The 55,256-nt window shown below is 38.1% G+C and overlaps 8 protein-coding genes and 1 pseudogene across 16 annotated transcripts; 3 read left to right on the forward strand and 6 right to left on the reverse strand.

Annotated features, from left to right (window-relative positions):
- The first annotated feature begins 13,453 nt into the window (after positions 1–13,453).
- LOC137738114 (alpha/beta-Hydrolases superfamily protein) lies at positions 13,454–17,145 on the forward strand. Of its 3 annotated transcripts, none has more exons than XM_088683276.1 (6): positions 13,454–13,698; positions 14,233–14,448; positions 14,709–15,587; positions 15,690–15,795; positions 16,209–16,417; positions 16,654–17,145. In XM_088683276.1, the coding sequence occupies exons 3-6, from the start codon at positions 14,812–14,814 to the stop codon at positions 16,922–16,924; spliced, it is 1,362 nt and encodes a 453-aa protein (XP_088539402.1). In that variant the 5' UTR covers positions 13,454–13,698; positions 14,233–14,448; positions 14,709–14,811; the 3' UTR covers positions 16,925–17,145. The 3 variants fall into 3 exon arrangements, with proteins under 3 accessions (XP_088539402.1, XP_088539404.1, XP_088539403.1); XM_088683277.1 differs by having other exon boundaries at positions 13,510–13,698; positions 14,249–14,448; XM_088683278.1 differs by lacking the exon at positions 14,233–14,448 and having other exon boundaries at positions 13,505–13,698.
- Positions 17,146–17,377: 232 nt separating this feature from the next.
- Positions 17,378–19,540, forward strand: LOC137738115 (RNI-like superfamily protein). Of its 2 annotated transcripts, none has more exons than XM_068477733.2 (2): positions 17,378–18,059; positions 18,380–19,540. In XM_068477733.2, exons 1-2 carry the CDS (start codon positions 17,696–17,698, stop codon positions 19,279–19,281), a joined length of 1,266 nt encoding a protein of 421 aa, XP_068333834.2. In that variant the 5' UTR covers positions 17,378–17,695; the 3' UTR covers positions 19,282–19,540. The 2 variants fall into 2 exon arrangements, with proteins under 2 accessions (XP_068333834.2, XP_088539405.1); XM_088683279.1 differs by having other exon boundaries at positions 17,497–18,059; positions 18,389–19,540.
- A 190-nt stretch (positions 19,541–19,730) lies between these two features.
- LOC137736412 (GEM-like protein 4) lies at positions 19,731–20,832 on the reverse strand. The gene is made up of 2 exons (XM_068475682.2): positions 20,447–20,832; positions 19,731–20,355 (listed from the first exon to the last, which is right to left on the reverse strand). The coding sequence occupies exons 1-2, from the start codon at positions 20,709–20,711 to the stop codon at positions 19,883–19,885; spliced, it is 738 nt and encodes a 245-aa protein (XP_068331783.2). The 5' UTR covers positions 20,712–20,832; the 3' UTR covers positions 19,731–19,882.
- A 2,364-nt stretch (positions 20,833–23,196) lies between these two features.
- Positions 23,197–25,382, reverse strand: LOC137738253 (uncharacterized). The gene is made up of 3 exons (XM_068477882.2): positions 24,351–25,382; positions 23,987–24,096; positions 23,197–23,842 (listed from the first exon to the last, which is right to left on the reverse strand). The coding sequence occupies exons 1-3, from the start codon at positions 25,194–25,196 to the stop codon at positions 23,269–23,271; spliced, it is 1,530 nt and encodes a 509-aa protein (XP_068333983.2). The 5' UTR covers positions 25,197–25,382; the 3' UTR covers positions 23,197–23,268.
- Positions 25,383–25,432: 50 nt separating this feature from the next.
- On the reverse strand, positions 25,433–30,858 carry LOC137738116 (transcription factor SRM1). 5 transcript variants are annotated; one of them, XM_088683280.1, is made up of 4 exons: positions 29,791–30,066; positions 29,617–29,681; positions 28,309–29,006; positions 25,433–26,428 (listed from the first exon to the last, which is right to left on the reverse strand). In XM_088683280.1, exons 3-4 carry the CDS (start codon positions 28,689–28,691, stop codon positions 25,939–25,941), a joined length of 873 nt encoding a protein of 290 aa, XP_088539406.1. In that variant the 5' UTR covers positions 28,692–29,006; positions 29,617–29,681; positions 29,791–30,066; the 3' UTR covers positions 25,433–25,938. The 5 variants fall into 5 exon arrangements, with proteins under 5 accessions (XP_088539406.1, XP_068333838.2, XP_068333841.2 ...); XM_068477737.2 differs by lacking the exon at positions 29,791–30,066 and adding an exon at positions 29,177–29,464 and having other exon boundaries at positions 29,617–29,733; XM_068477740.2 differs by lacking the exons at positions 29,617–29,681; positions 29,791–30,066 and adding an exon at positions 30,715–30,858.
- Positions 30,859–31,805: 947 nt separating this feature from the next.
- On the reverse strand, positions 31,806–40,689 carry LOC137737451 (uncharacterized). The gene is made up of 21 exons (XM_068476927.2): positions 40,355–40,689; positions 40,036–40,134; positions 39,781–39,935; positions 39,544–39,616; positions 39,303–39,425; positions 38,873–38,981; positions 38,229–38,308; positions 37,681–37,762; positions 37,206–37,345; positions 36,918–37,028; positions 36,654–36,770; positions 36,465–36,554; positions 36,093–36,146; positions 35,827–35,901; positions 35,591–35,666; positions 35,348–35,447; positions 34,214–34,283; positions 33,634–33,698; positions 33,391–33,500; positions 32,834–33,091; positions 31,806–32,463 (listed from the first exon to the last, which is right to left on the reverse strand). Exons 1-21 carry the CDS (start codon positions 40,478–40,480, stop codon positions 32,183–32,185), a joined length of 2,394 nt encoding a protein of 797 aa, XP_068333028.2. The 5' UTR covers positions 40,481–40,689; the 3' UTR covers positions 31,806–32,182.
- Positions 40,690–41,135: 446 nt separating this feature from the next.
- On the forward strand, positions 41,136–44,786 carry LOC137737739 (uncharacterized). The gene is made up of 6 exons (XM_068477290.2): positions 41,136–42,199; positions 42,584–42,686; positions 42,786–42,851; positions 43,224–43,397; positions 43,490–43,586; positions 44,319–44,786. Exons 1-6 carry the CDS (start codon positions 41,641–41,643, stop codon positions 44,442–44,444), a joined length of 1,125 nt encoding a protein of 374 aa, XP_068333391.2. The 5' UTR covers positions 41,136–41,640; the 3' UTR covers positions 44,445–44,786.
- Positions 44,787–44,838: 52 nt separating this feature from the next.
- On the reverse strand, positions 44,839–45,601 carry LOC137736413 (uncharacterized). The gene has a single exon (XM_068475683.2). It carries the CDS (start codon positions 45,503–45,505, stop codon positions 44,918–44,920), a length of 588 nt encoding a protein of 195 aa, XP_068331784.2. The 5' UTR covers positions 45,506–45,601; the 3' UTR covers positions 44,839–44,917.
- A 1,373-nt stretch (positions 45,602–46,974) lies between these two features.
- Positions 46,975–54,812, reverse strand: LOC137736414 (mitochondrial import receptor subunit TOM40-1-like; annotated as a pseudogene). Its single transcript, XR_015954662.1, has 8 exons — positions 54,693–54,812; positions 49,360–49,411; positions 49,048–49,109; positions 48,577–48,682; positions 48,081–48,149; positions 47,879–47,962; positions 47,385–47,479; positions 46,975–47,219 (listed from the first exon to the last, which is right to left on the reverse strand). The product of XR_015954662.1 is annotated as a mitochondrial import receptor subunit TOM40-1-like (transcript).
- Positions 54,813–55,256: the final 444 nt, after the last annotated feature.

Below are 55,256 nucleotides of genomic sequence, written 5' to 3' on the forward strand. Positions count from 1 at the left end.
GTCTTAAAACTAATTTTTCTTGATTTTTAAAGGTTAAAAATAGAAAAATTAATATAACCTAATGGTGGGCCCTCAAATATATTTTACGTGTTGAAAATATTAGGAATAGCTTAAATTATTCTTAGTAAAAAATGTTGTGCAACTAGAAAGACTCGTATTTTGGCTTATAACGAATCTTGTACAAGTTCACAAAATTGATTGGAAAACGTGAGTTATATAACTCACAGTTTTTGTCAAAAAGTTGAACTTTTTAGTCTTTGGAAATATTTTGCGTGGCAATTACGAAAAATGTTGCAAGACATTTGAATGTGATCCTACCAATTATTAGGTCCCAAAATTATTTTTTATTGATTTTTAAAGTTGTAAAATAGAAAAATAAAGATAAACTATTAAAGGGTCTCAAATATATTTTTTATGTGTCCAAAATATTTGGAATATCTTAAATCATTTTGGCTTAAAATGAATTTTGTAAAAATTCTTAAAATCAATTGGAAAATGTGGGTTATAACTCACAACTTTGGTCAAAATATTGAAATTTTTAGTTTTACGAAATATTTTGTGCGGGAGTTAAGAAAAATGTTACAAGACATTTGAATGTGATCTTACCATTTATTAGGTCCCGAAACTATTATTTTCTTGATTTTTAAAAGTTTAAAATAGAAAAATTAATATAAACTAATACAGGGCCCCAAAATATATTTTTACGTATTAAAAATATTTGGAATATTCTAAGTTATTTTTAGTAAACATGCGATGCAACTAGAATCACTCGAATTTTGGCTTGTAATGAATCTTGTATAAATTCTTAAAATTGATTGGAAAACGTGGGTTATAAGTCACCGTTTTTGTCAAAAAATTGAAATTTTTAGTTTTAGAGAATATTTTGCATGGGAGTTAAGAAAAATGTTGCAAGACATTTCAATGTGATTCTACCAATTATTAGGTCCCGAAAATATTTCTTGTTGATTTTTAAAGTTGAAAAAAAGAAAAATAAATATAAACTATTAAGGGGTCTCAAAATATATTTTTACATGTCAAAAATATTTGGAATGTCCTAAATTAATTTTAGTGAACATGCAGTGTGACTAGAATGACTCGCATTTGACTTAAAATGAATCTTGTAAAAAATCTCAAAACCAATTGGAAAACATGGGTTATAACTCACGATTTTGGTAAAAAAATTGAAATTTTTAGTTTTATGAAATATTTTGCATAGGAGTTAAGAAAAATGTTGCAAGACATTTGAATGTGATCCTACCATTTATTAGGTCCCGAAACTATTTTTTCTTGATTTTAAAGGGTTTAAAATAGAAAGATTAATATAAACCAATAAAGGACCCCAAAATATATTTTCACGTGTTGAAAATATTTGGAATATCATAAATTAATTTTAGTAAAAATTATGTGACGAGAATCACTCGAATTTTGGCTTATAATGAATCTTGTATATGACACATCCCGGCTCGGACCCCCACCACATCCCGAGCCTGACTCCACTGTAGCATGATATTGTCCGCTTTGGGCCCCTACCACACCCTCACGGTTTTGTTTCTGGGAACTCACACGAGAACTTCCCAATGGATCACCCATCCTGGGAATGTTCTCGTGCGAACTTGCTTAACTTCGGAGTTCCGATGGAACCCGAAGCCAGTGAGCTCCCAAAAGGCCTCGTGCTAGGTAGAGATGAGAATATACATACAAGGCATAGACGATACATTCTCCTGGACGGTGTATTTGGTATCAGAGTTGGGCAGCTAAAGTGTGGTGGGGCCCTGGGGCGAGATGTGACATATAACTTCTCAAAGTCGATTATAAAACATGGTTATATAAGTCACACTTTTTGTCAAAAATTGTAATTTTTAGTTTTAGGAAATATTTTGCGTGGGAATTAAGAAAAATGTTGCAAGACATTTGAATGTGATCCTACCAATTATTAGGTCCCGGAACTAATTTTTATTGATTTTTAAAGGTTAAAATAGAAAAATAAACATAAACTATTAGGGGTCTCAAAATATAACTTTATATGTCGAAAACATTTGGAATGTCCTAAATTAGTTTTAGTAAACATGAGATGCTACTAGAATGTCTCGCATTTTGGCTTAATATGGATTTTGTATGAATTCTCAAAATTAGTTGGAAAACATGGGTTCTAACTCACAGTTTTGGTCAAAAAATCGAAATTTTTAGCTTTAAGAAATATTTTGTGCGGGAGTTAAAAAAAAAGTTCCAAGATATTTGAATGTGATCCTACCATTTATTAGGTCCCAAAACTAATTTTTATTGATTTTTAAAGGTTAAAAATAGAAAGATTAATATAAACTAATGCTTCAAAATATATGTTTACGTGTTGAATATAATTAGAGTATCCTAAACTAATTTTAGTAAACACGCAGTGTGACTAAAATGACTCGAATTTGGGCTTATAATGAATCATGTATAAATTCTCAAAATTGATTGGAAAACGTGGATTACAACTCATAGTTTTTGTTAAAAACTGAAACTTTTAGTTTTAGAAAATATTTTGAGTAGGAGTTGAGAAAAATGTTGCAAAGCATTTGAAGTGATCCTAGCATTTATTATGTCCCAAAACAATTTTTTTTTTTTTTTGTGATTTTTAAAGTTTAAAAATAGAAAAATTAAAATAATTTAATGGAGGGCCCCAAAATATATGTTTACGTGTGGAAAGTATTTGGAATTTCCTAAATTAATTTTAGAAAACATGCGATGCGACTACAATGACTTGAATTTTGGCTTATAATGAGTATTGTATAAATTCTCAAAGTTGATTGGAAAACGTGGGTTATAAGTCACAATTTTTGTCAAAAAAATTCAAATTTTTAGTTTTAGGAAATATTTTGTGTGGGAGTTAAGAAAAATGTTGCAAGACATTTGAATGTAATCCAACCAATTATTAGGTCCCAATTTTTTTTATTTTTTTATTTTCTAAAGTTCAAAAATAGAAAGAAAAAAAATTTAAACTGTTAAAGGGTCTCAAAATATATTTTTATGTTTCGACAAAAAAAAAAACATATTATGCTTCGAAAATATTTGGAATGTCCTAAATTAATTTTAGTACACATGCAATGCTAATAGAATGGCTCGCATTTTGGCTTAAAATAGATCTTGTATAAATTCTCGAAATCAATTAGAAAACATGGGTTAATAACTCGATGTTTTGGTCAAAAATTTGAAATTTTTAGTTTTAAGAAATATTTTGTGCGGGAGTTAAGAAAAATGTTGCAATACATTTGAATGTGATCCTACCATTTATTGGGTCTCAAAACTATTTTTTCTTGATTTTTAAAGGTTAAAAATAGGAACATTAAAATAAACTAATAGAGGGCCCAAAAATATATTTTTACATGTTGAAAATATTTAGAATATCCTAAATTAATTTTAGTAAACTTGCAAGGCGACTATAATGACTCAAATTTTGGCTTATAATGAATCTTGTATAAATTCTCAAAATTGATTGGAAAACGTGGGTTATACCTCACGGTTTTGTAAAAAATTGAAATTTTTAGTTTTAGGAAATATTTTGCGTGCGAGTTAAGAAAAATGTTGCAAGACATTTGAATGTGATACTACCAATTATTAGGTCCCGAAACTATTTCTTATTGATTTTTAAAGTTGAAAAATAGAAAAAAGAAATATGAACTATTAGGGGGCTCAAAATATATTTTTATGTGTCGTACATATTAGGAATGCCCTAAATTAATTTTATGAAACATCCAGTGCGACTAGAATGACTCGCATTTTGGCTTAAAATGAATCTTGTAAAAATTCTCAAAATCAATTGGAAAACGTGGGTTATAACACACAGTTTTTGTAAAAAATTGAAATTTTAGTTTTATGAAATATTTTGCGTGGGAGTTAATAAAATGTTGCAAGACATTTGAATGAGATCCTACCAATTATTAGTCCCACAACTATTTCTTATTAATTTTTAAAGTTGAAAAATAGAAAAATAAATATAAACTATTAGGGGTTCTCAAAATATATTTTTGTGTGTCGAAAATATTTGGTATGTCCTAAATTAATTTTAGTAAACCTGCGGTGCTACTAGAATTGTGACATCCCACATCGCCCAGAGGAGTGATCCTTATATGTATATTCCCATCTCTACCTAGCACGAGGCATTTTGGGAGCTCACTGGCTTCGGGTTCCATCGGAACTCTGAAGTTAAGCGAGTAGCGCGCGAGAGCATTCCCAGGATGGGTGACCCATAGGGAAGTTCTCCTGTGAGTTCCCAGAAACAAAACCGTGAGGGCGTGGTCGGGGCCCAAAGCGGACAATATCGTGCTACGGTGGTGGAGCCAACCTGGGAAGTGGTCCACCCTGGGGCGGGGATGTGACAAGAATGATTTGCATTTTGGCTTAAAATAAATCATATAAAAATTCTCAAAATCAATTGGAAAATGTAGGTTATAACTCAAAATTTTGTCAAAATATTGAAATTTTTAGTTTTACAAAATATTTTGAGTGGGAGTTATGAAAAATGTTGCAAGACATTTGAATTTGATCCTACCATTTATTAGGTCCCAAAACTATTTTTTTCTTGATTTTTAAAAGTTAAAAATAGGGAAATTAAAATAAACTTATAGAGGGCCCCAAAAAATATTTTTCTAGGTTGAAAATATTTGGAACATCCTAAATTAATTTTAATAAACATGCGAAGTGACAAGAATGATTCGAATTTTGGCATATAATGAATCTTGTATAAATTAACAAAATTGATTGGAAAACGTGAGTTATATAACTCACAATTTAAAAAAAAAAATTAATTTTTTTTAGTTTTAGGAAATATTTTGCGAGTTAAGAAAAATGTTACCAATTATTAGGTCCCAAAACTATTTTTTATAAATTTTTAAAATAGAAAAATAGAAAAATAAATATACACTATTAAAGGGTCTAAAATATATTTTTATGTGTCAAAAATACTTGGAATGTCCTAAATAATTTTGGCTTAAAATGAATTTTGTGAAAATTCTCAAAATCAATTAAAAACCTTGGGTTATACCTCACAATTTTGGTCAAAAGTTTGAAATTTTTAGTTTTAGTTGCGCGGGTGCTAAGAAAAATGTTGCAAGACATTTAAATGTGTTCCCACCATTTGTTAGGTCTTGAAACTATTTTTTTTTACTAATTTTTAAAGGTTTAAGTAGAATAATTGATATAAACAAATAAAGGGCCTCAAAATATATTTTTACGTGTTGAAAGTATTTGAAATCCTAAATTAATCTTAGAACACATGTGGTGCGACTAGAATGACTTGAATTTTAGGTTATAATGAATTTCGTATAAATTCTCACAATCGATCGAAAAACGTGGGTTATAACTCATAGTCTTTGTCAGAAAATTGGAAATTTTAATTTGAGGAAATATTTTGCGTGGACATTTGATTGTGATCCTACCAATTATTAGGTCTCGGAACTATTTTTTATCGATTTTAATTGTTAAAAATAGAAAAATTAATATAAACTAATAGAGAGCACCAAAATATATTTTTATGTGTTGAAAATATTTGGAATATCCAAAATTAATTTTAGTAAACATGCAATGCGAATAGAATGACTAGAATTTTGGCTTATGATGAATCTTGTATAAATTCTCAAAATTGATTGAAAAACATGGGTTATAACTCACTATTTGTGTCAAAAAATTGAAATTTTTAGTATTAAGAAATATTTTGCACGAAGTTAAGAGAAATGTTGCAAGACATTTGAATGATCCAACGAATTATTAGGTTCCGAAACTATTCCTTATGATTTTTAAAGTTGAAAAATACAAAAATAAATATAAACTATTAGGGGATCTCAAAATATAATTTTATTTGTCAAAAATATTTGAAATGTCCTAAATTAATTTTAGTAAACATGCGGTGCAACTAGAGTGACTCGCATTTTGGCTTAAAATGAATCTTGTAAAAATTCTCAAACTCAATTGGAAAACGTGGGTTATATAGCTCACAATTTTGGTCAAAAAATTCAAATTTTTAGTCTTAAGAAATATTTTGCATGGGAGTTAAGGAAAATGTTGCAAGACATTTGAATGTGATCCTACCATTTATTAGGTCCCGAAACTATTTTTTCTTGATTTTTAAAGGTTTAAAATACAAAAATTAATATAAACTAATAGAGGGCCCCAAAATATATTTTTACGTGTTGATAATATTTGGAATATCCTAAATTATCTTTAGTAAACATTATGCGACTAGAATCACTCGAATTTTGACTTATAATGAATCTTGTATAAAGTCACAAAACAGTTTTTGTCAAAAAATTGAAATTTTTAGTCCTAAGAAATATTTTGCACGGGAGTTAAGGAAAATGTTGCAAGACATTTGAATGCGATCCTACCATTTATTAGGTCCTAGAACTTTTTTTTTTCTTGATTTTTAAAGGTTTAAAATGCAAAAATTAATATAAACTAATAGAGGGCGCCAAAGTATATTTTTACGTGTTGATAATATTTGGAATATCCTTAATTATCTTTAGGAAACATTATGCGACTAGAATCACTCGAATTTTGGCTTATAATGAATCTTGTATAAAGTCACAAAATCGAATCGAAAATTTTCATTTTAAGAAATATTTTGTGACTAGAAATATTTTTACGTGCTGAAAATATTTGGAATATCCTAAATTATCTTTAGTAAACATTTTGTGACTAGAATCGCTCGAACTTTGACTTATAATGAATCTTGTATAAAGTCAAAAAATCGATTGGAAAACGTGAGTTTATATAACTCACGGTTTTTGTCAAAAATTTGAAATTTTTAGTTTTTAGGAAATATTTTGTGTGGGAGTTAAGAAAAATGTTGCAAGACATCGCATTTTGGCTTAAAATGAATCTTGTAAAAATTCTCAAAATCAATTGGAAAGCATGGGTTATAACTCACAATTTTGGCAAAAAAATTGAAATTTTTAGTTTTACGAAATATTTTGCTAGGGAGTTAAGGAAAATGTTGCAAGACATTTGAATATGATCCTACCATTTATTAGGTCCTGAAACTATTTTTGTGACATCCCGTCCCGGGATTATTGGAACGCACGTGTGAAATTACAATTTTACCCCTAGTTTGTTTTCGTTATGTTTTTGGTTGTTTTGTGTGGTGTTGGCAAGCTTAGGGCCACAAACACACACACTGTCTCACTCTCACTGTCTCTCTCTGTCTATCTCTTTCTCTCTCTTTCTTTCCCCCGAGAACCCCATTCCTTCTTCTTCATTTTGAAAACGTACGGACACACACCAAACCCACCAAATCCTAGCAGATCGAGGAAACCAAGGGTACTGTAGTGATCGTGAGGTTGAGAGGAGTCCAGTGGTACCATTTTCAGGTAAGGTTGTAGCCGTTTTCACGTCGATTCGACGAGGTCCGTTTTAGTTACTATTCATGCAAACTTATTCTAGCGTGTTTTTGGACTTTTGAAGCTTGTAGTTGTGTTCGTGAGGTCCCAATGAGCCTCGGAGTGCTTTGTTGGACAAATTTGGACGTCGGGATCGTCCTGTTCTAAGTTGGCCGGTTTTGGAGAGTTTGCACAGGTATAATCTAGTGAGTTTTAGACCTTAAAACATGTATGGTTGTGTTCTACTAGTTTAGGGCTTTAATTTGGTGCAAGAAACGTGAAGAATGGTGGAAAAATGAGCGAGAAAACCCAAGTTGCAGGTTTTCCCAGTTTCCGGCGCCAGCGACGTCGCCGGAGATTGAACGAAGAAGGTGACGGAATATTCCGTCAATTCTGACGGAATATTCCTGACGCCGTTAACGGTATCCGGTTAATTCTAACGGAATATTCCAAATTTTAACGGAATATTCCTGACGGCGTCAATTGACGCCGTCAGTGTGCATGGCACGTGGCCGCGCGTGGGGGGCGCGTAGGTCCGTGCCTATTTCGGCGCGTGGGGGCGCGTGAGGGGTCCAAAAATTATTTTAAAAATATAGTTGTGATCCTGAGGTTGTGTAGAGTACGTTGGTATATTCATTTGTCCAATTTGAGCAATGTATGAAGAGTTATTACGAGGAGTTGGTTATGTGCTTTAAAGTTAACGTTTTTATAGCTTTTTCGCATATAGGTGACACGTACCCCGAGGACGAGCGTGCACACGCGAGGCAGGGGGGCTACGACCCTTCTACATACCAGTGAGTGGGCTTTTGGTTTTCTGTATATACCTATATACTATATTTTCCCAGAACTTGAATAAATGTTTATTCATTATGCCATGCATTACATTATCGTTTTTCGTGCATCGTTGGGTACGTTATTAGTTGCATATATTTATACATATGCATATTGGGTGCTGTGGACGCACAGGTAAGTGCCAGGTAAGCGTTGTGCATGTTTATGTTTCAGTAATGGTTTGAGATAGTTAGAGAGCTCATAACCTGCACCCCCGGTGTTAGTGCTCCCGCCCGTGGCCAGGGCACAGTCCTTCACGTGATGTTCACCTCCCGCACCTTATGCTTACCTTGGATTCAAGGTAGGTGCACAATCCTGTCGTACAAACCACTTTAGGTGGTTCCGACTCGTAGGTGACCCGCGATTATTCGCCCAGTCTTCACGTGATCGTAGCACTTGTTTACACTCAGGCCTGTCGTACAGACCACTTTAGGTGGTTCCGACTCGTGGGCAGGTTTAGATATTGAGATTGAGATTTGAGCTCTAAATGCAGCCGTACAGGTCACGTTAGGTGACTCCGGCTGCCAGATTACATGATATTGATATGTTTATACCTGGGCACTTGCATATCGTTATGAGATTTTGGCATGGCATATTCTTGAGCATGATTGGCATATCTACACTTACGTACATATGTTTATTTTCTGGGATGTATACAGGTTTTACGGCGAGGGGTTAGAAAGTATTTTATAAATGGTTTTCGAAAGCTTTGTTTTTGCCCACTCACACTTTTGTTTTGCGCCCCTCCAGGTTCTAGTTGAGTAGCAGTTCCGGTGGTTTCCCAGAGGGCTTGTTCGACACTTCTGACAGACACCTATCATTGTAGGGTCACCTTCGGGTGAACTATTGTCGCTAACTTTTCTTTTGGACTGTTGTTGTCTGGCTCTGAAATTGTGACTCACACGCTAGCACTTATTTAGTACTTTGTATGTTATTTAGTTTTTAATTATTCGTACTTACGTTATTACTTTATTAGCTTCCGCACGTGCACATGGCTACGTCACCTTAGTGTGACGGCCAGCACTCTCCGATCTCGGTCGGGGTGTGTCAATTTTTTCTTGATTTTTAAAGGTTTAAAATAGAAAAATTAATATATGTGTGTGATATCCACACACCCCATTTTAAAATAGAAAAATTAATAGTTCCGTTGATATTCTTCAATTCATCCAATCTGACGGTCGAAAATTAAAAAGGTGTGTGAGAAGTAATATGGGGTGTTTGGATATCATACCCCTTAATATAAACTAATAGAGGGCCCCAAAATATATTTTTACTTATTGAAAATATTTGGAATATCCTAAATTATCTTTAGTAAACATTATGCGACTAGAATCACTCAAACTTTAACTTATAATGAATCTTGTATAAATTCACAAAATCGATTGAAAAACGTGGGTTATTTTTAGTTTTAGGAAATATTTTGCATGGGAGTTAAGAAAAATATTGCTAGACATTTGAATGTGATCGTACCAATTATTAGGTCCTGGAACTATTTTTTATTGATTTTTAAATTTGTAAAATAGAAAAATAAATATAAACTATTAGTGTAACATCCCACATCGCCTAGGGGGATTGTAAGATCCCACATCGCCCAGGGGAGTGATTCTTATATGTATATTCCTATTCCTACCTAGCATGAGGCCTTTTGGGAGCTCACTGGCTTCGGGTTCCATCGAAACTGTGAAGTTAAGCGAGTAGCGCGCGAGAGCATTCCCAAGATGGGTGACCCATTAGGAAGTTCTCATGTGAGTTCCCAGAAAAAAAATCGTGAGGGCGTGGTTGGGGCCCAAAGTGGACAATATCGTGCTATGGTGGAGTCGGGGCCGGGAAGTGGTCCCGCCTGGGGTAGGATGTGACAATTTGGTATCAGAGCCTAACCCTGGCCATGGTGTGCCAATGAGGACGTCAGGCCCCTAAGGGGGATGGATTGTAAGATCCCACATCGCCTAGGGGAGTGATCCTTATATGTATATTCCCATCCTTACCTAGCACGAGGCCTTTTGGGAGCTCACTGGCTTCGGATTCCATCAAAACTCGGAAGTTAAGCGAGTAACGCGCGAGAGCATTCCCAGGATGGGTGATCCATCGGGAAGTTCTTATGTGAGTTCCCAGAAACAAAACCGTGAGGGCATGGTTGGGGCCCAAAACGAACAATATCGTGCTACGGTGGAGTCGGGCCCGGGAAGTGGTCCCGCCGGGGGCGGGATGTGACAATTTATATGTATATTCTCATCCTTACCTAGCACGAGGCCTTTTGGGAATTCACTGGCTTCAGGTTCCATTGGAACTCTGAAGTTAAGTGAGTAACGCGCGAGAGCACTCCCATGATGTGTGACCCACTAGGAAGTTCTCGTGTGAATTCCCACAAACAAATCCGTGAGGGTGTGCTGGGGGCCCAAAGCGGACAATATCATGCTATGGTGGAGTTGGGCCCGGGAAGTGGTCCCGCCCAGGGCAGGATGTGACAATTTGGTATGAGAGCCTAACCCTGGGCGTGGTGTGCCGACGAGGACGTCGGGCCCCTAAGGGAGGTGGATTGTAACATCCCACATCGCTCAGGGAGTGATCCTTATATGTATATTCCCATCCCTACCTAGCACGAGGCCTTTTGGGAGCTCACTGGCTTCGAGTTCCATCAGAACTCTGAAGTTAAGTGAGTAGCGCGCGAGAGCACTCCCATGATGGGTGACCCACTAGGAAGTTCTCGTGTGAGTTCCCATAAACAAAACTGTGAGGGTGTGTTGGGGGCCCAAAACGGATAATATCGTGCTATGGTGGAGTTGGGCCCGGGAAGTGGTCCTGCCCGGGGCGGGATATGACAATTAGGGGTTCTCAAAATATATTTTTATGTGTCAAAAATATTTGGAATGTCCTAAATTAATTTTAGTAAACATGTGGTGCAACTATAGTGACTCGCATTTTGGCTTAAAATGAATCTTGTAAAAATTCTCAAAATCAATTGAAAAACGTGGGTTATAACTCACAATTTTGCCCAAAAAATTAAAAGTTTTAGTTTTACGAAATATTTTGTGCGGGAGTTAAGGAAATTGTTGCAAGACATTTGAATGTGATCCTACCATTTATTAGGTCGTGAAACTATTTTTTCTTGATTTTTAAAGGTTTAAAATATAAAAATTAATATAAACTAATAGAGGGCCCAAAAATATATTTTTACATGTTGAAAATATGTGGAATATCCTAAATTATCTTTAGTAAACATTATGCGACTAGAATCACTCGAACTTTGGCTTACAATGAATCTTGTATAAAGTCACAAAATCGATTGGAAAATGTGAGTTATATAACTCACAGTTTTTGTCAAAAAATTGAAATTTTTTTTAAGGTAATATTTTGCGTGGGAGTTAAGACAAATGTTGCAAGACATTTGAACGTGATCCTACCAATTATTAGATCCCAAAACTATTTTTTATTGATTGTTAATTTTGAAAAATAGAAAAATAAGTATAAACTATTCGGGGGACTCAAAATATATTTTTATGTGTCGAAAATATTTGTAGTGTCCTAAATTAATTTTAGTAAACATGCGGTGTGACTAGAGTGACTCGCACTTTGGCTTAAAACGAATCTTGTAAAAATTTTCAAAATCAATTGGAAAACATGCGTAGCTCACAATTTTGCCCAAAAAATTGAAATTTTTAGTTTTACGAAATATTTTGCGCGGGAGTTAAGGAAAATGTTGCAAGACATTTGAATATGATCCTACCATTTATTAGGTCTTGAAACTATTTTTTTCTTGATTTTCAAAGGTTTAAAGGGGAAAAATTAATATAAACTAATAGAGGGCCCCAAAAAATATTTTTACGTGTTGATAATATTTGGAATATCCTAAATTATCTTTAGTAAACATTTTGGGACTAGAATCGCTCGAACTTTGACTTATAATGAATCTTGTATAATTTACAAAATCGATTAGAAAACGTGAGTTACTCACATTTTTTGTCAAAAAAATGATTTTTGTTTAGGAAATAGTTTGCGCCGGAATTAAGAAAAATATTGGAAGACATTTGAATTTGATTCTACAATTTATTAGGTCCCTAAACTATTTTTTTGTTGATTTTTAAAGTTGAAAAATAGAAAAATAAATATTAACTTTTATACACTTTTTTTTTTGTATTGAAAATATTCGAAATAATCTAAATTAATTATAGTAAACATGTGGTTCGACTAGAATGACTCAAATTTTAGCTTATAATGAATCTTGTATAAATTCTCAAAATCGACTAGAAAACGTGTGTTAAGTTGAAATGTTGCGTGGGAGTTAAGTAAAATGTTGCAAGACATGTGAATGTGATTCTACTATTTATTAGGTCCGAATACTATTTTTTATTGATTTTTGAAATTGAAAAGACAAGAAAAGAAAAACAAATATAAACTAATAGAGGGTCCCAAATATATTTTTACGTGTTGAATATATTTGGAATATCCTAAATTTATTTTAGTAAACATGCAGTATGACTAGAATAACATGAATTTTACTTAAAATAAGTCTTGTATAAATTCTCAATTTCAATTAGAAAAAGTGCGTTATAAATCACCGTTTTTGTAAAAAAAAAAAAAAAAAATGAAAATTTTTATTTTTTAATTAATTTTTAAGGTTAACAAGAAAAATAAAAATAAATTAATAGAGGCCCTCATATTATACTTGTGTGTTTAAAAAAATGTGAGGATGAGAATGGATGGACTGCTGAGTGACGCATCGTGCATTTGCGGCGGCATAATGATAATATTCTCCGCATAAGAAAGAAAAGAAACAAATTATTACGTAAACAAACAGTATGGAAAATATTGACGGCCTCCCAATCCCATCCAACTCTCCAGACCCTTTCGCTTCGTTAGTGGGAATATTCTCCACGAATATCCTCTTATACCAAATATTTGATTGTACAAGTGATTATCAAATAAGCAAAAACTCTTTTGATGGTTCTCATATTTTTTTTTTCTGCTTAAAAAAGAGATAAATAATGGTAAGTTATTAATTTCGGATAGATGACGTTCTGGAGAATTTCATCTTATTTTTTACCACAATCAAGCAGATTTATTAGCTCGGAGCATCGAACTTGAAACCTCTTACGTTTTTGTTTATTGGGAAGTTACAGTCCGTGCACATACCACTAAACCATTGTTGCGGTTAATAATTCCCATGTCTTGAATTTCATAAATTTTCAGGTGTGAAAAAATAGAAAATATCTAGCTTAATTTAAGCACATAAATAAATTCCTTATGGTTATAAATAAACAATCCTAAATTGATTTATCTTTTTGGGGTCTAATTGATTAATATAACTAAAAGGCAATCCGCACCGCACCGCAGTAACAGAAAAAGCAAAAGAGACGCGGGGGGACCAACAGAGGAGAAAGGGAAAAGGCAAGCCCGCACCGCAGCAACAGAGGGAGAGAGATAAGAAAAAGAGGCAGAAGGGAAGAGGAGGGGAGGGAGGGGCCTCGCCGTTCGCCATTCACCACCTCATTCTCTTCCTGGGCTTGATTTCTTCAGTCAGGTCTGCCTCCTCTCAACCTTTTCTCTGAAAAATGTTTATTCATTCTCACAATATTTATTTTCTTCGTCGAATTAAATTAAATTGAATTCTAAATCATCGCATTTAGATATAGGAATTTTTATTTATATTTTTTTAGTGCATCGATATTTTATTTTTATATTAAAAAAGAAGAGTTCGATTAAATTATATAATGAACAGTCTAATTTGATATTGAATTCATCATTTACATGATTTCAACAAGATTTCAACATAAAACTTTTCATTTCCAAAAGAAAAAGAATGTGGTAGGAAAATTTCTTAAAAACATGAAAGGGGCCATTGGGCAAAACGGTCTTTTTCTCTGCTCTGCCAAATTGCCAATGAGCTCGCGGTCCTAGATTGCCGGAAGCTCCTGCCTTTCCCTACCTACCCATGCGCCCATCACCATCTCTAACTTTTCTTTTCTTTTCTTTTTATTTTAAACGTGGCATTGTTCTACTGGACCTTGTGTTTTAACCGCCAGCTTGGATTTTTATTTTCTATGCTTTTAAAAAGCAAAAACAAACATCAGAATCCAGGAAAGCTTTGGTAATCTCCAGCGAAGAAAACGAAGAAGGGAAGGATCAGGCAAGGAGGAGGGTTCTTGCAAATTGCTATTGGTTGGTCGGTGTCGGGTGCGCGTGTTGGTGATAATCGGGCTGTCTGTCAAACGACATTGACAGCCCGACCCGAGTTTGTTTTTGTTAGAAACGTCCAAGTCCAAGCAACGCGGTAAGAATATTTCTTTTGGCAATCAACGAATATGCGCTCTCCAACCCACTATTCAGTTTTCTATCCACTATTAAATTCTAATTCTTGCGTGTTTTTCATGCGCTTATAAATTCGGATTCCAATTTTTATTATTTCTTTCTTCGTTTGAATCCCTTATTCCAATTTGATACAATCCCAATTCCTTATTTGTTGGTGCTTGACTATTCTTCTTGGTGGTCTATATTTATCGTCATATTCCCATTCGTTCATTTTCTCTGCAGGTGATTCCCTTGCTTGAAATTGTTGGCTTTCTGGGGAATCTGGTCGCTTGGATTGCTTGTCATTTCCTTTTCATATGTTGAATGGTGGTTGCTTGGTATTCGCATGAGTATTTTGGGCGCCCTTACCAACAATATGGCTTCCTTGTCTGGAATGGTTCAACGACCTCTCGTTGCGGCTGCTGCCGTTGCTGTTGCCTCGGTTTCTGCTGACATCTCTGATAAATTGCCGTCTTACCGATCCAATGACGCTTGTTCTACGTCGGGTTTATCACACAACACCTCCTTGCAAGATTGGAACTCATCCTGGGTTTCACATATTTCGGTTTCTAAGCTCGCAAACTTGTCCTTTATCTCTAGAATTCCAGTACCTGTGCCCAACATTAACTTCCCAATTCCTAACACGGGCTGCAATTTTGTTCCCAAGCAGCTATATTCATCAGTTGCATCTTCACCTCTTCTTCTTAATCTGTATCAGTCCGCAGACCTGGTTAAAGCACGAAAGTCAGCTTCGTATAACCATGATATATCATCTACTTCCCCATCTGAGGTCTCGTACAGATGGCATTTACCTGAACCGAATGCCATAGATGTTTCAGGCGGTTCTGATTGCTCATCGGCAAAGTTCAGGACTGTGGTGGTTTTGCTAGGATGGTTGGGAGCAAAGCAAAAACATCTCAAGAAGTATGCCGAGTGGTATACTTCCAGGGGATATCATGCTATTACATTTACTTTGCCCATGTCTGACATTCTCAAATACCAACCTGGCGGGAAAGTTGAAGAGCACATCGACTCGCTTGTGAGCCATTTGGCTGATTGGTTAGAAGAGGAACATGGAAAGAACCTGGTGTTCCATACTTTTAGCAATACTGGATGGTTAACGTGAGTCCAGTCCCCACTTATATTCTTTTTTCTTATAGAAACTCCATGTGCAATTTCCCTGTTCTCCTGTGTAACCATTTCCTGGTTTGCTTCATCTTACAGGTATGGGGTAATTTTGGAGCAGTTCCAGAAGCACGATCCTTCTCTAATGGGCAGGATTCGGGGCTGCGTTGTGGATTCTGCACCTGTTGCAGCACCTGACCCCCAGGTAAACGATAGTTGCAGTTCTGTAACTGGGAAAGAGCAGAAGTTATCTACTGATCATATTGAAAAGATAAAAAGTTATCTACACATACTCCATTTGGTACCAGAGATAACCTGTTGCTGTCATTTTTTAGAGTGTGGATCATGTTTCTATGAATTTGACCAATATAATACTTCATTTTGCTCAATATAATTTTAGCAGCAGAGCCTATTACCACCACCATGCCCAATTGTTGTAGGAATATCCGAAGAAAACGTATTGGTTTTTGAGTTTTGTGTGGCTCATTCAGACAGCTGTTTGGGTTTGTTATGCAAATGATCTGTTTTTTTAGTTTTTTCTGGGTTCCAGGTTTTTCTTAGAATCTTAGATGATTTGTGTTTGGATGGGTGTGCTATCTAATTCTTGACCTTGTGCAGGTCTGGGCTTCTGGTTTCTCTGCAGCCTTTCTGAAAAAGCGTAGTGTGGCAGCAAAAGGAACAATGGACTCAAATGAGTCAGGGATGGATGCTTTGGTTGGCAGCAATAATGGAGTAGTGGCACCCAAACCTGCAGTAACCGAAGCAGCTTTGCTAGTAGTCTTGGAGAAGTTCTTTGGGGTGGTTTTGAAATTTCCTACAGTGAACAGGTAGTCTATCTTATTCTTCCTTGCCCTTTTATTTTCATAGAATTATTCGAGGTGGATGTGAATCTTCATGCACCTTGCCATGCTACAAATTTCCGTTTATACTTGAATTCATTCACCTCACCTGTGTTTTATAATCCTAGAAGAACAATTGTCAAAGCAAATGTCAAATTAGCATCGGCAAGAGTTGGTCTCTCCTTGTATGGAAAGTAATATGAATGTTATTGGTGGGATTGCAGGAGGCTTTCTGATGTGTTGAGCCTATTGTCAGCTCGCCAACCAAGTTGTCCGCAATTGTATATCTACAGCTCTGCAGACAGGGTGATTCCTGCAGGGTCAGTGGAATCATTCATAAAGGAGCAAAAGAGGGCGGGACATGAGGTTAGGGCTTGCAACTTTGTGTCGACGCCGCACGTTGATCATTTCAGAAACGACCCAAAACTGTACACTTGTGAGCTAACCGGGTTTCTGGAGGACTGCGTGCTTCCTTGTTGCAAACAGTCGCATTGATTGATCGAAACCATGGAGTCACCGAAGATGATTCTAAAATTCTTTTTGTTATGCTTAAATTTACACAGCATATCCAATTAATTCATTTGTGTAGAGGTGGTTGAATGCAACACAGCATATCCATTTTCCGTTGTTTGTTTTCACATATACAAACAGATTATTCTCATCGATCAACTGTCAAGTTTTACCAAATGATGAATGATGATGTTAGTTGCACCCAATCGAGCCAATCCGTATTATTATTGTTACTTGGCAGTTTTGATCTTTTGATACGCATTGAAACGGGGGGACATTAAACATTACCTATAGAAAATATTGTACTTGGGCTCTTTTTCTAATCCACCATTCCATGTTCGCTCATGACTTGGACCAACCCTGGTGACTGTATACCTCTTTCCAGTCGGAGCAGAGGTGAACAAATAATAATTTGACTCATGTTTTTTATTCGGAGTTGGTATCCATATGATAGGCTACAAGCCTACAACAACCCACTTTATATAATTTTTTTCAAATTTATATTCTGAAAATAATGCAAATTTATAAAGTATAGTTGACACAATGTCAAGAGTACAAGTGGAACAAACCAGAAACAAGGAGACGATATTATGTAGAATGACACCCGAGCCCCTAGCTAGTAGCTACCCCTTCGGATCTCTCTCATCTCTCGTTCCCGAGTCTCAACCCTAATCCTAATCCTGATTGAGCCCTCCCCAAATCTATAATCTCAATTGGGGTCAGGGTTAGGGTTTCCTCCTTCACTATCAAATATCAATGGCTTCTTCATCATCAACCGATTCTCCGTCAATAACAATAATGGTATGTATCAACGAGGCGTTGACGGACGACGAGCTCCGGTCGGTGCTAGCGAAGCTGGAGAGCCAGAGAGACAAGGAGGTGTTCGGGTTGGTCTGCAAGCGGTGGCTTCACTTGCAGAGCACGGAGAGGAAGAGGCTCTCCGCACGTGCGGGACCTCACATGCTTCGCAAAATGGCTGCCAGGTTCTACAGGGTCCTGGAGCTCGACCTCTCTCAGTCCATTTCCAGGTCCTTCTATCCCGGTGTCACCGACTCTGATCTGCGTGTTATTGCTGATGGGTTTAAGTGCTTGAGACTCCTCAATCTGCACAACTGCAAAGGTTTTCTGTTTTCAATTTCAGACACTGTTTATTTGAATTTGTTTGAATATTGGACATCTGCTTGTTTCATGGGTGTATGGCAGTAGATTAGGTACTTTTATGTGGGTTTTTATTGCCTTTAACAGAGCTGCACGTACCTTAGATTGTGGGATATTTGTATTGGAGGCGCATATTTTCCATCTGCATACTGCTTACTGTGAGATTCTTAGTAGACTGCACAGTGGAAATCAGAAAAACTTTTTGAAATGTGTGCGCTCATTGTCTTTTGTATTGAACACAATAGACTTGATTCATGTATCACTTATTTCTTTCTTTTACAGGAATTTCAGATGCCGGGGTCGTTTTCATTGGCTCTGGTCTTCCATCACTACAGTCCCTAGATGTGTCATATTGTAGAAAGTTAACGGACAAAGGATTATCAGCTGTTGCCCAGGGCTGCGCAGACCTTCGGGGCCTTTATCTTGCTGGCTGCAGATTTGTTACTGATGGGTTATTGCGAGCCCTTTCAAAGAATTGTTACCATTTAGAAGAGTTGGGGCTCCAAGGTTGCACCAACATAACTGACGCTGGACTTACTGATCTTGTAAATGGATGCCAACAGATCAAAGTTTTAGATATCAACAAATGCAGCAATATTGGAGATAGTGGAGTTTCCAGTGTCTCCATGGCATGCTCATCTTCTCTGAAGACGCTGAAGTTGTTGGATTGCTACAAAATCAGTGATGAGTCTATATTGTCGTTGGCCAGATTCTGCAAAAATCTTGAAACTCTAGTCATTGGTGGCTGCCGGGACATTTCAGATGCATCTATAAAATTGCTGGCTGTTTCTTGTAAGAGTAATCTCAAGAACCTACGGATGGATTGGTGTTTAAATATCTCAGACTCTTCGTTGTGCTGTATCCTTGCTCAGTGCAGAAACCTGGAGGTTCTCAACATTGGGTGCTGTGAGGAGGTGACAGATGTCGCCTTTCAGGGTTTAAATGGTGGAGGTGACATTGAGTTGAGTTTGAAGTTTTTAAAGGTGAGTAATTGCCCAAAAGTAACGGTGGCAGGTATAGCCATGGTTTTGGACAAATGTGAGACTTTGGAATATCTGGATGTAAGGTCGTGCCCACACATTACAAAGGCAGGTTGTGAAGAAGGGGGATTGCGGTTTCCTGAACGTTGTAAAGTGAACTTCACAGGGAGTTTAGCTGAGCCTGAGGTGTTACTTTGTGAGTGAGCTGGCGGACACGGTCAGCCTCAGCAGGTCAAAATTTGTGAGGGGGAGTTTAATTAATCTGTTGGAAAGCTTGAATGATGACTGGTGAGGCTGGTTTTGAGCTAGCCTCTGCCTCTCTTCTCTGTACTGGATAAATGAAATGCTGGTTTGCTGGTTTGTTGTGTTGTGTGTTTAATTCCTTCCTTCCTCGAGTCGGAAGTCAGAATATTAAAATCATGTACATCGTGAGTGGAATAAATTATGTGGTCACTTGTTACTACTTAGTCTGAATTTATAAGCCATATGAAACTCATGTTACTTGTTATCGAGCAGGTAAATACAAATTATTTACAAATTAGGATGTTGTGTTACCATGGACTTTCAGTCAAGAGAGTGCGAGTTATGCTTAAGAATTACTAATTGTGCATTGCGAAACCGGTGATTGTAAATAACATGAAGAGCCACGTGACTTTCAAAGAAAAGAGAATTTTCTCATTAATAAAAAAGAAATATTTACGCGTTGTCCGTAAATTAATGGTATTGAGCTCCTCCTCCTCGTCTTCCAGTACTCCTAGCTTAATGTGCATAATTACTTACAACTTGATCACATGTACTTGGTTAATTAAGCTTGAGATGGAATATTAATAGCCTGCTGGAGATATTTCAAAGTTTTCTGGTAATTCAAGAACCCCATAAACCAGAAGTCAAAGTCATCCACAGTAACTATTTCTACGTACTTTTGCGACGGCTTCTTCACGCTCTCGCTCTGGTTGACCCTGTTGATCTTGTTCACTGGGATCACCACCTTGTAGTGGACTCTTCTTACCAGCTGGTGTCCCTCTGAATCTGACGATGGCAGTTTGATCGATCTCTCGCTGCAAAACGCAATCTTGTCCGTCGAGATGAAGAGGAGGCCTGCCATAGGACCCGCCGTGGTTGACAGATAACACTGGGATGCCTTGAGCAGCCTCTCTCCTGCGTTGACGCTGAATGCATGCTTAAACACCTTCTCCAACGTCCCTCCTACTTTCACAATTTTAGCCCCCAGCCTCAGCTTCCACTTCACTGTCTCTGTGATCTTGGACCCCAGTCTCACTGCACAATTGAATCAAATTAAGTAAATTATTATGTAACTCAAACTTGTCTTAATTTCTGAATTAGAATATATGCACAGCGAGCTGCTTACCGTGTTCTTTGACTCCATGGGCAAAACTGTCAGCCTTCTTGGTAAGCTTGTTCATCCTGTTAAGCACTGAATGCACTCTGCTTTGTCCGATGAGCTTTGAAGATCCAGTAGTGATTTCACGATCATTAGGAGCCGCTGCTGGAATATTATGATGATATTGGATAGCAGCAGTATGATCTGCACTCTTAAACGAATACGCAGCTGCGGCGGCTGCTGCCGAGTTCATTGGAATTCCAAGAACTTGTCCTTGAAGTGAGGCCTTCATATTTGATTATGATCAGTAGGTATCTACTAGGATTAGCTGCAAGTTAATTAGAAGAAGAAGAAGAAGAAGAACAAGTGATGAGGAGATGGATGGATGCTTAATTGGTGATTATTGTGGTTGTGTGAGCGTTATGTTATGTATATAAAGGGATGGAAGATAGTAATAGGCGGGTGGGGGTGAATCTAACTTTTGGTTGCATGAGTCATGTATGGCTCATCAGTGAGAATAAAGGCACTGCTACTACTACTACACGGACTCTTTTTTAAAGATAAAAATGTCGTCTTTTCATTTTCAAAAGAAAATGACATGGCATATATGTTATCTTGGATCGGTAGTTTTGCTTTAAGAAATAGACATTTTAGCAATAAGGTTTATATGTTGTGTTGTGCAAACAAATAACTCGAAAGTAAGGTTTTGCATGCATATCCCCCATTTCCATCTCCTAAGGTGTATTTGTCCACCTTGTTTCTCTGAGTTGTTACATATCTTTTGCTGTATTTTCCAAATCAGCCCTGCCCAAGCATTACAACAAACAGGAAAAGACAAAGGATCGAGATAAAAAAAGAAGAGAAGGAGAATATATATCTTGATTTTTGCCTGATTAATGGGGAATTGTGCTAACTTTTCAATCATTATAAATTAAGATTAGATTTAATTGAACAAGCATTGTCTTACTTAATTAACTTTGCTCAAATATAATAATAATAATAATATTGTAACCAAAACCAACTGTATTTGGAAAAGAGGAATTCAGATGTGTCAATGAAAACTTTTGAGCTGGACCTTTAGCTTTCTGATGCCATTGCCATTTGCCACCCCTCCCACCCACCCTCTCTCCTCTCCTCTCCTTTCCTCTTACTAATATACTAATTAAGATAAGATGACGAAAAGGAGGGAACAAGTACTATTTGACTATTCCTGACCAAATTTGTACATCACCCGAATCACATGGTATAGGACTCAGACTAGGAGACATGTTGGACAAGTAATTCATCAGCCTGTCCTCAGTGTGTATGTGTGTTGTTTGTTAGAGTCTGAGTTATCTTACATTGTTCTCATGCCAAACCCAAGGAACCCATAAAAATTGCAGTTGCAAGAAAAAGGTGAAAGAAGCAAAGAGGACCATCCCCCTTGCACGTATTCCATATTAGGTCCACATATATCTAAGTGAAGCGTTTAACATTGGTCAAAAGAGCAAAGTCTTAGCCAGCCATGTCACTCGGACTCACGCCCAGCTGATCGGGTCGTGTCACATCTCCGTCGACAGGGCAAGTGCAACTGTGCAAATGCTTATCTGGACAGATTTTGATGAATCGTCACCATCATGGCCAATTTGACGTTCCTTTCCTTTTAATCTAATTAAAAGACACCTTTTTTTATATCTTTGAATCGAAGCTTTCTAATTCATTGGTCAATTCCCAGCAAAATAAATGGGTTAAATAAAATAAAAGGGAGAAAAAGGTGTGCTAGCTCAGCTAAGCCAAGCCGAGTCACTCGGTAGGCAAGGATATCGGAGGAAAGGTGATGAGGGAGGTTTGTTTTCGAAATCCAAATGGTCCATCCCCTGTAAGCAAAAGATTGTCTCTGTGGCCAGAGAGACAATTGGTTACTCCCAAACTAATATACTGAACTCATATAAAATAGATTACGCTCTTATAATGGACCAGAGAATTTGAGTGTAATACCAATATATTAGACTCACACTAGTGTAGCAGGAGTGTTATAATTATCAAACTCAAACTGTATGGTTCCTATATATAGGTATTCAGTGGCGGATCCAAAATTAGAGCAATGGGGGTCTCAATGTTAAGGGTCTAAGTTTTTTGATAAAAACAGAACGCGAAGCGTGCAAAAAAATACAGTTTATTCACCGAAGCATTTCGTCGAGCACTTGGTGGGTTTGTTATTGTCAATTAAATCATGTTGCCCACATGTCAACATATATCAAAGCAATCTGATGAGTGTTATCGAAAAAATTTGTCAAGTGCTCTCAACGCAAAATGCAGAGTGCTGCCAAGATATACCTAGCAAACATTACGTCAAATACTTAGTGGGCAAAAAAGAGACCTCGAAAGAACTCCACATGTATATTTTTCAGACTTTGAGTGGTCTTATGACCACCTTAGTCCCAATATACATACGACACTCTAGATATCACACTCAAATTACTGTGAAAGGCCTAAGTTCATCATATTGCACATCAATTGATGTCTTTCGTTTGTTTGAACGTCTAATTCTCTATTGAGTATAGCTAATGTGATGGAAATTGAAATTGCTTTAGTCATTTCGAAAGTCACTCTAAACATAGTTTGGCCAAAAGAGTTTTATAATCACTAACATGCCTCGTGCTTCAATGCGCAAGGGATCGCAGAATCAAAGGTGGCTTAGTCATACTTCCAACTTTTCTACATGATTTTATGACGCTTGGGGTGACAAAAGACATCATCAACTAAATAAATTATCAACTTCAGTTGAGAACACAAAATTAAGCTCAAATTTTAAGCACTTTTGAATCAGACTCAGCAGCATTTCTTTTTCTCTATATATGAGAAAGTCATTAAATAGGGTTGTTTGATTCCATTAATTTAATTGCATTCACAACTTTTTCCATTTGCAATCCTCGACTACCCTTCACCAACACAACATCATTACAATTAACCATCTTCACAATTTCCTGCACTAAAATTTCCGAGTCAATAGCATATACGATGTTCATCTCGTCAAGCGACTTCATACTCGCAGCTGCTGCACAAAACCTCTCCCCCACGAGGCCAACTAAATCAATACGAGCACTACGACACTGCTTTAAAATCATCTCGTGTGACTCCATCTCAATTCCACCAAGTTCTAACATGTCGCCGAGTATGGCGATTCTTTTGCCTCTGCAATCAATACTCTCAAGCACGTCAATGGCAGCCTTGGTGCTCACAGGGTTTGCATTGTAAGCATCATTCACTATCTTGATTCCATTTCTAGCAATTTCAAGCTCCAACCTCATGTGAACCGGAGAAAAGGCTGACAGGCGAACTCCAATTTGAGAAAGAGATACTCCTAAAAGAGTCGCTACTGCTGCCGCCGCACATGCATTGACACCCAAATGGACGCCTGGACTAGGTATCACAAACTCTACCCTGAAAACAAACGAAACTGCCATTTCAGTGAAGAGCGTGAGCGGGAGCACTTAGGCTTATCAAAACGAAAAACAGTAGCTAGCAACGAAAACAATGTTGTTTAACTCAGACAAGGAATGTGTATGAGGAAGGGGAGGGGCTTACATCTCTTGGTGATTCTGTAAGACAACTCTAACTCCAAGACCTCTGTTTGTGCTTTCTGATACAACCAACCGAACATGGCACCCCACTGTCCGTCTCCGACCAAACAGCACCTGTTTATGGCAAGAAATTAAACAACAAACCCACTCACCTATAACCTGGTGCAAACTACTAGCAGATCCAGTATCTACTCTCGTATGAGTTTCATTGCCCGTTTTCCAAATCACCCAATTTTGTATTGTAAAGAAACTAAAATCAGGACAAGGGAAAGATCAAAGATGTGTTGTTTTGGTATATTGGTGCATTCACATTTTACATTTTATACAGAAAAAATAAGAAGCGCCCAGACCAGGGAGAGCAGAAAGACCTTTTTGACACCATATGGCACGGGGAGGCTCATGACAAGTGGATCGTCAGCATTCAAAACACAGACGTCCCCGGGCTTTGCTTCCGCCAAAATTTCCCCTTTGGCAATTGCAATTTCTTCCAAACTCGAAAAGTTGCAAAAATGCGAAGCCCCCACATTTAGAATGAGCCTTACAGTCGGCCTAGCCGTCCTCGCAAGCTCTAAAATCTCCCCCTTCCCGCTCATTCCCATCTCCAAAACCACAACCCCAGCATTCCTCGGCATCCCAATCAACGACAGGGCAACCCCAATTTCATTGTTCCAATTCCCATGACTTTGATGAACCAAACCTGTTGAACTCTCCAGAGCCAAAGCTATCATGGCCTTTGTGCTAGTCTTTCCCACGGTCCCAGTCACTCCCACCACTTCACCGTGAAACCTGTTCCTTGCATAACTAGCCATCTTCTTCAACGAAACGACAGTGTTACCGTGGCATTCAACAAAGCCTCTGTCCCAATTCTCGCAGACGCGGTTGCCGATAACTCCGGCACAGCCTCTGCGGGACAACTCCGGGGTGACCAAATCGTGGGCATCGAAGTTTGGGCCGGCAATGGCGAAGAACCACTGTTTAGGTTGCAGGGTTCTGGTATCTGTAGAAATGGTTCCAGGAGGACCCCATTTTACGATCCTCCCGTTGACAGCGGCAGCGATATCCGAGACGGTCCACGGGGCTTTTGATTCCGATTCCGGGGGATTTGGGGAACTAGGGTTTGTGGAACATTTGGTGGTGATAGAGATAGAGTGCCTGCTGGGTTTTATGATTGAGGGTAGGTGCCAGGAGGAATGTGGTGTTGGTGTTGCAGACATTGCCTCCAAGACAAAAAGTGCGATCCAAGCTTAAAACTTCAACTCATTCGTGCTTGTTTTAAAGGCTTTTCTAGCCCTTGACACTATTACTTTCTGAACTCACTCTCATTCACCGTATTTGAATTTAGGACTAACCGGCAGACCGCGGTTTAGACCATTTAAACACAGAATCTCTTTCAACAAAGTGGAGTGGAGACCGGCTCTCGTTAGATCAAATGGTCATGAACACTCGGATGGATCAGTCAGAAATATAAGAAATTGTTGAAAAAATAAAATTCCAACATATTTTCACATCAATGTAACTCGCAATTCACAAACTTTGGGCAATCACTAACAAGTCCGAAAACAAGAAATTTTTATAGCAAAGACAATGCTAATATAACATGTAAAAAGGGTCACTGCCTTGAATGCTACACTAGTAGACTGGACTTGTAATCGCCACTAAAGAAATATTGCTTTGCTTCCATGCCATCATCTGTTTCAGAATTTGCCTGTACAGATTCATGCCATTCTTCGCCCCCCACCCAATCAAATAAATGGCTTATTCCAACAAGAATAGACAAGCAACGACGGATCATCCACCTACCACTTGAACTTGTGCTTTGCCAATAAGTAAAACATTCAGGCTCGGAGCACTATGATCCTAATTAACCCCAACCAAGAGCACAAGCTATAAGTTTTCTCCTCCTCTTTGTACACTAGATGATTTTGATTCCTGAAGCTGCTGCTGCTCTATATCACATTACCTATGCGAACTATGAGGCATTGGATATGTCATCGGAACCATGCTCATTGGTGCACCAGGAACAACTCCTCCAGGTACCGGGGCTCTAACGCCATATGCCATGTGCGGGGGAGCAGGGAGATTCACAGGTGTGCCAACAGCTGAGACAAGGGGTCCTCCAATTGGCTGCCCTATACTCGGTGCACCGTACATGCCAACCCCTGGGGGCCCAGCAGGAGATTGTTTGGGGGACTTGCCAGAGGAACCTACTGCGGCACCATTTGCTTGACCAGTGATCGGCCCTTGAGCTGCTGAAATTTCTCCATTGTTGACACTGGTGATGTCATGAATGCTTGATCGCCTCCTGTCCTTGTTCATTGAATTCAAGCGTATAAAATACTTTTGTGCGTGGCTTGCCACTTGCGTAGGAGTTCTTGTTACCACAAAGTTCCGAGATATACTTCGCCAGTCACCTTTCCCATATTTTTCCAAGCCAAGAAGAAATAGCCTGTCACGGAACAAAAAATAAAAAAACATGTGTCATTATATTGAAAAACTCACAGAAGAAAATAGTCCGAAGACATTACATGGTTGGTCTAAGATGACAGTACCTAGGACGTGTTAAAGGACCATACACACCTTAAGATAAGCAGTGAATTCAACAGCCACCAAACTTCTAAACACAGAAAAGTTGGAACTATATATAATAAATGGAACACCATAGGGACAATATGGTTTTCGGATTTGGAATCAACTTGAGATTCTCTGTGTTGGAGGCTCACAAAATTGCAGAAAGCCCTCACCAAAAAATTAGTAAGTGATCAATATTTAACCTATAATAAGTACCCAGACACAAGAAGAATACTACCAAAATTCCTACTTAGAGAATTGAGACAAAAAAAAATCATCACACATACTAGAAAACAGAATATGACGTATTTAAGTCAAGCGAACACTGTTGGACAAATTCATTTACAGAGATAATAAATGGCAGACCGAACACCAAGAACTTGATTCATACCACACACGGCTCTATCAGGCCACAATAATGGGGTCAGCTGATTTCAGTTGTAAATATAAGAAATGACTATGAACGAAATATGATCTCACTTTTTTGTTACAGATGTTTTATGTTTCCTTAAAACCCTTACATTTAAGCTCCCACAATCCTTTCCATCTTTCTCAGCTGAAATGCCACCTCTATAAGTACTATATGCAGATTATCAAATACACACAAACGTTTCAGTTGGCACCACTTAACAGCAATATAACAGGCCATTTCCCCTATAAAATTCCATAGAACCTGGTTTCTATATCAAAAAGTGCAGCCTCTAGAAACAAGTTTTTACCATGGGATTGTTGATTGGGGGCCTTCCTAGTTGTTTCATGGTGACAGGACAGAGCTATTTCATGTCTCTTGTCATTTCAAGCCACTTTCCTATTGAAACGGTATCTGCATAGTTACATACCTTAGTTCTATACTTCCATAAATAAACCAGTTTTCATGATAACAATTACTGTTCACATCTAAATCTACAGAGCACATATTTCTACTAAAACAATTAAGAACTAATCACAATTGGAGTAAAGGAGGTGTTGCAGTTGCCAGTCACTTCGTGCCAGAAACACCGGTTTCTTAGCCCAATGCTGTAGCGCAATATGCAAATAGCTGAGGTAAGGCATATACCAAAATCATTATATTACAGTAGGGTGTTCCATCCATGAACACCAAATCCCAAGAAAATTACAATTAAAGGAGCCTATATACAAAACTAAAAGGCTCTCATTTTAGATGGTTTCTACTACAATGCCGTTTTCTTTGTTATCCAAATTTTCACGTTTTCAGACTTAACTAACAGTCAACAAGGGCAACTCCGGTGATAAACATATCCATAAATTCTTAACAAGTCTTTCATACGAAATATAGAAAAAAACCAAATGAAGCCTAACCAAATTGCTCATCAATATAGAAAAGTTAAATGAGGAGAAGTCAGCTGCCATGTTAGGCATGTGTTTAAATACGAAAATACCATGTTTTCTTTATTTATGCCAATATCATTCAAGAATATTGCAAAAAATTATAACCTATGGGCTATGAGCTTGATACCAAATACAAACAATGAAAAAGGAATATTCTGGATATGGAAGTTCTTCCAAAGGTAAAGCTCGACATAGTTTAGCCAACTATCCTCACCCTAAACCTTAGGGCCTAAAGCAACTTCAGAAAACTTACTATTGGAAAGAAAACTCCTGATAAAATTTACTATCGATAATAAAGATAAAATAGAGGACTTGAAAAGAATAACCAATCTTTAGCTTGATTCAGATACTCCTACAAATGTCACCTATCGGGCAAGAAAATCATTAAATCAACAATAAAATACTAACCTGTGCTCATCCTCTGTCCAAGCAATCCCCTTTCGGCGTTCCTGATCTGCCCTTGAAGCCTTACTTCCCTGATTAGATTCACTGCTATAGTTTCCAGAATGTCCACCTTTCTTATTGGTTCCTTCATCACTGGCATGGCTAGTTGAACCCTCTGAAGAATTGTAGCAAGGCAGCGGCACAACACCAGCTTCGATCTGGGTTAAATCCTCAAGTAAGAGGTCATAATGATGTTTTATCTCCTCTAGGGTTTTCCCATGTACATCAGCTACAATTTTCTCCCACCGATCTGAAGAATCCTCAGGATAAGTTGCAAGGGCATTCTCAAATGACTTATCCTGCTCTCGAGTCCATAAGGAGCTACTGACCACTTCCTCCACAATCATCTGTCTAATCTCTGTTTGACTCCACTATCCAAATATTTCACACTGGAAGAAGAGTAGAATAAATATAGCAACCTCCTCCACAATTTATGCTACACCAGTCACCGAGTCTCAGACTATCAAGAATCTAGAATTGTTCTTGGGAATTGGATCTAAATGATTTCAATAGTTGGTTACAACTTACAGCTAACAACTTCTTTGATGGCGGGCTAAATTATAGGAAACGGAGCATAAGACGCTAAGCAAGAGAAACTCAGTTAAGATTTCAATGGCGATTTGCTCCACAATTCAAGAATTGGAGTTTTCTGAGTTGGTGACCTATCGATGAGCAAAAAGGCAACAAACTTCAGTAGGAGCATGAGAAACCTCTGAAAACCATAATATCAAAGTGCAATAAATGGCAGTTTAAAAAAAAAAAAAAAAAAAAAAAGCAAATATAACTAATTCCGATCGTAAATTTAGTAGTGGAATGGTAATTAGGGTTTTACTCTGTGAAATATGAAACAGACCACGAAATAACCAAACAGAAAAACCTTCAAGTCTTTGAAATGTAAGAAAGCAAAAATCCCAGTTTCTGAGCAGCAGCCCCATCCCCACCACCACTGATAGCACTGATAGGGATATCAACAGTTTTAACAGCGCAGGCCCACAAGGAGTTATATGCTATTCTCAAGCGACCCACTCTTTTCAAACTCAATTTTCACAGCATCCTTATCCCTCTATTTAAGCAAACAATAAAACCACCATAATCCATATCATCACTCCTTCCCCAATCCCTAATCATATCCAGAATTCAAAATTGGGAAATTAGGACAAGAATTCAAATTTCAAAATTCAACAAAAATAAAATAAAACCTTACCCGCCGTGAATCCATTCCCAAACTAAAAAAAAAAAAAAAAAAAGATAAAAAATTCAATGCAAGTGCACCTGTACATCCTTTTTTTCCCAATCATTGTTCCACTCACAATAGCGATAATAGTAACCTGCAAAACCTAATGAGAGAGAGCGAGAGAGACAGTTTAAGCAACAAGCAAATGAGTTAACTTTGCAAAGCTGTAGTGTCACAAGAAAGATTGTACTTCTAGGAAAGCAAAACCCAACCCTTGAGTACGCGAGACACCTTGCTTGTTTCACCTCTTGTTCTCCCCTTCTCTCTCCTCCCCTCCTCTGTGCGTGTGCATGTGCGTGTACGTATTTGTCAGTATTTTACCAAAAAGTGAAGATTGACAAAAGAAGGTAAGGGGAATTTACTATGATTGCATATTTTACTGCAGAGTTTACATCAGCATACACATTTACAAACAATAAGAGAAATAGAAGCAGGCTAGCAGCCTGATAAAAGCAAATAAACTGGGAGAGAGAGAAAGCATCCAGACCAGAAATTTAGATGAACCCAAAACAGAAATAAAATAATGGTTAAAACCATCTATCGAAAGAAAACAAAAAGGGAGGGCTGTTTGAGAAAAAGCCCCGAAAAGAAGTTGGAATTTACAAAGCAAGGAATTAAAAGAATGGATGAATGGATGATGTGGATGGATTATCCTGAATCGAAATATCTAGAGAGGCAACTGTAGAAGGAGGAATCCATCAGACTGAGGATGGTCCACTCCACTCCACTCCGCTTGGTCTCATCACCCAACAGCTACTACTTACCTTTGCACATCCATCCACAGCTGGGATTGAAACATACATACATACATACGATCTCAACTCTCCCAACTCTCCAACTCAACTTGCAATTTCACACACCTACAATTCCCATTCCCATTAATATCTCATCTCACACATAATAAAACCACCACCATCAAGAGAGTGAGAGAGTGGGAGAAAAGAAATCGGGGTTTTCCGATTATTTCTAGTCCTTTTTATCCAAACAAACGAAATCAGCATATGTATTGTATGATGTCGGGATATGAGACAACTATGTGCAGTCTCAGAGCAAAACAAAAATATAAATCGAAAAAAATAGTGACAAAGGAAAGGGAGGAATTGGGTATTTGAGATTAATGATGCAACAGGCATCACCTTTTTTTTCCTTGTATTTGATGGAAAAGTGATCAAGGTTTCCGTTCAATCTTTTGGTGGCCTTTATTTGCACTTGCAGACTTGCAGTTGTCAAGGGAAGGGAAGGGAAGGGAGACTGAGGCAAACAACACAACACATCAAAACGAAAGAGTCAAAGAGGAGCCTATCCAATATAACCATGCGATTCGGAGGCACACTTGTTCCTACTTTTGGTTTAATTTAGTATTATTGGAAAAATATCTCTAATCCGCAATCAAAGCTTCCTTGGATGGTAAAAAATCACCCAACTTTCCCTTTTTTCACAACTTCACAATCGCATATTACAAAATATTATTACTTTATTTCTTTCCTGTTTTTCCCATCTGCTCTACCCTCTATCTGATTCGGATCTTATTTACTTGTAGGGGGAGATCGGCATTCGCCATATTACCAATACCATGTGCGTTTTACAAATTAGTAAAACGCAGAATGAAGGACAACGAATATGAAGAGTCGGTAACAACCAAGTCGAGATGTTACGGTCACACAATTTTATTTTATTTTCTAAATTAGTCCGTCCGCCCAAATTGTGCAAGTTGCCAAGCCTGAAAACGTGACACATCAGGGCATTTTACCAAAAACCAAAACACAAGGAAGGGGCACAAGAAAACAACATGAAAGTTGGAATTTTAATTGAGACTGAATGTGACCCCTTTCTCTCAATTTTGCAAATCATAATTGCGGCGCCGGCGGCTATATAAAGCAGAGCGGAGGACATCTTTGGTCCTGGCCCGCCCCCTTTGGGGTCAATTTTGGACAACAAAAGTTCAAAATGTAGATGAAGGTTTTCCGAAGAAAATTAAAAGTTCAAAATCTGGTACATGTATACATACTTTTTCTTTCTTTGGCAAACAACCATTATCCAGATACACGTATACATACTCTGACGTTTGAACGCACCAAAACATTAAAAAACAATAAGAGCACGCAGCATGTAAAACGTTTTGGGCCAAGTTGCGCCCCCAATAGCCCAGAAATTTCAGACCATAGTTATGGGCATGGCCCTTAAGTATTTCCCACGGAAAAAATATAGAAATTGTCAAAAGATAAGAGCCAGGAAAATGTGTCTTGGATAGATAACTTCCCCTGTGCATTTTGGCTAGAAGAAGAATTTGACAAATTACATCTCACAAATTTACTTTACATGCCCAAAAATTGATAGGCAGTTTTAGTTTAACTTCCCCTACTAGTAGTAGTAGACTAGTAGTGCACGTCCATGTCCATCCTATATAATATGTGTATATATCACCTAAACAAAATGGCAGCTTCTTTTGTGTCTTGTGTGTAAACTGTAAAACCAAAACAATCAAGTGAATATCATTACAAATCAATTCATAAGAGTTGGACAAAGTTCATACGCAATTCCTGTTGGCACCCATGAATACATGAACACCAGCCACCAAAATCTTCTCTCCTTGTTTGGAGTAATTTACACCCCCGACGAAGACGTCCGGTTTATCCTCTGTGCGCCCAATTTTGGAGCAGCTGCTTTGGCTCCTCGGCCTTTGGCTACTGATAGAGGCTTTGCCTTGGTAGAGGGTGGGGGAGCGGCAATCGCAGCCCATGGATCATCATCATCAACTGCTGCACTTGCTTTCACATTCAAAGGTTTTGAAACTGTTTTTGGTGCAGGGGCGGCAATGGATCCCCACAAATCATCATCTTCATTTTTGACAGCCTTGGCTGTGTTTTTTGGTCTCAAACTCGTTGCTACAGAATAACACAAACACCTTCCAGTTAACTAACACCGCAAAGACTGACCACTTTTAAACTTAGGTGAACTAAGATAAAGCATTATTAAGCTTCTACCTATGTTGACACTTTGCAGGCCATTGTGGAGGCATGCAATATGATAAGCAAATATTTCATTGTTATAAAAGATATCTGATTTATCCACCACAAGACAATTATTGTCGGTTTAGATACACTTGAAACTCAAACCAGTATTACGCATTTTTACTCTTTTATTATAACCAGTAACTTTTATACGTTTCTGGAATATTTTCTATTCATTCAGACATCAATGCATAACAGCAGAAGCTAAAAAAAACTGCAATTCTTGATACACAAGTTCAATTACCTTGTTTAGGCTGCGAAACATGTTGTGACACCGGCCGCTTTTGAGCTGCTTGAATGTTCGCAAGAACAGGAGACGGTTTTGGCTCTTCCAGGGGTTCAACATCGTCCCACCCATCCTTGTCACTTTCATTCTCCTCGTGAATTCCATTTTCAAGTTCTCCCCAGCCATCAGTAGACGTTGGGGACTCAGGTATATGGTGGTCGGCAAAATCTGTTGTCGAACTTACGTGAGCCGGCACTGTGCTTGGAGTATCCACCACTAGGATTACAAGAGAATAACAATGTAAGAAGTGGAACCCAAGAAAGTATCATTGGCCTGTCTATCCATTTTTTCTAATAAGAAATTGTTCCCTCTTATGTGGTGGAGGTAGGAACAAAATAGATGTGGAAACCAACAAACGCACACAATCCCATCTCCCCCCCACCCAAACCCCCTCTTTTTCTTATTGGATCTCCCGCATTCAACATTTAATCCAACTAATATCTCTGCTTGGCATGGTTGTTGATTCTCCAACAAGCTAAACAAATTTAATCAAACCAAGTAATCAATACGTGTACCTGAGCTTGCATTAGAAGTTGTTTTAGTAAGAGATGCACTGGTATTCACAGGAGCAAGTGGAGCTTGTTCAGAAGGTTTACCCTTGAGAGTCAAGGAGCTCATTGCCCATCTGCATGAATATACATTTAAGACTAAGCACTCAGAAAAAACCCTGTACATTCTACGCAGCATGATTTGGTTGAATCCCAATAACCTAATTGTAATCATAATATGTTGAAAAGTAAAAGTCCTAAGCAACTCACCCCAGTAAACTAGCATTTCCTGGTAGTGCTGAGATTCCAACACCGGCAGTATCTCCTGAATCAGTCTACATGGACCACAAAAGAACAATGAAATTAGCAGATTATCAACATGACACAGTATTGACAAACACGAAGATATGGACCATCAGGTTTCTGAAACTTCCTCTGAGCCTTATCCTCTAAAGATTCTGCTATTATACATACTGGTTTTGCCGTTGCAAACAATATTTATTCACTGATACAAACAAGCACCACGAAAACCGCACAAGACGATGGCTAACAGTACCAAGTAATGAAATTATGATGAACGGTACCAAGTGATGAAATTATGATGGAAAACAAAAATGTAGCAAGGTCAACTTCACACACCAAATGTTGCATCATATGTGCATGTGAACAGAAAAATGAGAACTCAATGAGAAATTTGCAAACGTCATATACACAAGGTAGCCAACAACATCAAAAGAAAAGGAGTGTATGCCATAAGCTTTAAGGTCATTGATGCAGTAGCAAAAATTGCTTCTGATATACCTACATGCTATGAGAAACAGAAACAAATGAGTTAAGAATTCCAACACACCTTTTCATAGGATTGCTTCACTATTTGTAAAAATTGATCAACTGCTTGAAATGCCTTTGATCGAACATCACTGCACCAAAGGGGAAAAAGGTATAATTCCCGTTTCACGGATTCCATTAATAAAGTAGGACTAGGACAGTACAAAATGTAATAAAAAATTTTCTTTTCTCCTTAAGCGTTTCCTTTTTTTTTTTTTTTTTTTTTTTAAAGTATTCCCCCTTAAGCTTTAGCTACAAAATTTTTGGGGATACACCAATATTCGGTGCGCAATTCATCCCATCCCACTCTGAGTGCATTGTATGCAGATCCAAGTGTTGTAGAAGTGATGTAGTTAACTTGTCTAAAAAGTCTACTTCTATCACACGACACACAGGCATTCACCCAAGTAATGACTCGACGTTGTAATTGGCTTCCAACCATCCTAACGATAGGGAAGGCAACGGGAAGGAAAGGAAAATTTTCTTAAGATTATCTCCTTAGCATTCCAATATATTCACTTTTCCTCTCATCGACAAAAGGCACCAACATATTTACAAAAAGAAAAAGAAAATATTTTGAAAACATTATCATCTATTTCCTAGTGTTAAAATCTATATAGATATATCATTACTTAATATTCAAAAAAGTTAAAGGAATATACAATTATTCAGAACAACATACTGAAGAAACGTCCAAAGATATTTATGAATGCTAAAATTAATAAGCAGACGACCTTATAATACCTTTGTGACCAGAAATAGAATCTTACAAGATTCTGTTATAACTGCATAAATTATTTCAATTTTTTTTAATACGGCAAATGCCTAGAACAATAACTTATCCCTTTTAAAAATCCATGGACAAGAGGCAGGAGAACCTCAGAGTAGTTAAGTGTGACTTCAAAACCACGGGGATGCAGTTTCTTTCAGAAACACAGTGCTTACTTTCTGCTATAAACAATGACATCGTCCTATTTAAATTTTAAATTGTAAGAATTAACCAGATCAAGAGAAGATTTTATAAGGTAGCAATATGAACAGACTGTTAGCATGTCATAGAACAAGAAAACACACTTAATAATCACTTAAAGTAAAGTATGCTTTTAAAAAAAACCAGACAGATAAATAATATACTAATCATCTGCTGCATACTTACTTATCCGGATCAATGGTAAGAATAACAACATTTGGGAGAATCCGAGTTGCAATCTCAGTGATATCATAATAAGAACTGGTAGCACACAAAGCCATAATACCTGCCACAATTTTCACATTGATCATAGAATCCAAGCATTGCCACATGTACCAAACATAAGAAAAGACAAGTTTAATATGATGACAAACTAAAACATGATTCAAAACAGAACCTAGTAAATATATAAATAGAAAATTCTAGTACCTGCTCCCCGGGCAGGTGAGAAAGTATCACGTAATGCACGGGCAGTAAAAGCATTAATCAGCACTCTTTTCCTTGTCTGCATTTAAATAAGAACCCAATCATCTTAGGACAAGCAAATATTTTATCAAATCTGTTGAAAAATTAGAAATTACACCAAATAACCAATAGGACCATTCTATCACCGAAGAGAAGAATCAAATTAGAAACAGTAGGTGTGGCAGATAGATGACACTAACCCCGTCGTTCAGGTGGGATGCAATGTTCCCTAGTAATATAGTGGTGTTCGTTCTAATTGCTGGTTCTTCATCAACCTGCAAAACAGGAAGAAATTGAAAGAATAAAAAACAAGTGTTAAGAAATGGCTATATTCTATGTTCCAAACACATTCACTCACAAAAAATAATCTTCAAAATAATCAACTTGAAAGACAAAATATGAAAATAAACACTGCAAGCATTCATTTTAAAGGCTAACTCAAGGTTATTAGTTCAGAAGTTAATACCTGTAACTTTGAAAGATACTTCAACAAGGACCCTGAAATGGTGCGTTGAGAAAGCTACAAAGTATACAGACAAACCTCTTAGATGAGACTAATCACATAATTCAAATTTCAAAGGTGTATAATGACCCGTAAACCTAAAACAAGACAGGAATTTTATTAGCCATCACGGGCACCACATAAAGGTTGAGATATATCTTCAAAATGGTATGGAGTAAAGCAAAATATATAAAATAGTAAACAAGAGTAACAAGTGGCTAACACTAATTCTAATAAGCGTCATGTTTCAAGATTCAAATCACATTATCAGTGGCTTGTGAGAATATAAACTATACAAAACGAGAATCATACAACCATAAAATTAGGGGCACCAACCTTAGGAGCTAGAACAAGCATCGACTTCAAAGTCAGTTCCCGGAGAAAAGCAGATGTGTCAGTGAACCCCGTAGCAACGTGGGGGTAAACCTGAGCATCACATGCAAACTTAGAACCCACACACTAGAAATGAATCAATCTAAATCTACCAGGTTTCAAAACAAAATCCAACTATCATCGACTGCATACTTGCTCATCAACAATTTGTGCTGATAATGATTCTCCAAACTGATCGATATGTTGCAAAAGTCCAACTCGAATAGCTCGGTCATTGGAAGCAAACAGTTTCACAATTGTTGGCAGCACCTAAATGTATACCCAAGTCAGATGATTACAACCATAAAAATAAAATCAACTAAAAAAGGAAAAACAAAACTTCCACATTCAAGAGTAATTTAAGTAAACAACATTCATGACACATAAGGTCAATGCAGAGTACTGAAACAGTATGACCTTCACACTGAATTCTTCGGTTGAAAGCCAGGAACCCATTTTCAACAAAGCTGTCAAAGCAGGAGCAGCAGCTGAACCAAATTCAAGGGCAGAAGCCAACAAAGGAAGCAACTGTAGAAACCAGATGGTAGGATTATAATTTGATTTTTTATTTTTTTTCAGAAGAAACGATAACAATTTATTTAAACAATAACATGAATTACAAAATAGTGGATTATAATTTGATAATAAAAAGGTTTGTTATATGTTTCTTAGTAGAGAAATCACATAACAATTCTGAAAGCACACCTTTTTCAGCACAATTTGGCGAGGTAGCTGCTCCACTAAATTTGGAAGCTTGCGGAAGAAGGTATCCTTCTCAACACTATCTTTCAGATTTAGGATTTCCATGAAATGTATTGTATCCACTAGCTTATTTTGGAAATATTCTGCCAATCCATTTGTTGCAACAGTTATTGAAATATAGGCAAACAAAAATACCATGACACATAAAATTGTTAAACCACCAAGGTATAAACAACAGAAGGAGCAAAGATCATATTTTCATAAATATTTAGTACAATCTCCACATGCATACAACTTTAATCCTCCTTGGGGAACAAAGGGCGACTAGAATTCCATAGATGATAACCCAAAACCAATTGGAGCTATATGTATCAAATGCTAATCAATCCTCAAACTGTGAAGCAGACTGCCATACTCAAGACTATAAACTCCCAACAACATTAAAAGAAATTAATTCGAGTTAAGAAAGAAAGATCACCACTATTTTCTATAAGCTTCGATGTATTCAACCTACGAGAAGGCGTGGAACTCAAGAGCCGCTGATAATCTGGAAGCAGAGACTGAAACAAGACAATAGAGAGATGCAAATGAAAACGAATCTTCAAAAAGATTAAGGCCATGAGAAATTAAAAAGATCAACTACATTTTACCCCCTAAGGTTTGGGGTTGTTTTCAAATTGGGTCACAACATTTCGGTTTTAGTAATTTATTTACAAATGGTGATAAATTGATCATGTGGGAACTGCATACCCTTTTTTGTGCTTTCGAAATAATCTTTTACTATATTTCTTCCCCATGTCAGCATAAAAATGGGTCCCAAAATTGCCACATCACCAATTTAATGGAAAACTCTTGACGGAAGGTTTAAATTGATGTCATTTTAAAACTTCACAGTGTAAATTGCCAAAATTCAAACCCCGTGGCCAATTTTGAAAAACACCGCCAAACCTTAGGGGGTAAAATTTAGTTGATCCTAAAATGAATACGGTCATCATTGACTCATGCTGACAGTAGAAGACTACTAACCTTTGGAATAGAAGCCGTGTTGCGCAGTTCCTCTGTTTTGCTTAACTTCAGACCGGAAAAGAGCTCGTATATAAGACAGCCTATCAGTTTAAATTTTAAATAAAGAATTTAGATTCTTAAGATTAGCATATTTAACTAGCAGTTCAGCAACAAAACATCACATGATTCAACATATTTTCATTATAAATATGTTAACTATATTAATATAAACTAACCAGCATTCACTGAAAATATAATCAAAGCCAATACACGACAAATTAGCAGTACAACATCAGCAAATCAGACAACAAAAAGCCTTCAAACTCTAACTGACTAAACATATATCAGCCTTCAGACAACAAGATGAAATATATCAAAATTCAATAAATACCAAAGAAAATAGAAGGAGCCAAAATTTAACACTACCCTACGACAATCCACTTCCTTCCACCTTCCAGAATAAAAAACCTCCTGATCCTTTCCAACTAAACAACCCGAAACAACTCAATCTGTACCATAATACTAAACAAGGATGAAGCTTCCAACAGGGGCAAATAATCATTTCTAGACCCCCACAAAAGAATCAATAAAGTTCAGCATCAATAGACGAAGTGGAATAACAAACCAATAATCTTGTTCTGAGAAACTGATAACAGCAGACTTACCCAAGCCCCAAGAATCAATAGCCCATGGTGGAGACTTTCTGATTGCAGCCCAATCAGACTTCAGCAACTCCGTGGGTTTGTATTGTGGTCCAACAAGCCAGGCGAATTGCTGAAGAAAGATAGAAAAGAACTAGTGAGAAACATATCGCAACTTCTTACTATTCCTAAGAACTTTTTAACACAAACATCCACAAGAAATTATCTTAGTGGAAACAAGCACCATTTTCATCCATTGCCATTCAAACAAGAAAAAATAATTAAACTAAGTTTTAAAAAGTAAGCCCTCCCGTTTAGGCAAAGCGAGGAAACCTTTAAACAACATATAAAGAAGCAAACACACAAAGAATTCAATATAATGTAATAAGGACATAAGTTGAATTAAGAGGGATAAGGATTTACAATGATGAATCACAACGGAAGACATGCTTACCAGCATTTGTCCGGCAGAAGACTCATTGCCGCCATCAAACTCAGATAGCACATCAAAAGCATGTAACTTCCAGTCCAAAGTTTGAGTTACAACAACACTGGCCAAGCAAACGTTCGCATGAACCTGTAGTATCCAAAAGCTAGTCAAACAGTATTACTATAACTGAAAATCATATATGAGAATTAGCCATATGGTGCAGTCCACATGCAAAATACTAGTAATACCAATTACGAAAACTTACAAGTTTACAATCATTATTCAAGAAACTGACAGCCTTAGCTATCTGGTTCAGTCCACATGCGAAATACTCATCCCTAACATCAAGGAGAAAAAATGAAGTGAATTCTAGTGACAAATTCAGTGTCCACTTATATGATTCATATGTGCGATAATGTAAAGAAATCAAAAGATTTTTGTAGTGAAACAAATTGAACAAGAAGACGAGAAGAAGAGCAGATAGATTAATGTATGGAAATACCTTTGGATACCTTGTAAATTGAGCTCCTTAATCTTTTCAGAGAGTGGCATAACAGGCTCGGTAACGATATAGATAGTCTGCTTGATGGCAGAAGAAGCATCCACAGTTTCAGCCTCAGTACTATGAAGAAATGATAAGATGTTTGGGTGTCTGACCTGAAAGAAAATAAGCAAAGCGGCAAAATGAAATGAATAATTGCTGCGTTTGCAATTTTGCATACGAAATTTTGAAGAGCAAAACGAAAGCAAAATTTACAGTGCGGAGACGCTTGACGCCATTGCGAGCAGCGGCCAAATGGCCATCCTGAGTACTACTTCCAGATATAGAGAATATGGACACCGGAGTACCATCGTCCTGAACAGTTTACAACAAATAATTAGAAAGAAAAAAAAAACAAACGATTTCATTCGAATTCCTTCGTCCCAAATAAACAAACACCCTCCCTCAGATCCAGTCATGATCGTCCACATCCACCGTTGGAATCATGAAATTTGCACATATATACATACATATATATATATATATATAGAGAGAGAGAGAGAGAGAGAGAGAGAGAGGAATGAGAGAAGCAGACCTTGGAGGTGCCTCGGAAGTGAGTCCAAGAGCCCCAAGCAGAGGGATAAGGTTCGCCGATGTTGTAGGGCAGATCTTTGGGTCCAGTCCCCGATCCGCCCACCACTCCCTTCAAGAATTTCAGCATCCCTCCTTCCCTTAGCTCTTCGCTCTTCCCTTCTCTTCTTTCGCTGCAACCAAACGGCGTCGATTAGACTACTCGTGGTTTCCGTTAGATCCGACCACTCTCATTATTGGTAAGTTTGTTTAAAGAAAATAAAAAATCATAATGATCCCAGATCCCAAACGGAATTCTTCTGGGTTGGAACTTGGAATTGGATCGGGGCTTGAGGCCACTTTTTCAATGTTACTATTTTGCTCATGTATTATCTGTCTGGTTTGGGCTTGGGCTTCATCGACCAGGAACACTAGAAAAAACTAACAGGCTTTGTTCTGTAGGTTTTTCCGATTTAGTAAAATCTCACATTTACTCAAGTTTTTTCACCTAATGAGTCTATGATATTGTTTGTTGACATGTTTGATTATTTTATGATGTTAAATCTTGCCACTTGTTCTTACGGTCTAACGATATTCACATTATTACTGATTTATTGTGAAGTTAAAGCTTACTTTCTTTTTTTTAACATAAATAATATTATTCTTTCAAAAAAATATACAACCTCCACGCCAACCTTAGACCACAACCGTCCACGGGATCTTTCCTGTGCAAAATTTACAAAGGGGTTTTCTTAAGATGGTTTCTCAAAAATACTTTTTATAATTATTTAATACTAGTTAACAATAACTTAAACTAAACTCAAGCTAATTATCATTAAAACTGCGAGATGGGAACTTTAATTCTACAACTATAAAGTGTGAAGTCTGGGTTGGGTGGCAACTGAGGCAGAGCAGATCCACCAGTTCCCGGCTCTCTCCAACGACACTTGCTTCCTCAATTCATATTTTCATACTCTCAAAGTCTCAAATCCAACCTGAAACTGAAACCCCCATTCATTCAGGACTTCAACTTCATTCATCATTTGAATAATTAAAGTGAATCAGTCTTTTCCTCCTCTTCTCCATTTCTCTTGTATTCTCTCCAGATTCTTCTCCTAATCTAGTCCATACGCTAGTCAGTCAACCAACACACGCACACTGTCTCTCTCTCTCTCTCTCTCTCTCTCTTCTAAATTTCCTTTCTTTCTTTTCTATTTTCCAAATTTCTAAATTCCTAATCTAGGAAGAGAGAGCAGAAAAAAGAAAAGACTAAATCTTGCGTTGAGTTGAGTTGAAGATTTGAGAGTTCCAATGGTGAGGCCGTCCGTCTCAGTAATCATATACATAGCAATTGCAGTGCTTGTCCTCTTGCTCATTTCCCACTCCCCCAAGAAACCCGGCAACCACCGCCACCGCCGCCTCAAGCTCCGCTCCAACTTCACCTTCTCTCCTCCCCTCCACCACCACAACCCCATCCCCTTCGACCCTCTCGTTGCCGACATTGAGCGCCGCCGCGAGGACCGAAAGTGGGAGCAGCAGCACTTCGATCATGCCTTCAACGCCTCCCACCACTCCGCCCCCGCCGCCGAATCTCAGCCCGAGTGGGAAGACTTCATGGACGCTGAGGATTACTTGAACGACGACGAGAGGTTCAACGTCACCAGCAGGTTGCTCTTGTTGTTTCCTACGGTTGATGTCGACCCGGCTGATGGATTCGTCACCGAGCACGAGTTGACTCAGTGGAACTTGAACCAGGCCCAGAGGGAAGTCTTGCATCGGACTCAGAGGGATATGGAGCTTCACGACAAGAATCGTGACGGCTTTGTTTCCTTTGCCGAGTATCAGCCCCCGAGTTGGGCTCAGAATGCAGGTTACTTACGTCATTCCATCTTTGCAAATTCATGTGTTCTTGTTCCTTGTATGAATGTATCTATATGATCTATCTACGTGCTTTAGTAACTGCTGAAAAGTGAAAATTCAATCTATGGCTATTGATTATGCTGTGGGGAATTCGTACATTTTGGTTTCCGCCAGAACTATCTCTTAAATTAAACTAAAATGAGTGTGCCATTCTGCAATATGTTGGACTGTTGCTCCTAGCAACGGTGACAACGGGTGAGAAGAAAGAAAGTTGTATCTGGTGAAAGTTGAAACAGGGTGGTCATTTGTTATTTAGGCCATCTTCAACTAGATCATTTGTATGTTGTCACTTTCTTGTTGCTACTGATTTGGTTTATCATGTTCCATCTACCAGATAACAGTTCCTTTGGATATGATATGGGTTGGTGGAAAGAGGAACATTTTAATGCATCAGATGCAAATGGAGATGGTCTTCTTAATATAACCGAGTTCAATGAGTGAGCTTCTACCTGTCTCTCAACTTCCTTTTACATAGTATCCTTTCACATACCTTATTTAACTTGATGCCGGTGTTTTTTGTCTTTATCCTTTTCTAGCTTTCTACACCCAGCTGACAGCAAAAACCCAAAGCTACTTAAGTGGTTGTGCAAGGAGGAAGTAAGGTGATACTAATTTCCATTCTAGTTTTCCGTATCCATATGAGCAATATCTATTTGTAGGATATCAGTTTGTAGGTCAGATGTAGGCACCCTGATAAAAAAAAAATTTCAACTTCCACTTTCAAAATTTTGGGTTTCTCCATGGACCGATAACATGCTGATATTAGAACAAAAGAGAAAAATAAACATCTACTGACATAGGCACCACCAGGCACTGACCAGTTAGATGGGTCGTTCCTTTTTTACCAACTCTTTTTGTAGTATTTGTATTTTCTCATTAACCCTTGCACATGATCTTATTTGTCATTGCGTAATGTCATTCTAACATGGTTGCTTAGCCTTTCTAATCGTCTGAATGCTCCTCTGCTTCCTTAGGGAAAGGGACACCGACAAAGATGAAAAGATTAACTTCAAAGAATTCTTCCATGGCCTCTTTGATTTGGTGAGGAACTATGATGAAGAAAATCACAATTCCACACATCAGTCTGATGATTCGATGGAGTCCCCAGCTAGAAATTTGTTCGCTCAGCTTGACAAAGATGGTGACGGGTACTTTTAAGCTGATTTTATTTATGTGTAACTATTCTGAGGGTTTCCCTTTTCATGTTTATTTTACTTGTTTCCACCTTGCACATCCGCAGTTATTTGTCAGATGAGGAGATACTTCCTATTATTGGAAAGATACATCCATCAGAACATTACTATGCAAAACAACAAGCAGATTACATTATATCACAGGTATTCATTTTTACAGTGGGAAGTATTTTCTTTCCTAGTTTAGATGGATCTATCATTTGTGCTTTTCGGGTTGTTTAGATATGCTTGTATGGTTCATGCGAGCATTGATTTAGGTGCACTTTTTATGTGGTAATTAGTCTGCTCTCACCATGTAGCGAGGGCTTCCTGGTTCCTTTCCTTGCCTAATAAGATGAGTTAAATCATTTCAAAACAATAAATTAAGGTTTGTGAATTTATACGTAACTGAAGTGTTAAGAGATGAATCACCTTCTATATTCTTTCAGAGCATCTTCAAGTGTCAAAGTCTGTTGATTTATCTTGCACTCAGAGGCAATTTGGAGATCAGATTATAAAATTGCTTAAGTTTATAGACGGGGCGTGATCTCTATATGTTGGTATTTGGATTCTAAAGTTACGGGCAGTTCTTCTCTTATTGCCATCGTGCTATCTACCTTATAAGATGGAGGAATTATCAGCTGATTAACAAGTAGACATTAGTTTGCAATCTTGTCATTCTTCTGTCACTGAAGACATCAAATGAAGTTTGATAGTAACGATGTAGTTCCCTTCGTACCTCTCTATACCCCCCTGGAAAATAAAATAAAGTAAAAAGTTGTTCCAAATTTGGGTGTGGCATAGGAGGAAGCAAGAATGGTAGGAACGGTTGATGATGTATTATAGTATATGTGCCGTCGTTGTGCTGCCTTTAAGTGACAAATTTGTGAATTGCAGGCTGATACGGATAAAGACGGGCGACTAACGCTGGGAGAGATGATAGAGAACCCATATGTATTTTACAGCGCTATTTTCAATGACGATGAGGAAGAGGACTATGGGTACCATGATGAGTTCCGTTAATCTCATTACTGGTTCTCCTGTCTTATTGTTTTAATAACATTATAGTTGCCTGACGCGGAAGAGTTGAAAATCTATGTTGTTGGTTTTGTTTTTGTTTGTTGATATGGAACTAGATTATGAGAGAGAGTGATTCAACCTCAAGGGGGATTGGTGCCCCATGGCTGGCTCGGTTGGTTATCTGGAGCCATTTGGAAGAAGGATTTATTTGTTTGATAGAGCTGCTTGACAATCGTCCTACTCGCTGTAAACATAAATGTAATAGGCAGACTAGTGAAGGAAGAAGAACATTTTTATCATTGTTATTTATCATTATTTGGCAGTCAAGTTGAGTTTTTCCGTGTCTTTGGCAAGTTACAGTTTAAAATACATCATGCACTAATGTTTCATTTGTATGTTTCATTTCCAACCAACAATGTTTCATTTATTCATAAATTTGTATGTATCAGTTCAAATCGACCAACACAAAATTTCATTTATTTACAATCGGACCCTATTCTATTCCCCTTTCTCTTGTTGTCGTCGTCGGAGTCGTCAGATTCAGACTTGTCCCGACCGTCATCGGAATCGGAAGGTGGAGAAGGGTCGAGGCGTGCGGCGTCCTTGGCCCAGCGCATCAACTTTTCAACTTCATCCTCCTCATCATCCAAGTCATCGTAGTAGTAAGATGACGTGGCGGTGGTGGCAGAGGAGGAGGAGCGAGTGGCCGTGGCCGTGGCCGTGGGCAATGAAGACTTGAGAGCGGCGAATCTGGCGGAGAGGTCGTCGCCAAGGACTGCCTTTATTTCCTCGTCCACTTGAATGGAATTGGTCCGATTAGATTTGGAATTGAAGGCGGAAGCATCAGCAGCAGCAACTCCACTGTTAGTTTTGAGTTTGAGGGCATGAAAGCGACGGTCGATATCGGGATCGTCGTCCAGAGAAACACGGCGGTGAGACATGTGAGAGTCGACTGACAGCTTGAGAAGCAAATCGTCCTGTGCCGCCTGCAGCATCTCTTCAACTTCATCCTTCTCTGCTGCCGCTTTCTTTGTCTTGGTATTCCTGTTATTCCCCCTCCTCATTTCTCTCTCTCTCCCTCTCTCCCTCTCCCTCCTGTCCTCTCTCTCGCCTCTCTCAACTCCTAGGCAATATATACAAGTTTGCTTTGATGCCCTCAAATTTCTAAATAAAATTTAGCCCTCGCCCCTATAGGTAGGTAATCAGGAATACCAAGCAAGCGCGCCCCTCCCTCCCCTTATTTTCTTAGGGCAAGTCCACAGAGAGTGGATTGCCTGGCACCCAGCACCCGGTACAGGCTGGCCTCCAGCTAAATCACTTCACCCCAGCCTAATAGGATGTCCCCCATTTCAAGCCAAGCAAGAGACTAGCCTAGAATCGACAGACCCAACAGTCGGGCCATTTGACGTTACTTTTGTGTCAGCCTGATGTCAAGGGCCATTGAAAAAAAAATTTGTGCTAGGCGCGTGTGATACACGCTCGAGTGGGGGCGCGTCCTTGACCAAAAAAAAAAAAAAAAAATACAAGGCATGGGGTCCGCATGCGCAAGCCCACTTAGGGTTCAGACGAAGAGGCCACGGGCTCGTTCTGGATCATTGGATTTCCAACTGTCAAAAAATTTGAAATTTAAAATTAATGGCTAATGACATGGCACAATGAGCACGGTTTGATTTTCAAATCAATGGTCCAGATTTTTCAACCAAAAAACTTAATAAAAATAAATAAATAAAAATATCAAAAATTAATATAGTTTTTTATAAAGTTAGAAATTAAAAAAAAATTATTTATTTATTATTTTATAATAAAAAATAATAATATTTTAATAAATTGACTAGGTTATTTTTTGTTAGGGATAGGGATGCATTTGGTCCATTATTGTTCATTGAAGTCTATCACTATTCATTTAGTGGATAAAATAGACTAGGTGCTCACGCATTTTTTTAGAGGTGAACTTGCTCTTAAGGAGTTATTGCAACAATGGTTAAGAACTACATTAAAACAAAATTATCGCAAGATAATGAATTTGTACATATACATACTCGACTCACTCAGAACTGAGAGAGGGAGATCAATGGAATCGATGAATTCGATGCTAAAAGGAGACCATGAGAGGTCAATACTTTCAATTTATTTTTCCGACATGAAACACAATGCACGAAGTCTTATCGTCACTCTATTAGACTTACTCTAAATCATATCGCATGATCCTAGAGTAACAATTGTTATTCAATTTGACGGCCGAAAACATAAAAAAAATTAAATTAAATAAATAAAAATATAAATATAAATAGCATTACCGTAACAGTACACTTCTAACTCCAAATTCTTACGCAAGGGGTGTACAACCGTACGTGACTCTAAGACTGAGCCCTTAGACGGGGTCTTATTTCAAAATTTGGGTTGGGGCCTTCTGTTCTACGACCACACTCAAGCATCCAGCGTGCAACATTGCAACCCCATTTTAAAACATTATCAATTGATCAACTGATATTGTATACTGTTAAAACTATTTGATAAAAGTCACAGCAGTAACTAGTATTCAATTAGCCATGCATGCATGGTTTTGTATTAAATAATAATAATCAGTAATCTAGTAAGAAATAATTATATGATTACATAGAGGCAAAAAGGCCCACAACAGGCGGCACAAAAGTGGTGCTAGAAATAATTACAAAAATTTCATACCACAGCCAGCCCTTTCCTTTTGCATCGTCTGTGAAGCAATTCTCCTAGTGTCATCCCACATCCCAATTTGTAGTCTTTCTTCTTGTGATCGATGTGCAAACGGAAATTTTGGTAACATGCTGTTAATGCTGGACAAATATGACTTGGAAACCATCATATAACAAATATATCTAAAGCATAGCTGATGCCTGATGCCATTGGTCATATATCTCATCCGGCTTGAAATTATTGTACAATTCAAAGCAGCTGATTTCTCACCTCCGCAGAAAGAATAAACTTAAGACCCGTATTAATCTGTCTTCAAGATAAGCAGCCGTGCAGCCCTTGGAACCAATCTTCCCTCTAACACGACTCTGAAACAAGAAGCATAAATAGTATTTAATTGATTTCTTTTTCTTCTGTTCTTAATAGCAGTGACATATTATTTCTTGGATTCTGAATAAGCAAATAGGTTCATGTGATATTTGCGTTGAGGAAAGAGGCAAGAAACCCAATTAGTGCCTCTTGCCAGCGCTCCTCGCCTAGTTCGAAAACCCTGGGAGACTAAAGCCCACACCCAATAAAGATTTGTGGTGTATCGGGTAAAATACAAGAGATATCTATTGCCATCGTGTCTGATGAACTTTACTGAAACTTGTCAAAGTTTTCTTTTGATGAACACACTTTGTTCATCATGAACTGGTAAAATAGTGTATATTCCTTCATAACAAAATTTTAGAAGAACCTAGGACATTTCTGATGGCAGAATCTACCTGTCTGAAGACGTAATCATAGCCAACACTTGCTGTGACATCTCTTGACATGTGGTTGTACATGAGGTCTGACGCTAGTGAAACCTGCATAAATACATTAGTATTCTTGTTCAGGCCACAACTTCCAAAGTAGGGAAAACAATAATAGACATATAGAGTCATAAGATATAACCTGAAGTTCTAAACAAAACAACTTTTCTACCTTGTCAGATACTTTCTGAACATAGCTCAATGCAAGCATTCCAGTGCTAGCAACCTGCCCTGTGGCAACCTACAGGCAAGACATGAGCATCACATTTGGTTACGGAGGAATCTGTGTTACCCAATAAAATCAACCCGACTAGAAAAGGTTGTTAGGGTACAAAGACGTTGAACTTTTTTTGAGACTATTAAGATGATACTCTTGTATCTGGTGTGCCTAAAGAGATAATCTGTGTTTTCCCTAAAGATTGTTATTCCTTGTTGGCGGAGTAAGTAATGTTCTGATTGTTTTCTGTCTGTGTTAGTAGTCAGTTGATTCTCTATTCTAAGGCCAACAACTTGATTTCTCTTTCTCTTTCTTTTCTGTCCTTTCTCAGTAAAATACTTGTTAATAATAATAAAATATAATGATAATGTACGAACCATGCATAATGGCCAGAACGATAAATCATTTTCCTTCAAACATGTGACGTAAGATGAAACCCAAGCTAGCTTACCATCTTTTCAGTGTTGAACCGAGCCGCATAACCGATACCTGACTTTCGATGCCGACCGGCCCAAAATACTTCACCGCCCCAAGAAAAATGAGGAGTCACCGACTGCAAGACAGCAAGAGTATATAGAATATAGACAGATTAGGTCAGAAAACATCTTGAAATTAATGTAAGAACGTTAGCATAAACCACCTGCAGCGGCCTAGTGTTACAAGACATGTACCAAAACAGAGCCGATTTTCGGTCAATCATGTTCTTGATATTGATATACAATATCAATAAACAAATTACAATCAAAATAAGGGAAATGTACTATGAATATCTCGATAAATCTGGACCTCCAAGACATGTTTGATTCCAATATGAATATCCCAAAAGTTACATGGGCACAAAAGTAAATTAATTGGTAGTTGGTACTAGTTTCTACATTATCTGGAGGCTAAAAAGAAAAGAAAAAAAGAATATCATTACCTGATATAACTCGCTTGACATAAGGCCCCATTACCCAATGTAATCTGGGATCTGTAGTCTGAACCCTGTTCCAAGAGAGAATGTCAGAACTAGGAGCACCATACGACACATGAGATGAGAGACACCATGAACTAGGAGAGTTATAACCCCTACACATCCGTACTTCCACATGGGCATAAGTGATGGTTAGGAAGTGAAACCAGATATGTAAAATGAAACAAGAAAAGTAGCCAAAGAAACTCCTTAATTGTATATGTAATGAGGTCAAACAAGGCAAATTAAATCAATGAAAGTAAATAAGACGAGTGAGCAGACCTTGTAGTCCAAATTGACCATGGCATCAGACATGTGCGGCTCATTTGCGAGCCGTAAATAAGAGTCGAAATAAATGGGTTACATCAGTACTTCCACATTTTTTCTACACAAGAAGAAAAAAAGGAACAGTTTAATCCAAGGACGAATATTCACCTGAGCTATTGAAAGTCCTATCTGTGTAATAGGGTTTGTGTCAACCCTAGTAGTGCTTTATCTAGTTGTATAAATGTCTTATCTTGTTGGCAGCTTGTTGGCAGCTAATAGGGTTTGTGTCAACCCTAGTAGTGTTTTATCTAGTTGTATAAATGTCTTATCTTGTTGGCAGCTTGTTGGCAGCTGGTTGACAGCTGATTGGCAGCTCCTTAATTCAAGGAGCTTAATTATGTTTCCTATGTCGACTTCTTAGCTTGATTCAAGGAAGTTCTAGGTTAGAGTCTTGAGTGTTGAGTGTAGTTTGCAACTCACTCAAACTCCTCTATATATTTGTATCATGTTTCTGTTCCTTGTACGACAACAATATACAAAATACACAAACTTCAAAAGTTAACATGGTATCAGAGCAGGCATCCCTCTGAAGCCTGTCTTTGAATATCTTACGCTGTGATTTCTCTTTAGCAAAACTATGGCTGATGAGCATTCGGAGGAAGAGAGCATCATTGCTTCTCCTTCCACTCACATCTCTGAAATGGATATCAATCCAAATCAACGACTCAGTTCAGTGTTACTGAATGAGTTCAACTATTTACCGTGGGCAAGAGCGGTTAGTCTCGCACTAGGTGGAAGATCCAAACTGGGTTTCATCGATGGCAGTTTTCCTGCTCCTGGAGTCACTTCTCCTGAATATGGAGGGTGGCTTTGCAAAGATCAGCTGGTCATGTCATGGCTGCTTAATTCCATGGAAAGGAAGATTGCTGAGATCTTCAGCTATTCCGAATCGTCACTCACTCTCTGGACAACAGTGAAGGAGATGTATGGTAATCAAAATAATTCTGCCCGCATTTTTCAACTCAAGAAGGATATCTCCAGCGTTCAACAAGAAGGTAAAACCTTTGTTCAACATCTTGGCTCTCTAAGAAGCATGTGGAATGAGCTGGATGTCTATAGACCTCACACCATTGATCCCACGGTGCTTCTTAAAAGAGCTGAAGAAGATAAGATATTTCAATTGCTGTCTAGTCTGAGCTCAGACTATGAGGATTTGAGAAGCCATATCCTCATGAATCCTGAGCTACCATCCTTCACTAGCATTTGTGCAACCATCCAACGTGAGGAAGTAAGAAGAAAAGTCATGAACAATGGTACAAAAACCATTGTGACTGAAGCTAGGGCATATCTGACAAATGAAAAAAGATACAAAGGAAAAAACCCCCATCTAAAGTGCCTACACTGTGACAACATCGGGCATGTGAGAGATAAGTGCTGGATTCTCCATCCAGAACTTAAGCCAGATTTCATGAAGGACAAAACCACGCAGAAGACAAGTCGAGCACATCCTCGTGCCAACATTTCATCATCTTCATCTTTCAACAGTTCTGATCCATACAAACAGTTCACTGCAAATCCTGCTACTCTTATAAATGAGTTCGCAGCCTATCTCCATCAAAAGAAGGGTAGGGAAGATCGAGCTGCTGAACATGAAGATGGAAGTACCTCGGCATTGCTTGGCAAGTTTGCTGGTTTCCTGGCTGATGCTGATCACTTACCTCAACAAGGCATGAAAGGTATCATGAATGCTTTCAAAACTGCTCTTAAAATGAATGAGTTGCATGATTTTTGGGTTGTAGATTCAGGTGCCACAGATCACATGACTAATCAAGTGTCAAAATTCCATAAATTCGAGAAACTTCATAAACCATCACATGTGTCTGTAGCTAATGGTGAAGGTGCTAGGATTGTAGGCAAGGGAAAAATTCACTTGATATCTGATCAAATAGAGTCCATGGCCTTATACGTGCCTTCGTTTCCATTCCAACTTCTCTCAGTAGGGAAAATCACAAATTCCTTAAACTGCTTAGCCATTTTTTCACCAGAAAATGTCATTTTTCAGGATCTTGTCACCAAGAGGAAGATTGGTGAAGGATTTTACCTAGATGGTCTCTATTACATCTCGAAAAGCTCTCCCAGTGGATTACAAGCAAAGTCCATACCCGTACATGTCTCCATTCAAGACCAGTTTTTGTGGCACCAGCGATTAGCACACCCATCTCAACATGTTTTGTCCACATTGTTTCCAGATTTAGACAAAGAACAAATTCATTGTGAAACTTGCCACATGTCAAAGGCAACAAAGCTACCCCTTCGTTCATCTTTGTCTAGAGTTTTTCATCTTTTTGAACTTGTACACTCGGATGTATGGGGACCAACTAGTGAGTCTTTTGATGGTTACAAATATTTCATAACCTTTGTTGATGACTATTCAAGAGCAACTTGGTTATATTTGTTAAAATCAAAGAGTGAAGTGATGGAAGTGTTTAAAGACTTTCATAGTCTTGTTAAAAACCATTTTTCCTCTCAAATCAAAACACTAAGGTCTGATAATGGCACCGAATACATGTCCCAAGTCATGACTCAATATTTGAGCAATAATGGCATCATGCATCAAACTAGTTGTGTTGGCACACCTCAACAAAATGGTATTGCCGAGAGAAAAAATCGAGATCTCCTTGAAAAAACTAGGTCATTGATGTTTCAAATGAATGTACCTAAACGTTTTTGGTCTCAAAGTGTTATGGCAGCCACTTATCTGATCAACAGGTTACCTAGCAGGGTTTTGGGGTTCAAATCACCAATGGAAATTGTAAAGAACAGGAAAATAGACTTGTCACACCTTAAAGTCTTTGGATGCATTTGTTTTGTCCATGTTCAGTCCTTGCATCGAGACAAACTTGACCCGAGAGCAACCAAATGCATTTTCCTTGGTTACTCATCCACACAAAAGGGATACAAATGTTACAATCCACAACTTAAGAGGTTAATTGTTTCCAAGGATGTCAGATTTCATGAAACTAACCCTTATTACAGCCAAGCTCTGGATAGTTCAAGTGAGGGGGAGAATTACTTGGATTTGTTTCCATTGCCAAGAACTGAAATCCTTGCCACTGAAGTACCTGATGCAATGGTGCCTGTTCATCACACAAATGTCCCTACTGAAAATGACAACCAAGCCTCAAGTAATGATACCAACAATTCTGAATCAATCCACAGTATTGCTCCTGAGGAATCATCCTACGAGTTGCAATCGACTGCACCTCGACGCAATCCTACTCGTGAAAGACATCCTCCAGCAAGACTGCAAGACTTTGTCACTTACAAACCAAGACATCCACTGTCTCACTACGTGTCCTATCACAAAATGTCTCCTAAACACACTGCTTTCCTGTGTACTATATCTGAACATGTTGAGCCTCAGTCATTCCAAGAAGCAAATCAATCACCAGTTTGGCAGCAAGCCATGCAAGATGAACTGAATGCCCTTGATCAACACAAAACCTGGAGCATTGAGACACTGCCTAAGGGAAAGAAGACAGTAGGTTGCAGGTGGATATACAAGGTTAAATTCAACTCAGATGGATCCATAGAAAGACACAAGGCAAGATTGGTGGCTCGTGGCTTTACTCAAACATTTGATGTGGACTACAAAGAAACATTCGCCCCTGTTGCAAAGATGAACTCTGTAAGAGTACTACTTTCAGTTGCTGTTAACAAAGGATGGCCTATGTTTCAAATGGACGTAAAGAACGCCTTCTTACATGGTGAGCTTGAAGAAGAAGTCTTCATGAGGTTACCCCCAGGCCATCCTCAAAGTCATGAACCTGATCTTGTGTGCAGATTGCACAAATCAATTTATGGTCTTAAACAGTCACCAAGAGCTTGGTATGCCAAGCTAAGTTCAGTCCTCACAACGGTTGGTTTTAAAAGAAGCAATGCAGACTCTTCATTGTTCGTACGCACGGGCACTGCTGGGAAACTGGTCGTTCTTGTCTATGTCGATGATTTAATCATCACAGGAGATAACATGGATGAAATAACTAAGCTCAAGCATTCACTGCAACAACGTTTTGCCATCAAAGATCTTGGCATACTCAGATATTTTCTTGGCATCGAAATGGCTACCTCTCCCAAGGGTTTCTTTCTCAGCCAACGGAAATATGTTCTGGACCTTCTCAAGGAAGCAAACATGAGTGATGCTAAACCTGTCAATACACCTCTTGACACAAAACTCAAACTTAGCTTGGAAGGACAACCACTGCCCAACATCAGCTATTATCAGCGTCTTGTGGGTAAGCTGATCTACTTGACTATTACAAGGCCTGACATAGCCTATTCAGTAAGCATTGCTAGCCAATTTATGCACTCTCCCACCATGGAGCATTTTAACCTTGTCAAGAGACTACTTCGGTATCTCAAAGGTTCAATAGGTCGTGGCATCATCATGAAAAAGAATGAGAGCACTGAGATCACAGGTTATTGTGATGCTGATTGGGCTGGTAACTCTATTGATCGTAAGTCTACAACGGGGTATTGCACATTTGTGGGAGGCAATCTTGTTACCTGGAAAAGTAAAAAGCAAGCCGTAGTTGCTCGATCCAGCACTGAGGCTGAATATCGCGCCATGGCATCTACTGCCTGTGAACTAATATGGCTAAAAGGTTTGCTGTGCGACTTAGGTGTCTCTACTACTCAGTCCATGTCTCTTTTCTGTGATAACCAAGCGGCAATGCACATTGCGTCCAACCCCGTCTTCCACGAGAGAACCAAGCACATCGAAGTTGATTGTCACTATGTCCGTGCACAGGTACAATCACAGGTAATCAAAACTCATTTTGTCAAGAGCTACGATCAACTCGCAGACCTATTCACTAAACCTTTAGCATCACCTCAGTTTCAGCGGCTTCTCGACAAGCTTGGATCCATCAACCTCCTGGATCCAGCTTGAGGGGGAGTATTGAAAGTCCTATCTGTGTAATAGGGTTTGTGTCAACCCTAGTAGTGCTTTATCTAGTTGTATAAATGTCTTATCTTGTTGGCAGCTTGTTGGCAGCTAATAGGGTTTGTGTCAACCCTAGTAGTGTTTTATCTAGTTGTATAAATGTCTTATCTTGTTGGCAGCTTGTTGGCAGCTGGTTGACAGCTGATTGGCAGCTCCTTAATTCAAGGAGCTTAATTATGTTTCCTATGTCGACTTCTTAGCTTGATTCAAGGAAGTTCTAGGTTAGAGTCTTGAGTGTTGAGTGTAGTTTGCAACTCACTCAAACTCCTCTATATATTTGTATCATGTTTCTGTTCCTTGTACGACAACAATATACAAAATACACAAACTTCAAAAGTTAACATGAGCATTAGCCTTGAGAGTGAGGTTGTTAGTCAAGTCATACTTGACTCTTGCATTAAGTCTCCCGTCTGTTAATACCCTCACAACAAGCATGAACTACAAATTTAATCACCCCCTCCCCCCCCCCCCCGGCCCCCACAAACGCACACAAAATAAATTAATCATGAATGATTGATTCCACTCCTTTCAGTAGAGGTTTCTGGATAAGTAAATACGGCGACAGCTACCTACCTTTGGGTGGTCTATAAAAATTGCACCAAACTCATAGTTGGCAGTAGGAACCTTTAAGATTTCAGCAGATAGACGAGGAATTGTCACAGGTCCCATGGAGACACCGATGGGATGCAAAAACAGTCAGTGAAATAAGCAGAAGAATAGAAAGGACTGATGAGGAAGGAATGCAAAAACAAAAGTTGAGAGAGTAGAAAACAAAAACCTGTGGCTAAGGGAGAACTTGTGGTCGAGTCCCTTGAAAAAATCAAAGCGCATTCCCTCAAAAAGTTCTGGTCGTGAAGACACTGCCATTCAGAGACGCAAGTCAAAAAACTACTGCCAATATGCAGTT

Source organism: Pyrus communis, chromosome 13, assembly GCF_041283825.1.
Source record: "Pyrus communis isolate YQ-2024b chromosome 13, ASM4128382v1, whole genome shotgun sequence".
In the NCBI taxonomy this organism is placed as follows: Eukaryota; Viridiplantae; Streptophyta; class Magnoliopsida; order Rosales; family Rosaceae; genus Pyrus; species Pyrus communis.

Coding starts and splice junctions, on each gene's coding strand:
- LOC137738116 (XM_068477740.2), bottom strand. CDS start 28,691: ATGATTGTGGAGGAAGTGGTCAGTAGCTCCTTATGGACTCGAGAGCAG. Junction 26,429..28,308: donor TGGACAGAGGATGAGCACAG/GTTAGTATTTTA, acceptor GTTCCGTGACAG/GCTATTTCTTCTTGGCTTGG.
- LOC137737451 (XM_068476927.2), bottom strand. CDS start 40,480: ATGCTGAAATTCTTGAAGGGAGTGGTGGGCGGATCGGGGACTGGACCC. Junction 39,617..39,780: donor AATTTACAAGGTATCCAAAG/GTATTTCCATAC, acceptor CCTTGATGTTAG/GGATGAGTATTTCGCATGTG. Junction 36,147..36,464: donor TGCTTGTTCTAGCTCCTAAG/GTTGGTGCCCCT, acceptor TATACTTTGTAG/CTTTCTCAACGCACCATTTC.
- LOC137738114 (XM_088683276.1), top strand. CDS start 14,812: ATGAGTATTTTGGGCGCCCTTACCAACAATATGGCTTCCTTGTCTGGA. Junction 15,588..15,689: donor AGCAATACTGGATGGTTAAC/GTGAGTCCAGTC, acceptor TTCATCTTACAG/GTATGGGGTAATTTTGGAGC. Junction 15,796..16,208: donor TTGCAGCACCTGACCCCCAG/GTAAACGATAGT, acceptor GACCTTGTGCAG/GTCTGGGCTTCTGGTTTCTC.
- LOC137737739 (XM_068477290.2), top strand. CDS start 41,641: ATGGTGAGGCCGTCCGTCTCAGTAATCATATACATAGCAATTGCAGTG. Junction 42,200..42,583: donor GAGTTGGGCTCAGAATGCAG/GTTACTTACGTC, acceptor TCCATCTACCAG/ATAACAGTTCCTTTGGATAT. Junction 43,587..44,318: donor CAGATTACATTATATCACAG/GTATTCATTTTT, acceptor TGTGAATTGCAG/GCTGATACGGATAAAGACGG.
- LOC137738253 (XM_068477882.2), bottom strand. CDS start 25,196: ATGTCTGCAACACCAACACCACATTCCTCCTGGCACCTACCCTCAATC. Junction 24,097..24,350: donor TGCCATATGGTGTCAAAAAG/GTCTTTCTGCTC, acceptor TGCCATAAACAG/GTGCTGTTTGGTCGGAGACG. Junction 23,843..23,986: donor TTACAGAATCACCAAGAGAT/GTAAGCCCCTCC, acceptor GTTTGTTTTCAG/GGTAGAGTTTGTGATACCTA.
- LOC137736413 (XM_068475683.2), bottom strand. CDS start 45,505: ATGAGGAGGGGGAATAACAGGAATACCAAGACAAAGAAAGCGGCAGCA.
- LOC137738115 (XM_068477733.2), top strand. CDS start 17,696: ATGGCTTCTTCATCATCAACCGATTCTCCGTCAATAACAATAATGGTA. Junction 18,060..18,379: donor CAATCTGCACAACTGCAAAG/GTTTTCTGTTTT, acceptor TTTCTTTTACAG/GAATTTCAGATGCCGGGGTC.
- LOC137736412 (XM_068475682.2), bottom strand. CDS start 20,711: ATGAAGGCCTCACTTCAAGGACAAGTTCTTGGAATTCCAATGAACTCG. Junction 20,356..20,446: donor CCATGGAGTCAAAGAACACG/GTAAGCAGCTCG, acceptor TCAATTGTGCAG/TGAGACTGGGGTCCAAGATC.